The 72,089-nt window shown below is 40.5% G+C and overlaps 1 protein-coding gene across 1 annotated transcript; it reads right to left on the bottom strand.

Annotated features, from left to right (window-relative positions):
- Positions 1 to 41,458: 41,458 nt before the first annotated feature.
- Positions 41,459 to 43,965, bottom strand: LOC140627406 (polyadenylate-binding protein 1-like 2). Its single transcript, XM_072815667.1, has one exon. It carries the CDS (start codon positions 43,317 to 43,319, stop codon positions 42,717 to 42,719), a length of 603 nt encoding a protein of 200 aa, XP_072671768.1. The 5' UTR covers positions 43,320 to 43,965; the 3' UTR covers positions 41,459 to 42,716.
- Between the last annotated feature and the right edge of the window lie 28,124 nt (positions 43,966 to 72,089).

Raw genomic sequence — 72,089 nt, forward strand, 5'->3', positions numbered from 1 at the left:
CTAATACTCCTCCCCATAAAAGTCAGGGATTTCTTGTCTCTTGCTGCTTTAAGGATCTTCTCCTTATCTTTGGAATTTGCAAGCTTAACTATTAAATGTCGAGGTGTTGAACGGTTTTTATTGATTTTAGGGGGGGACTCTCTATTTCCTGGATCTGAATGTCTGTTTCCCTTCCCAGATTAGGAAAGTTTTCAGCTAGAATTTGTTCAAATACATATTCTGGCCCTCTGTCCTTTTCGGCACCCTCGGGAACACCAATTAAACGTAGGTTTTTCTTCCTCAGGCTGTCCCTTATTTCCCTTAATCTATCTTCATGGTCTTTTAATTGTTTGTCTCTTTTTTCCTCAGTTTCCCTCTTTGCTATCAACTTGTCTTCTATGTCACTCACTCGTTCTTCCACCTCGTTAACCCTCGTCGTTAGGACTTCTAGTTTGGATTGCATCTCATTCAATTGATTTTTAATTTCTGCCTATTAGCTCTAAATTCTGCAGTCATGAAGTCTCTTGAGTCCTTTATGCTTTTTTTCTAGAGCCACCAGTAGCTGTATAATAGTGCTTCTGAATTGGCTTTCTGACATTGAATTGTAATCCAGATTTTGTTACTCTGTGGGAGAGAGGACTGTTTCTGATTCTTTCTTTTGAGGTGAGGTTTTCCTTCTAGTCATTTTGCTCAGTGCAGAGTGGCCAAAAGCAAGTTGTATTGGGAAAAGGAGAAAAAGAGAGGAGAGAAAGAAGGAAAGAAAAGAGAAAGAGAAAAAAAAGGAAGAAAAAAAACGAAAAAGAAAAAAAAGGGAAGAAGAAGAGAAAGAAAAAGAAAGGAGAAAAAAAGGGGGGTGGGGGAAGGCAACAAATCAAAAAGCAAAACAAAACAAAACAGAACAAAAAAACAAACAAACAAAAAAAACAAAAAACAAAACAAAAATGAACCACGGGCGAGTATCTTCTGATTCTGCGTACTTTAAGTCACTTGGCTTCCTCTGGAAGTTGTCAGTCAGTCTAGCTGGTCTTCTGGGGGAGGGGCCTGCTGTGCTGATTTTCAGGTGTTAGCAGTTGGGGGAGCTGCTGTGCCCCTGCCTGGTGCAGGGCTCAGTGGAGGTTTGTTTACCCCGTGAGGCCGCAGGAGGAACAGCCCCAGTGGCGGGGCAGCTCTGGAACCTGGATTCAGCCCCCGCAGGAACTCCGGAGGTCTCCGTCTGCAGGGCCTGGAGGCTCCGGGGCGGGGCCGCTGATCTGCTCAGCTGGGTCAGGAGCGTCCTTGCTGTCCTGGGCCCACCCGGCCTCTGCCTGTCCGGGGGAGGCGGGATCCTGGGCTGTGTCCTGGCGCCCTGTGCTCCGTAGCCTGCGCTGGTGGATTCGCGTTCCCGGGCCGCTCAGCCCCCTCCGCGGAGCCGCCGCCCGAGCACCCCCGAGCTGCTCCTGGAACCGCACAGCCCCCTCCGCACGGAGCCTCTTCCTCTGCCCGAGCCCCTCCGAGCTGCTCCCGCGGCCGCGCAGCCCCCTCTGCAGAGCCGCCGCCCGAGCCCCTTCAGCTGCTCCGGGTCCCGCCGTGCGCGCTACAGCCCTTAGGGAGCTCGGCGCACTCTCCTGGGTGTGCAGTTGCTCTGTTACTGTCCCAGGGAACCCGAGGGCATCCTCGCCCTTCTGGGTCCTGCTCCAACTCCCTGGGAGCCCCTTTCTGCCCGGGAAGGTCGGTGCAGCTCCTGCGTCTCCGGGACGGGGCTCTCCTGTCCTGGGGACACTCGCCCCGGCCTCAGCCCGGCTCCTCGCGGGGCCCCTCCCCCTTGGAGGCCTTTGTTTCTTTATTTCTTTTTCCCCGTCTTCCTACCTTGATAGAAGCGCGAACTCTTCTCACTGTTGCATTCCAAGTGTTCTCTCTTTAATTCTCTTGCCGAATTCATAGATTTTCAGGATGATTGGAAGGTTTTCTAGGTAATTTGGTGGAGACAGGTGATTTGGAGACCCTACTCTTCCGCCATCTTGCCCCTCCTCCACTGGATCTCAATCCTATTCCATTGGTCTACAGTCTATTTTTATGCAAGTACCATAATCTTTTGACACTAAAGCTTTGTAATATAGCTTGAAAGGAGGAGGTATATGTCCAGTTTTGTTCTTTTTTTAAAACCAGGATTTCTTTGGCCATGTAGGACCTTTGCTGACTTTATATCAATTTTAGAATATTTTTTTCTATTTCTGTGAAAACTGTAATTGTAATTTTTATAGGGATTGTCAGATGTCTAGATGGCTTTGCGTAGTATGGATATTTAAGTAATATTAATTTTTCTGATCTGTGAACACAAAATCTTTTTCTTTTTGTGTTCTCTTCAATTTCTTTATCAAGGTCTTATAGTTTTCAGTGTACAGATCTTTCACCTCCTTGGTTAAATTTATTTCTAAGTATTATATTGCTTTGATACTATTGTAAATGGGTTTGTTTTCTTAATTTCTCTTTCTGATAGTTGTTGGTGTATAGAAATGCAACTGATCTTTGTATGCTGATTCTGTATCCTGCAACCGTACTGGTTCCTTGATTAGTTCTAGCAGTTTTTGGTGGAGTCTTCAGGATTTTCTATATTTAAAGCATACCACCTGAAAGCAAAGATGATTTTACTTTTTTCTTTCCAATTAGGATGTCTTTTGTTTTTTTCTTGCCTTATTGCTATGAGTTGGATTTCCAGTACCATATTGAATAGGAGTAGTGAAAGAAGGCACAGTTGTCTTGATCCTGGTGTTAGACAAAAAGGTTAAAACCCTTACTGAGCATGTTGCCTGTGGATTTGTCATATATGCTCTTTATCGTGTTGAAGTATGTTACTTCTATATTCAATTTGTTGAGTGTTTTTATCACAGAAGAGAGTTGTATTTTGTGAAATGTGTTTTTTGCATCTATTGAATCAATCATAATTTTATCTTTCATCTTACTTTTTAAAGATTTTATTTGTTTATTTATTTATTTATTTATTTATTTATTTATTTATTTATGAGAGAGAGAGAGAGAGAGAGGCAGAGACACAGGCAGAAGGAGAAGCAGGCTCCATGCAGGGAGCCCAATGCAGGATGCGGGACTCGATCCCGGATCTCCAGGATCAGGTTCTAGGCCGAAGGCGATGCTAAACCGCTGAGCCACCTGGGCTGCCCCTATCTTCCATCATATTAATGTGATGTATCACATTTAATGATTTGTGTATGTTGAACCATCCTTGATTCCCAGGTATAAATCTCACTTGATCATGGTGTATTATCTCTTGGTATGCTGTTGAATTCATTTTACTAATATTTTGTTCATAATTTTTGCATCTGTATTCATCAGGGATATTGGTTATGGATATTGGTCTGTAGTTTTCTTATAGTGTCATTGTCTGGCTTTGGTATCAAGGTAAACTTGGCCTCTTAAAATGAATTAAGAGTGTTCCCTCTTCTACAATTTTTAAAAAGATTTTATTTATCTATTCATGAGAGACAGATAGGGGCAGAGACATAGGCAGAAGGAGAATCCCCCTGCAGGGACCCTGATGTGAGACTAGATCCCAGGACCCCAGGATCACAACCTGAGCCAAAGGCAGATGCTCAACCACTAAGCCACCCAGAAGTCTCCCTCTTCTACAATTTTTTGGGAAACATTTGAAAAAAGTTCACATTAATTATTCTTTAAATGTAGAATTAATTAGTGAAACCATCTGGTTCTGGCCTTCTCTGTGTTGTGTTTTAATTACTGAATCAATCTTCTTAGCCATTATTGCTCTATTCAGACTTTCTATTTCATCCCGAATTAGTCTTGGTAGATTGAATATTTCTAGGAATTTATTCCTTTTTAAAAATCTTTCACATTTTTGAAGTATAATTATTCATAGTAGTGCTTTATGATCTTTTGTATTTCTGTGTACTGATTATAAAATTTCCTTTTTATTTCTGATTTTATTTATTTGAGCCTTCTCTCTTGATTCCTCCTCTAGATAAAGGTTTATAAATTTTATTTAATGTTTCAAAAAAACAGCTCTCACTTTTGTTAATCTTTTCTATTGCCCTTCTAGTCCCTGTTTCATTTATATTTGCTCTGATCTTTGTTTTTTCCCTTCCTTCTGATAACTTAAGGCTACTTCTTCTTTTACTAGTTTTACTAGTTTCTTGAGATGTTAATTTAAAAGCATTCTTTTTTCTTAATGTAGGCATTTACTCCTATATACTTCTTCCTCAAAGTATTCTTGAAGTATCCCATGTTTTATGTTGTGCTTCCAGTTTCATCTGTTTCAAGGTATTTTTTATTCCCTGTTTGATTTCTGCTTTGACCAATTGGTTCAAGAGCTTGCGTTTAATGTCCATATATTCGCAAATTTTACAGCTTTCCTCCTGTGATTGATCTAATTTCATACCACTGTGCTCAGAAAAGATGTTTGGTAAGACTTCAAACTTCTTAAATTTGCTATTTTGTTTCTGACTTCTCATATGATCTATCCAGGAGTGTGTTTCATGAGCAATTTAGAAAAATATATTTTCTTCTGGTGTTGGATGAATTTTTTGTATATGTCTATTAGGAATATTTGGTCAAAGTGTTTGAAGTCTAACTTTTCCTGCATGATTTTCTGTCTGGAAGGTTGACCCATTATTTTTTTAAGTTTTAAGTTAAATTCCAGTTAGTTAACATACAGTGAACGAATGCACTCCTTAATTCTCATCACTTATTTAAGCCATCCCACTCCTTCCCATCTGCTCTCTTATAACCATAGTTTGTTATTTGTATTCAAGAGCCTGTTTCTTGGTTTGCTTTCTCTCTTTTTTTCCCCTTTGCTCATTTGTTTGGTTTCTTGAATTCTATGAGTGAAACTGTATGGTATTTGTCTTTCTCTGACTAACTTATTTCACTTAACATAATACTATATAGCTCCATCCATATTGTTGGAAATAATAAGATTTTATTCTTTCTATGGCTGAATAATATTCAATCATATTTATATGCCACTTATTTTTTAGCCATTCATCAGTCAATGGACATTTGAGATGTTTCCATAATTTGGCTATTGTAGATGTTGCTAAAAACATCAGGGTGCATGTATACCTTTGAATTAGTATTCCTTTGATAAATGCTTAGTAGTGCAATTGCTGGATCATAGGGTAGTTCTATTTTTAACTTTCTGAGGAACCTCCATATTGTTGTCCACAGTGGCTCCACCAGTTTACATTCTTACCAACAGTGCAAGAGGGTTCTCCTTTCTCCAAATCCTCGCCAACACCCATTGTTTCTTGTGTTGTTGATTTTAGGATAGAGTTTCCCAGACAAACAAAAACTAAAGGAGTTCATGACCACTAAACCAGCTGTGAAGGACATTTTAATGGGGACTCTGAATGGGGAAGAAATGACCAAAAGCCACAAAGACTAGAAAGTAACAGAACATCACCAGAAACACTAAATCTAAAGGTAACACAATAGCATTAAATTCATATATTTTGGTAATCACTCTGAATGTAAATGGACTAAATTCTCCAATCAAAAGACATAGGGTAACATAATATATTAAAAAAAGCACTGAGTGCAACTGATGAATAACTAAACTCTACATTTTAAACTAATGATGTGCTATATGTTGACTAATTGAATTTAAATTTAAAAAACAAGATCCATATATATGCTGCCTACAAAGACTCATTTTAGACTTAAAGACATATGCAGATTGAAAGTGAGGGTATAGAGAACAATCTATCATGCTAATGGACATCAAAAGGAAGAGTAACCATACTTATATCAGACAAACAAGATTTTAAAACAAAGACTGCAAGAGATGAAGAAGGGCATTATATCATAATTAAGGGGTCTATCCATTAAGAAGATTTAACAATTGTAAATATTTATGCCTCCAGCTTGGGAGCAACAAAATATATATATATATCAATTTAATAATAAACACAAAGAAACTCATTGATAATAATACAATAATAGCAGGGGAATTTAACACCCCATTTACATCAATTGACAGATTATCTAAGCAGAAAATCAACAAAAACACAATGGCTTTGAGAGACATACTGGACCAAATAAACTTAACAGATATATTCAGAGCATTCATCCTAAAGCAGCAGAATACACATTATTTTCGAGTGCACATGGAACATTCTCCAGAATAGATTACATACTGGGTCATAAATTGGCCTTCAACAAGTACAGAAAGATCAAGATCCTACTATACATATTTTCAGATCACAATTCTTGTCAACCACAAGAAAAAATTTGGAAAGAACACAAATACATGGAAGTAAAAGACTAAATTGGCTATGTACCCTACTAAAGAATGAATGAGCTAACCAGGAAATTAAAGATGAAATTTTAAAGAATACATGGAAAAAAATGAAAATGAAAACATGACAGTCCAAATCCTTTGGGATGTAGCAAAGGCAATCCTAAAAGGGAAGTATATTGTAATACAAGCCTACCTCAAGAAGCAAAGAAGTCTCAAATACACAACATAATCTTACACCTAAAGAAGTAAAGGAACAGCAAATAAGATGTAAAGCCAGCAGAATAAGGAAAATAATAAAGATTAGAGCAGAAATAAAATATAGAAACAACAAAAACGAAAACCAGTATAACAGATCAATGTAATTGAGATCTGGTTCTTTGAAAGAATTAATAAAATTGATAAATCCTTAGCCAGACTTGTCAAAAAGAAAAGAGAAATGTCCCAAATAAATAAAATCATGATGAAAGAGAAGAGATAACAACCAACACTACAGAAATTCAAATAATCATAAGATAATATTATGAAAAATTTTATTTCAATGAACTGGGCAATCTGGAAGAAATGGACAAATTCCTAGAAACATACAAGCTACCAAAATTGAAATACATAGAAATAGGAAATTTGAACAGATATATAACCAGAAAAAAAATTGAATCAGTAATCAAAAATCGCCTAACAAACAAAAATCTAGGGCCAGTTGGCTTCCCAGGGGACTTCTACTAGACATTTAAAGAAGAGTTAATATCTATCCTTCTCAAACTATTCCAAGAAATAGAAATGGAAAGAAAACTTCCAAACTCATTCTACAAGGCCAGCATGACCTTGATTCCAAAACCAGACAAAGACCCCACCAAAAAGGAGAATTACAGGCCAATATCCCTGATGAATGTGTGGATGCAAAAATTTTAAATAAAATACTAGCAAATGGAATCCAACAGTAAATTACAAGAATTATTCACCACGACTAAGTGGGATTTATTCCTGGGCTGAAGGAGTGGTTCAATATCCACAAATCAATCAACATGATACACCACAGAAATTGGAAAGCTTATACTAGAATTTATATGGAAATCATAGAACATGGACTACACCAATCTTCTTTGAAAAAAGAATTACAAAGTTATAGAAATCATAGAAAAGATAGGAAGCATAAATACACTTTATTTGAAAGCTTACTATAAAGCTACAGCAATAAAGACCCTGGTATTGATATAGGTTATATATACCTACATAGGTATATATAGGTTATTGTAACATAACAGAGAGTCCAGAATTAGGTGTAGTCAGTTGATGTTAGCCAAAGGGGCAAAGCAATTTAATGGAGAAGAATAGTAATATCAAAAAATGGTGCCAAAACAATAAATTCTCTCATGAAATTAATAAATAAATCTTGGCATTACATTATGGAAAAATGAAATGGGAATGAATTATAACTTAAAACTATAAATCTTCTAGAGGAAAACTTATGAGAAAATCTTTGTAACTTTGGGTTAGGCAAATATCTCTGAGATAGAACACAAAAAGAACAAACCAAAAAAGAAAAAAATAGCACATTGGATTTTATCAAAAGGCACAGATAACAAAATAAAAAACAAGCTACATTTTGAGCGAAAATATTTGTACAACAAATATCTATTAAAGTAATCAAATCATAGTTAGAAAGAGCATTTGCCCTTAAACTTTAATTATAAGAAAACAAATATAATAAAACAGTGGACAAAGTATTTGAACAGACACTCTACTGAAAAAAAGTGCATGGAAAGATGCTCAATATTAGAAATACCCATTACAGAGATATGAATTAAAGCCACAATGTTATATAACTATGCACTTATTAAAATGGCTTAAGGGTAAAAACAAAACAAACTGACGATACCAAATGCTAGTGAGGGTGCACAGCACATGAAACTTTCATACATTGCTGGCGGGAATAAAAAATAATTAAGTAGCTTTGGAAAAACTTTTGCAGGTTTTTAATACAATTAAACATATACTCAAGAGAGAGGAAGATGGTGGTGGAGTAGGAGGACCATAATCTCACCTCATCCCACAAATGCAACTAGATATCTATCAAATCATTCTAAACACCCCAGAAATCTACCAGAAGACTGGTAGAATAAACTCCATAACTAAAGGTAGACAAGAGGTATATCAAAGAAGATAGGAAGTAGGCAGACATGGTTTGGAAGAGAAACGGATCATCAGTTTGGAGGGAATCACAGTTCCAGAGAAGGGTGAGAGACAAACTAGCACACAGAGAGTGCTAGAATCTCCATAGAGATTGGCTTGGAAAGTGAGAAGGCCTGAATTTCATGAGTTCTTGAAACAAGTAGGCTTAAAGTCTGGAGTTTTAAAAAGTCAATATACTTGGTTCTGGGAGAACTCAGAGGACATTGGTCTGCTCTTGGAGAGTAGGCAGGTCAAATAGGCCATGGACATACAGCATGGAAACAGTGATCTGAAAACAGCCTGAAACACCCAATAAAGAGGGTTGCTCATCTCAAAGTGTGCCCCAAAGAGACAATGTTCATGGAGAGACCCCTTCTGTAACAAAGGAAATGGCAAGTGCCATTTCCCTCCCCAACCCTTTAGCATAAGCACAGAGACACCTGTGGGAACCAGAACAGCATGGACACTCACTACCTAAGTTGCCCACACCAAGCCCCATGCCCACACACACCAGTCGAACTACCTTCCCCATCATTCTTGCTTCAGTATCAGTGTAGCAGATCCCCTCTCCCAAAACACTGGCCCAAACACCTACCCACACCATATCTCCTGACCAGGGAATTTTGCAATACCTTGGTTCTGATGTCAGTAGTGACAAGTATCATTTCACAAGCAGACCAGAGCACACCTACTTAAAATGCACCACATTCAGGCCAGAGACCAAACAATACCCATAATAGGCAAAAATCCTCTGTAGACAACTGGCCTGAAGGATGAAATGTCCAGGACACAACAGCAGAGCACACACAGTATACATTGGAGACACTCTTAGATGCCCTAGGCCCTGAGGAACAGGAGACACTAAACTGGAGGGCACTACAGGATGTCTTCTTCATAAAGCCATTACCTTCAAGTATAGGAGACATAGCAGGCTTTCCTAACACAGAGAAACAGGCACAGAGACTTAGAAAAAATGAAAAGACAGAGGAATTTGTCCCAAAAGAAATAACAGGACAAGGCTACAGCCAGAGATCTAAATAAAACAGGTATAAGTAACATGCCTGATGGAAAATTTAAAATGATGATCATAAAGAAATTTCTTGGAAAGAAAAAAGAGTGGAGGACATCAGTGAGACCATTAACACATAGATAAGGAATAACAGAGCAGAGATAAAGGGCTCAAGAAACAAAATAAGAAACATTCCTGATAGAATAAGCAGCAGGCTGGAAGAAGCAGAGGAATGAATTAGTGATTAAAGACAGAATAATTGAAATTAATCAATTTGAACAAAAGAGAGAAAAGAGAAGTATGAAAAATGAGAATAGAGTGAGGGAACTCAGTGACTCCACCAAATGTAATAACATTCATATTATAGAAGTTCCAGAAGAAGAGGGAAAAAAGAAACAAATTTATTTGAAGGAATAATACCAGAAAATGTTCTCAATCTGGAGAAGAAGATAGATATTCTGATCCAGGAGGCACAGAGAATCCCCAACAAAATCTACAAAAGCAGAACAATAACAATACATATTGTAATTAAATTTGCAAAGTTTAGTGAAAAAGAAAAAAACCTTAAAAGCAATAAGAGAAAACAAGACAGTTACATACAAAGGAATCCATAGAAGGCTATCATCAGATTTTTCAGCAGAAACTTTCCAAGCCAGAAAGGAGTGTCATGATATATTCAAAGTGCCAAATGGGAAAAATCTATTGCCAGCAATACTCTATCCAGTAAGGCTATCATTCAGAATAGACAGAAAGTTAAGGAGTTTCCCAGACAAATAAAAAATAAGGAGTTCATAACCACTAATCCAGCCATGCAAGAAATACTAAAGAGGACAAAGTAAATAGAAAAGAGAGACCAAAAATGACAGTATGAAGACAGGAAACACAAAACACTAAAAATGAATAATTCTGTGAAAAATCAATCAAGGAATTCAAAAAGTATAAAACATAACATATACCTAAAACATGGGAAGGAAAGGAGAAAAGAATGGGTTAAAACTTAAGTGACCATCAACTTAATATAGCCTGCTGTATGCAGAAGTTGTTATATACATAAACCTAATGGTAAACATATATCACAAACCACAAATAGCTATTCAAAGAATAAAGAGAAAGAGATCCAAATATATTAATAAAGAAAACCAGCAAGCCTTGAAGGAGAGAAAGACAAGAAAAGATTAGAAAAACCTTCAGGAAACCACAAAACAAGTAATAAAATGACAAAAAATACACATCTATGATTAATTACTTTGAATGTAAATGGATTAAATGCTCCAATCAAAAGACATAAGGTTACAAAATAGACTAAAAAGAACAAGACTTATCTATATGCTGCCTACCAGAAACACATTTGAGACTTGAAGATACTTGCAGATTGAAAGTGAGGGGACAGAGAAACATTTGTCATGCTAGTGGGTGTCAAAAATAAGAATAGCAATACTTATATTGGACAAACTAGACTTTAAAACAAAGATGGTAACATGAGACAAAGAAGGACACTATTTAATAATAAAGGGAATAATACAACAGGAAGACATAACAATTGTAAATATTTATGTACCCAACCTGGGAGTACCCAGATACATAAAACAGTAACAAGCATAAAGGAACTAATCACTAATAATACACTAATAGTAGGGGACTTTAACATCCCCACTGACATGACTTCTTTTCAAGTACACATGGAACATTCTCCAGAATGAATCACATATTAAGCCACAAAACAAGACTCAACAAATTCAAAATGATCAAAGTCATAACATGCATCTTCTCTGACCACAAACTTTGAAACCAAGAGTGAACTACAAGAAAAAGTCTGAAAAGTCTACAAATAAATGGATGTTAAACAACAGACTACTAAACAATGAGTGAGCCAACCAGGAAATCAAAAACACATGGAAACAAATGAAAATGAAAACACAGTAGTCCAAAACCTTTGGAGTGCAACAAAAGCAGTTCAAATTGGAAGTTTCTAGCAACACAAGCCTACCTCAAGAAGCAAGAAAAACTCAAACAAATCTTACACCTAAAGGAGATAGAAAATGAAGAACACAAAAAACCTCAAACCAGCAAAAGGAAGGAAATAGTGAAGATTAGAGTAGAAATAAACAATATAGAAACTAAAAGAGAAAAACAAAAAAAGAACAGATCTATTAAACCAGGACTTGGTTCTTTGAAAAAAATTAATAAAATTGCTTAAACTCTAGCCAGACTTATCAAGAAAAAAAGGGAAAAGAATAAAATAAATAAAATCACAAGTAAGAGAGGAGAAATAATAAGCAACATCACAGAAATACAATTATAGAAGATTATGAGAAAAATATGCCAAAAATTGGACACCCTAGAAGAAATGGATAAATTCCTAGAAACATACAAACTACCAAAACTGAAAAGTGAAGAAATAGAAAATTTGAACACACTGATAACCAGCAAAGCCATTGAATCGGTAATCAAAAACTCCCAACAAACAAGTCCAGGACAAGATGGCTTCACAAATGAATCTACCAAACATTTAAAGAAGCTTTAATACCTATTCTCAAACTATCCAAAAACTAGAAAAGGAAGGAAAACTTCCAAACTCATTCTATGGTACCAGCATTGCCCTGATAGCAAAATCAGGTAAATACTTTACAAAAAAGAGAACTACAGGCCAATATCCCCAATGAACAAGGAGGCAAAAATTCATAATGAAATGCTAGCAAACTGAATCCAACAATAAATTTAAAAAATCATTCACCACGATCAAGTGGGACTTATGCCTGGGCTGTGAGTGTTGTTCAATAGTCACAAATCAAACAATATGATACATCACATAAACTTAAAAAAGGGTAAGAACCATGTGATCATTTCAACAGATGCAGAAAAAGCATTTGACAAAGTACAACAACCATTCATGATAAAAACCCTCAACAAAGTACGTTTAGAGAGACTATACCTCAACATAATAAAGGCCATCTATGAAAAAGCCACAGCTAATATAATCCTAAATGGGCAAAAACAGAGCTTTTCCTCTATGGTTAGGAAAAAGATAGGGATGTCCATTCTCACCACTGTTATTTAACATAGTATTGGAAGTCCTAGCCACAGCATTCAGGCAATAAAAAGAATAAAGGCATCCAAATTGGCAAGGAAGGAGTCAAATTTTTACTACTTGCCGAAGACACAATACTATATATGAAAAACCCTAAAGACTTCATCAAAAAAGCCTGCTACAACTGATAAACAAATTCAGTAAACTCTCAGGATACAAAATCAACACACAGAAATCTGTTGCATTTCTATATACCAATAATGAAGCAATAGAAAGAAATTAAGGAAATAATCCCACTTAGAGTTGCGTCAAAAACAATAAGATACTTAGGAATAGCCTTACAAAAGAGGTAAAATTTTGTACTGTTAAAACTATAAAACTAATGAAAGAAATTGAAGATGACACAATGAAATGGAAAGACATTCCATACTCATGGATTAGAAGAACGAATATTATTAAAATGTTTATACTACCAAAAGCAATCTATGTTTAATACAATCCTTATGAAAATACCAATAGCATTTTCCAAAGAGCTTGAACCAACAATCCTAAAATTTGTTTGGAACCACAAAAGACCTCAAATAGCCAAAGCAACCTTGGAAAGAAAAGCAACGATGGAGGCATCATAATTCCAGGCTTTGAGTTATATTACAAAGCTGTACTGATCAAAACAGTATGAAATGGGCATAAAAATAGGCACATAGATCAATGGAATGGAATAGGAAAGCCAGAAATGAGGTCCCAGTTACATGGTCAATTTTTGACAAAGCAGGAAAGAGAATCCAGTGGAGGAAAAATGTCTTTTCAAGTGCACTTGTTGTGATAAACACCAGGCTCTGTGTGGAAGTGTTGAATCACTGTATTGTACACCTGAAAGTAATATTGCGCTGTATGTCAACCGGAATTTATATTTTTTGTATATTTTTATTGGAGTTCGATTTGCCAACATATAACACCCAGTGCTCATCCTGTCAAGTGCCCCCTCAGTGCTTGTCACCCAGTCACCCCATCCCCCAGCCCACATCCCCTTCCACTACCCCTTTTAACTGGAATTTAAATTTCAAAAAATTAAATAAGCATTCATAATGATGATACTGTACTAATTTTTGTTGCTAAAAATAGCCTTTAATTTTCAGTATTGAAAAAATTCTATCACATTAATATACACATTAATAATCTCTTAAGTATTTTCAAAATTAGACAATCCCATTTGTAATAACAAAAAGGATACAATGTTTAGTATTAACCTTACAATGACATATTGAAAACCTATGTGAAAGAAACCTGTGTTAAGACACTCCTAAAAGGCATAGAATTGACTTGAACAAATGAATAAGTATCCATTGTTTGAGTTAAGTCATCTCAATGCCATTAAAATATATATTTATCATAAAATAACATATAAATTTAACATCTCCCCAGTAAAAATCCAAATGAAGTTTTTATTGACATAGAGAAGTTGATTCTAAAGTTTACATAGAACAATAAAAATACAAGAATCATTAAGAAAAAATTTAAAAATAGGTATATGAAGAGGTATTTCCACTACCAGATATTAGATATACTACAAAGCTGCTATAATATATGCACTATTATAGAATGTATGTATTTACAGAATAATACAGGATCTATGAATAAATACATCAATAGAATAGAAGAGAAAGTTCGGGAATAGACCCAATGACATAGAAATGTTTTATATGGTTAACGTAAAATCTCAAATCACTGGGGAATTTACAGAATAATACAGGATCTATGAATAAATACATCAATAGAATAGAAGAGAAAGTTCGGGAATAGACCCAATGACATAGAAATGTTTTATATGGTTAACGTAAAATCTCAAATCACTGGGGAAATGATAGTGTTTTTAATAAATTGTGTTGTAACAACTGGATAATCATTTTACAAAATTATAAAATCAGATTATTGTCTCACACAAGGATAAACTTCACATGGATCAAATACTTAAATGCAAAAGTAAGCATTAATATACAGGTACTAGGACGCCTGGGTGGCTCAGCGGTGTGGCGCCTGCCTTCGGCCCATGGTGTGATTCTGGAGACCCGGGATAGAGTCCCTTGTCAGGCTCCCTGCATGGAGCCTGCTTCTCTCTCTCTGCCTCTCTCTCTCTTTGCCTGTGTCTCTACCTCTCTCTCTGTATCTCTCATGAATAAATAAATAAAATATTTTTAAAAATAATATACAGGTATTAGAAGAATATATGATAAATTCATCTATAACTGGAGTATAGAGAAATGCTTTAGAATTTTTCCCTATGACTCAAAATCCAGAGCTTACATAAAATCTATTTTTTAAAAACTTTTTTATAACAATAATTACCATAATTAAAATCAAAATATAAATCAGAACCTGGAAACAAATATTGTAGCAGATAAAGAGCTAATATCCCAAATGTATGAAGATCTTTTAAAATTAGAGAGAGAAAAGACCAAAAGTTTACAGAAAAATTAGGAAAAGAGATGAGTAGAAAATTCATGAAAGGAGATATAAGCATGACTCTTAGTATATGAAAAGCTATTTTATTTTACAACTACACTGAGTAGTTATAAAAATTCAAATTACAACTACACTGAGATACCATTTCTCACCCATTCAATTGGCAAAATCCAAAACTTTAACAATGTACACAGTTGGTGAGGATGTGGGGGGAAAGGCACTCTCAAACACCAATTTTAAGAATGCAAATAGTTCAACCTCTTTTAGGGAAATCTACAATACTAAGAAAGTGACATTTTCATTTACTCATTGACCCAGTATAGTAATCTGCTTTGGCTCCCATAAAAAATACCACAAGATTGAGTGATTTAAACAACAGAAAATTATTTTCTCACACTTCTGGAGGCAGTAATTCTAAGACCAACTTGCCAGCATAGTTGGTTTCTGGTGAGCCCTATTTCCCTGTCTTGCATATGGTGAACTTTTGCTGTGTCCTAGAGAGCAAGCTCTGGTGCCTCCAGCTCTTCTTATAAGACACCAGTTACATGGGATTAGGGTCTCACCTTTTTTTTTTTTACCTCATTTAACCCTCATTTCCTTAATGGCTCTATGTACATGTACAATGACAAGGGAGGTTAGGGCTTCAACATATGAATTTATGGTAGAAGAGATACAATTTAGTTCATGACACACAGCAATCTCACTTCTAGGAATTTACCTTGAGGATTACCTCCAACAATATAAGAGTACATAAGAATAGATTATTTGGATAATTATTTGTGATTTAAAAATACTGAGAACTACCTAAATTATTTAACCATAGGAGATTGGTTAAATAAAATATGGTATACATATACAATAGAGGAATGCAGTATTCTGTGATATACAAAAGGATGGGCAAAAATTTTATGAACTAATATAGAATAATTTATATAGAATATGATTAAGTGAAAAAGCAAAGTTTAAAAGAGCATATATAGCATATTGTCTTTGTGTAAGAAAAAAATGAAAATAAGAAAGCATATGTGTGTGTGTTATCTTTACAAATAACAAGAGAGATAAATTTAAAAACAGTAATGTTGGTTATCTAGAAAAGATGTGCTGAAAGGAAAAAGTAGGGGGCGCCTGTGTGGCTCACCTGTTGAGTGTCTGCCTTTGGCTCAGGGCGTGATCCTGGGGTTCTGGATTAAACTCCACATCAGGCTCCTTTCAGGGAGTCTGCTTTTCCTATCTATGTCTCTGCCTCTCTCTCTCTCTCTCTCTCTCTCTCTCTCTCTCTGTGTGTGTTTTATATGAATAAATAAATGAAATCTGAAAAAAAGAAAGGAAAAAATATAAGATGGAATGGATATGAGAGGCAGTGATACTTCTCAGAATATAACCCTTTGCATAGTTTTACTTTGGGAAACATGTTAATGTACTACACATTAAAAAAAATAAAAAAGAATGGGAAGGGAAAAACACAGCAAAAGAAACAGTCAACAAAACTAAAAGACAACCTACAGAATGGTAGAAGATATTTGCAAATGACCTATCAGATAAAGGACTAGTATCCAAGATCTATAAAGAACTTATTAAACTCAACACCAAAGAAACAAGCAATCCAATTAAGAAGTGGGCAAAAAACATGAACAGAAATCTCACAGAGGAAGACATAGACATGGCCAACAAGCACATGAGAAAATGCCCCACATCACTGGCCATCAGGGAAATACAAATCAAAACCACAATGAGATACCACCTCCCACCAGTGAGAATGGGGAACATTAACAAAGCAGGAAACAACAAATGTTGGAGAGGATGTGGAGAAAGGGGAACCCTCTTGCACTGTTGGTGGGAATGTGAACTGGTGCAGCCACTCTGGAAAACTGTGTGGAGGTTCCTCAAAGAGTTGAAAATAGATCGGCCCTATGACCCAGCAATTGCACTGCTGGGGATTTACCCCAAAGATACAGATGCAATGAAACGCCGGGACACCTGCACGCCGATGTTTATAGCAGCAATGTCCACAATAGCCAAACTGCAGAAGGAGCCTCAGTGTCCATCGAAAGACGAATGGATAAAGAAGATGTGGTATATGTATACAATGGAATATTACTCAGCCATTAGAAACGACAAATACCCACGATTTGCTTTGATGTGGATGGAACTGGAGGGTATTATGCTGAGTGAAATAAGTCACTCGGAGAAGGACAAACATTATATGTTCTCATTCATTTGGGGAATATAAAAAATACTGAAAGGGAATAAAGGGGAAAGGAGAAAAAAAAAGAGTGGGACATATCAGAAAGGGAGACAAAACATGAGAGCCTCCTAACTCTGGGAGAACAAGGGGTGGTAGAAAGGGAGGTGGCCGGGGGTGAGGGTGACTGGGTGACAGGCACTGAGAGGCACTTGATGGGATAAGCACTGGGTGTTATTCTATATGTTGGCAAATTGAACACCAATAAAAAATAAATTAAAAAACAAAAAAATAAAACTGAAAGTAAACAATAAATAAATCTAACTGTATTTCAAATGAATAACATAACCGCACTGAAATGAAAAGGAAGAGGGATCCCTGGGTGGCGCAGCGGTTTGGCGCCTGCCTTTGGCCCAGGGCGCGATCCTGGAGACCAGGGATCGAATCCCACGTCGGGCTCCCGGTGCATGGAGCCTGCTTCTCCCTCTGCCTGTGTCTCTGCCTCTCTCTCTCTCTCTGTGTGTGACTATCATAAATAAATAAAATTAAAAAAAAAAAGAAATGAAAAGGAAGAAAAAAGGAAGGAAGAGTATGACAGTCTATAAAGTAGGGGTTTGGTAGAAAAGTGCAAATAATTTCTGAAAAATTATTTCTGTTTATTATAATGATTTAGTCAAGCTATCTGAAAATATCTTAGATGTAACATAGGACTGAGCAAATTAGTAAATATGTTAGTGTTTTAAGGAACCAGGTTTCTCATTGTGGAAGAAAGAATAGCAAAATAAAAAATAAAAAACTAGCAAAAAAGAGGACTGACTTATAATTGGGATTTTCAGTGTGACCTCATGATTTTAAAATATAAATATGTGAGTAATTTGCATGATGAAAATCTGCTGATAGACTTATGGAGATTCCCTTGCACATAGTAAATTGTTTTTCTCTTGCTGCTTTTAAGACACCACTCTTCTCTTTAACTTTTGATAATTTCATAATATATCTTAAATGTGTCTTTTTGGATTCATTGCTTTTGGAACTCTCTGGACTTTCTGAATCTGGATGTCTGCTTTTTCCTCCAGAGTAGGGAAGTTTTTAGTCATCTTTTTTTTTAATTAAGCTTTCTACCCTTTTCTCTCTATTTTTCTGGAATCCATATAATGCATATACTGGTCCTCTTACTAGTTTTCCACAAATATTTTAAGCTATCTTTACTATTCATCATTTTTTTTCTTATTGACCCTCTAATTGGATGAATTTCACTGCTCTGTCTTCAAGTTCGCTGATCCTTTCTTTCACCTGATCTAGTCTGTTGTACACCTATGTTGAATATTCCAATTCAGTTATAATATTCTACAACTCTGTTATTTTTGTTTGGTACTTTCTTATGTTTTTTATATCTGTGTTGAGATTCTTACTTTCTTCATACATTGTTCTCCTGACTTCAGTGAGAATCTTTGTGTCCACTCTTTTGAACTCTTTATCAGTTAAATCACATCTCCATTTCATTAAGGTCTGTTCTGGGAATTTTATATTTTTGTTTCTTTGTTTGGTACACATTTTTCCATTTCTTCACTTTATTTAAATATTTGTATTGGTTTCTTTGCATTAGACTAAACAACCACATCACCCAGTATTGATACAGGAAATGACTATTATTGATTAGCCCAGACTTAAATCTTGGTTGCCTTTCAAGCCTTTTTGATTGTCTAATCTGACTTCTTTGTTTTTAGTGGTCCCTAGGTGAAGGTATACCAAGACCTGTCAGTGTCCTCAAGTTAAAGATTGCAGTCAGCATCTAGATGCAGACTGATTGGAAACTGAACCCTCAGACAGCAGATGGGAAAGTATGCAATTACGGACCTTCCAGGAAGAAACGGAGATGGGATTTTTTGCTTGCCTTCTCTTCTCTTGACTCAGGTGTATAATCATGAGTGGGGAGGGTAAGGTGATCCTGTGCTCAATAAGAACTGCATGTATTTTTTCCTAAAGTCTTGTGGCACTTGTGAATGCAAACCCCTTGGCTATTGGCCAGGTGATCGAAGGGCCTGTCCCTTGTCTGATGGCCTCAAAATCTGGAATTCCAGATGTGTGTATAGACTCCTTCCAAGGAAAGAGTGGTGATTTGGGGTGCACTATAGGCATAAGGAAAGGCTTTACTCACCTTTAGGGTGGATTGTAGTCACCCCCTTGATGCATACTAAATTAGAAGCCTAACTACCAGGCAGCAGCTTTTAAGTATATAGACATCATTCAAGGAAAAACTGGGAGATGGGCATTTCTGTCTGCTTCCTCTGTGCCAAACCCTGGCATGTAAACCCAACTAATACCTGTTTCTTTGTTTGATAGTCCTGTGAGAATGTGAATGTGATCCCTTTGGGTATCAGAGCAAGTCATTCTAGGGATCCATCACTTGAAAGCAGCCAGAAACATTGGAATTCCAGAAATGTGCACAAGATTCCTACAGGGAGATTTGGCAGTTTGAGAGTGACTCAGATGAGAGGCAGAGGTGGTGTCTGTTGCCTTCACTGGTCTTCAGCAATGATCACAGTTAACTTCTGGATACATGTTATATTATAAGTCTGGGTACTACCAGGGAGTTAGTTTAAAAATATACAAATAGGCATCTTTCAGGGAAAGACTGAGAGATAGGAATTTTTTGCCTGCTCCCTCTGTGCTGAGACCTGGAAAGAGCCACAGATAGTCTTCATGGACCCCTTAATAATTGTTTCTTTATTTCCTAACCTTGCAGATCTCACAGACACAAGCATCATTGGCTTATACAACTGGCATTTTGGGATCTCAACTCTTATATAAAAGTTTTTAAAGTTGGGGTGCTAGATGTGAACTTAGCTGAAATCTTTGCTCCTCAGGGGACAAGTGGAAGGTTGGAGTTCCCTCCCAATAGTATGATGGTGGAGTTTATAACAAAAGTGTGTTTCAGCCTGTCTTACTCATTTCAATGTGGAATAATGTGGGTATTTTCTTACTTGCCTGATGTGTAGGAATCATTCATCTGGTTGCTGTATTTCCTTCAGAAGGAATTGCTTCAAGAGTAATTGTGGACTCATTCCACAGGTGAGATAAGGAGGCTCTATGTTGCTATCCTGGAAAATAATTAGCTAAAAGCTTTTCCTCTAAGATAAAGAAAAAGAGGGGCGCCAGGATGGCTCAGTCAGTTAAGCATCTGCCTTTGGCTCAGGTCATGATTTCTGAGTCCTAGGATCCAGCCCTGTACTGGGTGCTCTGCTCAGCAGGGAGTGTGCTTCTCTCTCTCTCTCTCTCCCTCCCTCTGCCCCTCCCTACCACTCATTCTCTATCAAATAAATAAATGAAATCTTTTTTTAAAGATAGGGAAAAAGACAAAGATCCTCACCCTTGCCACTTTTATTTAATATAGCACTGGAAGTCCTAGTCAATGCAATTAAAAAAAAAAAACAAGAAATAGAGGTTTATTCCTAGGTACCTTATGCTTTTGGGTGCAATTTTAAATGGGATTGACTCCTTAATTTCTCTTTCTTCAGTCTTATTGTTAGTGTATAGAAAGGGAGACAGAACATGGAAGACTCCTAATTCTGGGAAATGAACTAGGGGTGGTGGAAGGGGAGGAGGGCAGGGGGTGGGGGTGACTGGGTGCCGGGCACTGAGGTGGGCACTTGATGGGATGAGCACTGGGTGTTATTCTATATGTTGGCAAATTGAACCACCAATAAAAAATAAATTTATTTAAAAAAAAGATTTCACTTAACTCAAAAAAAAAAAAAGAAATAGAGGTAAACAAGTACGATATCATGACGGGAGAATTCCAGAGACAAGTGATACCATAAACTGAAACATTAGAATAATTGGAATCTCAGAAGAAAAGGAAAGAGAGAGAGGGACATGAGGTATGTTGGAGCACATTATAGCAGAGAAATTCCATAACCTTGGGAAGGAAATAAGCATGCAGGTCCATGAGGCACAGAGAACCCCCTCAAAAGTAAATAAAAATAGATAAACAGCCTGACATATAATAGTGAACCTTGAAAATCTTAGAGACAAAGAGAAAATATTGAAAGTAGCTTGGGAGAAGAGGTCCATAAAATACAGGGATAGAAACATTATACTTGCAATAGGTCTACTGACAGAGATATAGCACACCAGAAAGGACTATAATGATATATTCAGGGTGCTAAATGAGAAAAAATAGGCAGCCAAGAATACTTTATTCAGCTAGGATGTCCAAAATAGAAAGAGAGAAAAAAGCTTCCAGAACAAACATAAATAAAAAATTTGTGATGGCCAAACCAGCTCCTCATTATTGAAAGGGAGCTTTAAGCAAAGAGAAATATAGACAAAAAGTAATATAGGTCAAAAAAGGAACAGAGACAATTTACAGAAACATGACTTTACAGATACTACAATGGCACTAAATTTATATCTTTCAATAGTTACTCTGAATGACAATGGGCTAAATGCCCCCAATCAAAATACATAGGATATCAAATTGGAGAGAAAAGCAAATTGTATTGATATGCTATCTTCAAGAGACTCATTTGAGACCCAAAGTCACCTGCAAATTGAATGTGAGTGGTAGAAAATCATTTATCATGCTAATGGACATCAAAAAAGAGCAGGGGTGGCAATCCTTATATCAGACAAATCATATTTTTTCCATATTTTGTTATTTGAGTTCGATTTGCAAACATATAATATTAAAACCAGTGCTTATCCCGTCAAGTGCCCTCCTCACTGCCTGTCACCTAGTCACCCCATCACCCAACCCAAACCCCATCCATTACCCCTTGTTCATTTCCCAGAGTTAGGAGTCTCTCATCCTTTGTAACCCTCTGTGATTTTTCCCACTCATTTTCTCTCCTTTCCCCTATAATGCCTTTCACTATTTTTATATTCCCTGTATGACTGAAACCATTAATGATTGTCCTTCTCTGATTGACTTACTTCACTCAGCATAATGCCTCAGTTCTATCCACGTTGAAACAAATGGAGGGTATTCGTTGTTTCTAATGGCTGAGTAATGTTCCATTATATATATATATATATACCACATCTTCTTTATCCATTCATCTTTCGATGGACACTAAGGCTCCTTGCACAGTTTGGCTATTGTGGACATTGCTGCTATGAACATTAGGGTGCAGGTGTCTCGGCTTTCCACTGCATCTTTAAATGCATAAATTTGGGGGTAAATCTCCAGCAGTGCAATTGCTGGGTAGTAGGGTAGCTCTACTTTTAACTATCTGAGGAACCTCCACACAGTTTTCCAGAGTAGCTGTACCAGTTCACATTCCTACCAACACTGCAAGAGGGTTCCCCTTTCTCCACATCCTTTCCAAAATTTGTTGTTTCCTGTCTCGTTAATGTTCACAATTCTCACTGGTGTGAGGTGGTATCTCATGTGTTTTGGATATCTATTTCCCTGATGGCAAGTGATGTGGATCATTTTCTCATGTGCTTGCAGGCCATGTGTAGGTCTTCTTTGGTGAGATTTCTGTTCATGTCTTTTGCCCATTTCATGATTGGATTGTTTGTTTCTTTGCTGTTGAGTTTAATAAGTTCTTTATAGATCTTGGATACTAGTCCTTTATCTGATAGGTCATTTGCAAATATCTCCTCCCATTCTGTAGGTTGTCTTAGTATTGTTGACTGTTTCCTTTGCAGTGCAGAAGCTTTTTATCTGGATTAAGTCTAAATAGTTCATTTTTGCTTTTGTTTGCCTTGCCTTCATAGATGTATCTTGCAAGAAGCTGCTGTGGCCAAGTTCAAAAATGGTGTGCCTGCGTTCTCCTCCAGGATTTTGATGGAATCTTGTCTCACATGTATACCTTTCAACCATTTTGAGTTTATCTTTGTAGTATGGTGTTAGAGAATGGTCTAGATTCATTCTTCTGCATGTGGCTGTCCAATTTTCCCAGCACCATTTATTGAAGAGACTGTCCTTTTGTCCGTGGATAGTCTTTCCTGCTTTGTCAAATATTAGCTGACCATAGAGTTGAGGGCCCATTTATAGGTTCTCTATTCTGTTCGATTGATCTAGGTGTCCGTTTTTGTGCCAGTACCACACTGTCTTGATGATCACAGCTTTGTAGTACAATTAGATATCCAGCATTGTGATGCCCCTGGCTCTGGTTTTCTTTTTAATATTCCGCTGGCTGTGTGGGGTCTTTTCTGATTCCACACAAATATTAAGATGATTTGTTCCAACTCTCTGAAGAAAGTCCATGGTATTTTGATAGGAATTGTATTAAATGTGTAAATTGCCCTGGGTAGCATACACGTTTTCACAATATTAATTCTTCCAAGCCATGAGCATGGAATATTTTCCATCTCTTTGTGTGTTCCTCAATGTCTGGGAGCTGTGGTAGTTACTGTAGGAGCTGACTCCAGAGTTGGAGAGCTGACCGCCGCCACTGTTGTTACTCCTCCTGGTGTTGCCTTGTACCTGGGACTGAGCACAGGCCTCACAGGATAAACAGCTCCCACTGAGCCATGCACCTGGCAGCGGGCTTGGCAGCTCCCCCAGGTGCACACACCCGAGAATCAACACAACAGGTCTCTCCCCCAGAAGACCAGCTAGAAGGACAGGGGGAAAGCAAGTTATTGAACAAGCAGCACTAGAAAGTTCCAGGGGAAGTTGAGGGATTTACAGTATATAGAATCAGAGGATACTTGCCCTTGTTTTTTGTTTTCTGTTTGCTCCCCCACCCCCCGTTACTTCTCTCTTTCTCCATTTTCCAGTACAACTTGTTTTTACCCACTCTGCACTGAGGAAAATGACTAGAAGGAAAAACACACCTCAAAAGAAAGAATCAGAAACAGTCCTCTCTCCCACAGAGTTAGAAAAATTGGATTAAAATTCAATGTCAGAAAGCCAATTCAGAAGCACTATTGAAAAGCTACAGGTGGCTTGAAGAAAAAAGCATAAAGGATTCAAGAGACTTCATGATTGCAGAATTCAGATCTAATCAGGCCTAAAATAAAAATCAATTAAATGAGATGCAATCCAAACTGGAGGTCCTAATGACGAAGGTTAACGAGGTAGAAGAACGAGTGAGTGACATGAAGACTAGTTGATGGCAAGGAAGGAAACTGAGGAAAAAAGAGAAAAACAAATAAAAGACCATGAGGATAGGTTAAGGGAAATAAATTACAGCCTCAGAAGGAAAAATATACATTCAATTGGGGTTCCCAAGGGTGCTGAACTGGACAGAGGACCAGAAAGTATATTTGAACAAATCATAGCTGAGAACTTCCCTAATGTAGGAAGGGAAACAGGCATTCAGATCCAGGAGATAGAGAGATCCCCCCTAAAATCAATAAAAACAGCTCAACAACACGTCGACATTTAATAGTGAAACATGCAAATTCAAAAGATAAAGAGAAGATCCTTAAAGCAGCAAGAGCAAAGAAATACCTAAACTTTATGGGGAGAAGTATTAGGATAACAGCAGACCTCTTCCCAGAGACCTGGCAGGCCAGAAAGGACTCGCAAGATATGTTCAGGGTCCTAAATGAGAAGAACATGCAGCCAAGAATACTTTATTCAGCAAGGCTGTCATTCAGAAAAGAAGGAGAGATAAAGAGCTTCCAAGATAGGCAGAAACGGAAAGAATATGTGACCCCCAAACCAGCTCTGCAAGAAATATTAAGGGGACTCTGTAAAATAAAGAGGAAGCCCAAGGAAACAATCCACAAAAACAGTGACTGAATAGGTATTGCGATGACACTAAATTCATATCTTTCAATAGTAACTCAGAACATGAATGGGCCTAATGACCCCATCAAAAACACAGGGTTTCCGACTAGATAAAAATGCAAGACCCATCTAATTCTGTCTACAACAGACTCATTTTAGACATGAGGAAACCTACAGCCTGAAAATAAAAGGTTGGAGAACAATATACCATTCAAATGGTACTCAAAAGAAATCAGGGGTAGCCATCCTTTTTTTTTTTAATTTTTATTTATTTATGATAGTCACAGAGAGAGAGAGAGAGGCAGAGACACAGGCAGAGGGAGAAGCAGGCTCCATGCACTGGGAGCCCGACGTGGGATTCGATCCCGGGTCTCCAGGATCGCGCCCTGGGCCAAAGGCAGGCGCCAAACCGCTGCGCCACCCAGGGATCCCAGGGGTAGCCATCCTTATATCAGATAAATTAAAGTTTGTCCCAAAGACTAGTAAGAGATGAAGAGGGACACCATATCATACTTAAAGGATCTATCCAACAACAGGATCTAACAATCATGAATAGTTATGTCCCGAATGTGGGAGCTGCCAAGTATATCAACCAATTAATAATCAAAGTTAAGACATACTTACAAAATAATACACTTATACTTGGTGACTTGAATATAGCACTTTCTACAATCGTCAGGTCTTCTAAGCACATCTCCAAAGAAACAAGAGCTTGAAATGATACACTGGACCATATGGATTTCACAGATATTTACAGAACTTTACATCCAAACGCAACTGAATACACATTCTTCTCAAGTGCACATGGAACATTCTCCAGAATAGACCACATACTGGGACACAAATCAGGTCATAACTGATACCAGAAGATTGGTATTGTCCCCTGCATATTTCCAGACCATAATGCTTTGAAACTAGAACTCAATCACAAGAAGAAGTTTGGAAGGATTTCAAACACATGGAGTTTAAGGACCATCCTGCTAAAACAAGAAGGGGTCAACCAGGAAATTAGGGAAGAATTAAAAATATTCATGGACACTAAAGAGAATGAAGACACAACCCTTCAAAATCTTTGGGATACAGCAAAAGCAATCCTGAGGGGGAAATACATCGCAATACAAGCATCCATCCAAAAACTGGAATGAATTCAAATACAAAAGCTAACCTTGCACCTAAAGGGGCTGGAGAGGAAACAGCAAATAGATCTTACACCCAGCAGGACAAGAGAATTAATAAAGATTCGAACAGAACTCAAGGAAATAGAGACCAGAAGAACTGTGGAACAGATCAACAAAACCAGGAGTTGGTTCTTTGAAAGAATTAATAGGATAGATAAATCATTAGCCAACCTTATTAAAAAGAAGAGAGAAAAGACTCAAATTAATAAAATCATGAATGAGAAAGGAGAGATCACCACCAACACCAAGGAAATACAGATTATTTAAAAAACTTATTATGAGCCGCTATACGCCAATAAATTAGGTAATCGAGAAGAAATGGACCCATTTCTGAAAAACAACAAACTACCACAACTGGAACAGGAAGAAATAGAAAACCTGAACAGGCCGATAACCAGGGATGAAATTGAAGCAGTCATCAAAAACCTCCCAAGACATAAAAGTCCAGGGCCAGATGGCTTCCCAGGGGAATTCTATCAAGGGTTTAAAGAAGAAACCATACCTATACTACTAAAGCTGTACTGAAATATAGAAAGAGACAGAATGCTTCCAAACTCGTTCTATGAGGCAACCATCACCTTAATCCCAAAACCAAGCAAAGACCCCACCAAAAAGGAGAATTATAGACCAATATCCCTGATGAACACAGATGCAAAAATTCTCAACAAGATACTAGCCAATAGGATCCAACAATACAGTAAGAAGATTATTCACCATGACCAAGTGGGACTTATCCCCGGGATGCAAGTCTAGTTCAACACTTGTAAAACAATCAATGTGATTGATCATATCAACAAGAGAAATAACAAGAACCATATGATCTTCTGAATAGATGCAGAGAAAGTATTTAACAAAATACAGCATCCATTCCTTTTTTTTAAAATAATAAATTTATTTTTTATTGGTGTTCAATTTGCCAACATACAGAATAACACCCAGTGCTAATTCTGACAAGGGCTCCCCTGAGCGCTCGTCACCCATTCACCCCCACCCCCGCCCTCCTCCCCTTCCACCAACCCTAGTTCGTTTCCCAGAGTTAGGAGTCTTCATGTTCTGTCTCCCTTTCTGATATTTCCTACCCATTTCTTATCCCTTCCCTTCTATTCCCTTTCACTATTATTTATAATCCCCAAACGAATGAGACCATATAATGATTGTCGTTCTCCGAGTGACTTATTTCACTCAGCATACTACCCTCCAGTTCCATCCACGTCGAAGCAAATGGTGGGTATTTGTCATTTCTAAAGGCTGAGTAATATTCCATTGTATACAGAAACCACATCTTCTTTATCCATTCATCTTTCGATGGACACCGAGGCTCCTTCCACAGTTTGGCTATTGTGCACATTGCTGCTACAAACATCGGGGAGCAGGTGTCCAGGCATTCTACAGCATCTCTATCTTTTGGTTAAATCCCCAGCAGTGCAATTGCTGGGTCTTAGGGCAGGTCTATTTTTAGACTTTGAGGAACCTCCACACATTTTCCAGAGTGCTTATACCAGTTCACATTCCCACCAACAGTGCAAGAGGGCTCTCTTTTCTCCTCATCCTCTCCAACATTTGTGGTTTCCTGCCTTGTTAATTTTCCCCATTCTCACTGGTGTGAGGTGGTATCTCATTGTGGTTTTGATTTGTATTTCCCTGATGGCAAGTGATGTAGAGCATTTTCTCATGTGCATGTTGGCCATGTATATGACTTCCTCTGTGAGATTTCTGTTCATGTCTTTTGCCCATTTCATGATTGGATTGTTTGTTTCTTTGGTGTTGAGTTTCATAAGTTCTTTATAGATCTTGGAAACTAGCCCTTTATCTGATATGTCATTTGCAAATATCTTCTCCCATTCTGTAGGTTGTCTTTGAGTTTTGTTGACTGTATCCTTTGCTGTGCAGAAGCTTTTTATCTGGATTAAGTCTAAATAGTTCATTTTTGCTTTTGTTTGCCTTGCCTTCATAGATGTATCTTGCAAGAAGCTGCTGTGGCCAAGTTCAAAAATGGTGTGCCTGCGTTCTCCTCCAGGATTTTGATGGAATCTTGTCTCACATGTATACCTTTCAACCATTTTGAGTTTATCTTTGTAGTATGGTGTTAGAGAATGGTCTAGATTCATTCTTCTGCATGTGGCTGTCCAATTTTCCCAGCACCATTTATTGAAGAGACTGTCCTTTTGTCCGTGGATAGTCTTTCCTGCTTTGTCAAATATTAGCTGACCATAGAGTTGAGGGCCCATTTATAGGTTCTCTATTCTGTTCGATTGATCTAGGTGTCCGTTTTTGTGCCAGTACCACACTGTCTTGATGATCACAGCTTTGTAGTACAATTAGATATCCAGCATTGTGATGCCCCTGGCTCTGGTTTTCTTTTTAATATTCCGCTGGCTGTGTGGGGTCTTTTCTGATTCCACACAAATATTAAGATGATTTGTTCCAACTCTCTGAAGAAAGTCCATGGTATTTTGATAGGAATTGTATTAAATGTGTAAATTGCCCTGGGTAGCATACACGTTTTCACAATATTAATTCTTCCAAGCCATGAGCATGGAATATTTTCCATCTCTTTGTGTGTTCCTCAATGTCTGGGAGCTGTGGTAGTTACTGTAGGAGCTGACTCCAGAGTTGGAGAGCTGACCGCCGCCACTGTTGTTACTCCTCCTGGTGTTGCCTTGTACCTGGGACTGAGCACAGGCCTCACAGGATAAACAGCTCCCACTGAGCCATGCACCTGGCAGCGGGCTTGGCAGCTCCCCCAGGTGCACACACCCGAGAATCAACACAACAGGTCTCTCCCCCAGAAGACCAGCTAGAAGGACAGGGGGAAAGCAAGTTATTGAACAAGCAGCACTAGAAAGTTCCAGGGGAAGTTGAGGGATTTACAGTATATAGAATCAGAGGATACTTGCCCTTGTTTTTTGTTTTCTGTTTGCTCCCCCACCCCCCGTTACTTCTCTCTTTCTCCATTTTCCAGTACAACTTGTTTTTACCCACTCTGCACTGAGGAAAATGACTAGAAGGAAAAACACACCTCAAAAGAAAGAATCAGAAACAGTCCTCTCTCCCACAGAGTTAGAAAAATTGGATTAAAATTCAATGTCAGAAAGCCAATTCAGAAGCACTATTGAAAAGCTACAGGTGGCTTGAAGAAAAAAGCATAAAGGATTCAAGAGACTTCATGATTGCAGAATTCAGATCTAATCAGGCCTAAAATAAAAATCAATTAAATGAGATGCAATCCAAACTGGAGGTCCTAATGACGAAGGTTAACGAGGTAGAAGAACGAGTGAGTGACATGAAGACTAGTTGATGGCAAGGAAGGAAACTGAGGAAAAAAGAGAAAAACAAATAAAAGACCATGAGGATAGGTTAAGGGAAATAAATTACAGCCTCAGAAGGAAAAATATACATTCAATTGGGGTTCCCAAGGGTGCTGAACTGGACAGAGGACCAGAAAGTATATTTGAACAAATCATAGCTGAGAACTTCCCTAATGTAGGAAGGGAAACAGGCATTCAGATCCAGGAGATAGAGAGATCCCCCCTAAAATCAATAAAAACAGCTCAACAACACGTCGACATTTAATAGTGAAACATGCAAATTCAAAAGATAAAGAGAAGATCCTTAAAGCAGCAAGAGCAAAGAAATACCTAAACTTTATGGGGAGAAGTATTAGGATAACAGCAGACCTCTTCCCAGAGACCTGGCAGGCCAGAAAGGACTCGCAAGATATGTTCAGGGTCCTAAATGAGAAGAACATGCAGCCAAGAATACTTTATTCAGCAAGGCTGTCATTCAGAAAAGAAGGAGAGATAAAGAGCTTCCAAGATAGGCAGAAACGGAAAGAATATGTGACCCCCAAACCAGCTCTGCAAGAAATATTAAGGGGACTCTGTAAAATAAAGAGGAAGCCCAAGGAAACAATCCACAAAAACAGTGACTGAATAGGTATTGCGATGACACTAAATTCATATCTTTCAATAGTAACTCAGAACATGAATGGGCCTAATGACCCCATCAAAAACACAGGGTTTCCGACTAGATAAAAATGCAAGACCCATCTAATTCTGTCTACAACAGACTCATTTTAGACATGAGGAAACCTACAGCCTGAAAATAAAAGGTTGGAGAACAATATACCATTCAAATGGTACTCAAAAGAAATCAGGGGTAGCCATCCTTTTTTTTTTTAATTTTTATTTATTTATGATAGTCACAGAGAGAGAGAGAGAGGCAGAGACACAGGCAGAGGGAGAAGCAGGCTCCATGCACTGGGAGCCCGACGTGGGATTCGATCCCGGGTCTCCAGGATCGCGCCCTGGGCCAAAGGCAGGCGCCAAACCGCTGCGCCACCCAGGGATCCCAGGGGTAGCCATCCTTATATCAGATAAATTAAAGTTTGTCCCAAAGACTAGTAAGAGATGAAGAGGGACACCATATCATACTTAAAGGATCTATCCAACAACAGGATCTAACAATCATGAATAGTTATGTCCCGAATGTGGGAGCTGCCAAGTATATCAACCAATTAATAATCAAAGTTAAGACATACTTACAAAATAATACACTTATACTTGGTGACTTGAATATAGCACTTTCTACAATCGTCAGGTCTTCTAAGCACATCTCCAAAGAAACAAGAGCTTGAAATGATACACTGGACCATATGGATTTCACAGATATTTACAGAACTTTACATCCAAACGCAACTGAATACACATTCTTCTCAAGTGCACATGGAACATTCTCCAGAATAGACCACATACTGGGACACAAATCAGGTCATAACTGATACCAGAAGATTGGTATTGTCCCCTGCATATTTCCAGACCATAATGCTTTGAAACTAGAACTCAATCACAAGAAGAAGTTTGGAAGGATTTCAAACACATGGAGTTTAAGGACCATCCTGCTAAAACAAGAAGGGGTCAACCAGGAAATTAGGGAAGAATTAAAAATATTCATGGACACTAAAGAGAATGAAGACACAACCCTTCAAAATCTTTGGGATACAGCAAAAGCAATCCTGAGGGGGAAATACATCGCAATACAAGCATCCATCCAAAAACTGGAATGAATTCAAATACAAAAGCTAACCTTGCACCTAAAGGGGCTGGAGAGGAAACAGCAAATAGATCTTACACCCAGCAGGACAAGAGAATTAATAAAGATTCGAACAGAACTCAAGGAAATAGAGACCAGAAGAACTGTGGAACAGATCAACAAAACCAGGAGTTGGTTCTTTGAAAGAATTAATAGGATAGATAAATCATTAGCCAACCTTATTAAAAAGAAGAGAGAAAAGACTCAAATTAATAAAATCATGAATGAGAAAGGAGAGATCACCACCAACACCAAGGAAATACAGATTATTTAAAAAACTTATTATGAGCCGCTATACGCCAATAAATTAGGTAATCGAGAAGAAATGGACCCATTTCTGAAAAACAACAAACTACCACAACTGGAACAGGAAGAAATAGAAAACCTGAACAGGCCGATAACCAGGGATGAAATTGAAGCAGTCATCAAAAACCTCCCAAGACATAAAAGTCCAGGGCCAGATGGCTTCCCAGGGGAATTCTATCAAGGGTTTAAAGAAGAAACCATACCTATACTACTAAAGCTGTACTGAAATATAGAAAGAGACAGAATGCTTCCAAACTCGTTCTATGAGGCAACCATCACCTTAATCCCAAAACCAAGCAAAGACCCCACCAAAAAGGAGAATTATAGACCAATATCCCTGATGAACACAGATGCAAAAATTCTCAACAAGATACTAGCCAATAGGATCCAACAATACAGTAAGAAGATTATTCACCATGACCAAGTGGGACTTATCCCCGGGATGCAAGTCTAGTTCAACACTTGTAAAACAATCAATGTGATTGATCATATCAACAAGAGAAATAACAAGAACCATATGATCTTCTGAATAGATGCAGAGAAAGTATTTAACAAAATACAGCATCCATTCCTTTTTTTTAAAATAATAAATTTATTTTTTATTGGTGTTCAATTTGCCAACATACAGAATAACACCCAGTGCTAATTCTGACAAGGGCTCCCCTGAGCGCTCGTCACCCATTCACCCCCACCCCCGCCCTCCTCCCCTTCCACCAACCCTAGTTCGTTTCCCAGAGTTAGGAGTCTTCATGTTCTGTCTCCCTTTCTGATATTTCCTACCCATTTCTTATCCCTTCCCTTCTATTCCCTTTCACTATTATTTATAATCCCCAAACGAATGAGACCATATAATGATTGTCGTTCTCCGAGTGACTTATTTCACTCAGCATACTACCCTCCAGTTCCATCCACGTCGAAGCAAATGGTGGGTATTTGTCATTTCTAAAGGCTGAGTAATATTCCATTGTATACAGAAACCACATCTTCTTTATCCATTCATCTTTCGATGGACACCGAGGCTCCTTCCACAGTTTGGCTATTGTGCACATTGCTGCTACAAACATCGGGGAGCAGGTGTCCAGGCATTCTACAGCATCTCTATCTTTTGGTTAAATCCCCAGCAGTGCAATTGCTGGGTCTTAGGGCAGGTCTATTTTTAGACTTTGAGGAACCTCCACACATTTTCCAGAGTGCTTATACCAGTTCACATTCCCACCAACAGTGCAAGAGGGCTCTCTTTTCTCCTCATCCTCTCCAACATTTGTGGTTTCCTGCCTTGTTAATTTTCCCCATTCTCACTGGTGTGAGGTGGTATCTCATTGTGGTTTTGATTTGTATTTCCCTGATGGCAAGTGATGTAGAGCATTTTCTCATGTGCATGTTGGCCATGTATATGACTTCCTCTGTGAGATTTCTGTTCATGTCTTTTGCCCATTTCATGATTGGATTGTTTGTTTCTTTGGTGTTGAGTTTCATAAGTTCTTTATAGATCTTAGAAACTAGCCCTTTATCTGATAGGTCATTTGCAAATATCTTCTCCCATTCTGTAGGTTGTCTTTTAGTTTTGCTGACTGTATCCTTTGCTGTGCAAAAGCGTCTAATCTTGATGGAGTCCCAATAGTTCATTTTTGCTTTTGTTTCTTTTGCCTTCATGAATGTATCTTGCAAGACGTTACTGTGGCCGAGTTTAAAAAGGGTGTTTCCTGTGTTCTCCTCTAGGATTTTGATGCAATCTTTTCTCAAATTTAGATCTTTCATCCATTTTGAGTTAATCTTTGTGAATGGTGAAAGAGAGTGGTCTAGATTCATTCTTCTGCATGTGGATGTCCAATTTCCTAGCACCATTTATTGAAGAGACTGTCTTTCTTCCAGTGGATAGTCTTTCCGCCTTTTTTTTTTTTTTTTTAGTCTTTGCTCCTTTATCGAATATTAGTTGACCATAAAGTTGAGGTTCCACTCCTGGATTCCCTATTCTGTTCCATTGATGTATGTGTCTGTTTTTGTGCCAGTACCACACTGTATTGATGACCACAGCTTTGTTGTACAACCTGAAATCTGGCATTGTGATGCTCCCAACTATGGTTTTCTATTTTAAAATTCCCCTGGCTATTCGGGGTCTTTTCTGATTCCACACAAATCTTAAAATAATTTGTTCTAACTCTCTGAAGAAAGCCCATGGTATTTTGATAGGGATTGCATTAAACGTGTAGATTGCCCTGGGTCACATTGACATTTTCACAATATTAATTCTTCCAATCCATGAGCATGGAATATTTTTCCATCTCTTTGTGTCTTCCTCCATTTCTTTCAGAAGTGTTCTATAATTTTTAGGGTATAGATCCTTTTCCTCTTTGGTTAGGTTTACTCCTAGGTATCTTATGCTTTGGGGTGCAATTGTAATGGGATTGACTCCTTACTTTCTCTTTCTTCAGTCTCATTGTTAGTGTATAGAAATGCCACTGACTTCTGAACATTGATTTTGTATCCTGCCACACTGCCAAATAGCTGTATGTGTTCTAGCAATCTTGGGGTGGAGACTTTTGGGGTTTCTATGTAGAGTATCATGTCATCGATGAAGAGGGAGAGTTTGACTTCTTCTTTGCCAATTTAATGCCTTTAATATCTTTTTGTTGTCTGATTGCTGAGGCTAGGACTTCTAGTACTATGTTGAATAGCAGTGGTGAAAGTGGACATCCCTGTCTTGTTCCTGATCTTAGAGGAAAGGCTCCCAGTGCTTCCCTATTAAGAATGATATTTGCTGTGGGATTTTCGTAGATGGCTTTTAAGATGTTGAGGAATGTTCCCTCTATCCATATACTCTGAAGAGTTTTGATCAGGAATGGATGCTGTATTTTGTCAAATACTTTCTCTGCATCTATTGAGAGGATCATATGGTTCTTGGTTTTTCTCTTGCTGATATGATCAATCACATTGGTTATTTTACGAGTGTTGAACCTGCCTTGTGTCCTGGGAATAAATCCTATTTGGACATGGTGAATAATTTTCTTAATGTGCTCTTGTATCCTATTGGCGAGTATCTTGTTGAGAACTTTTGCATCCATGTTCATCTGGGATATTGGTCTATAATTCTCCTTTTTGGTGGGGTCATTGTCTGGTTTTGGAATTAAGGTGATGCTGGCCACATAAAATGATTTTGGAAGTACTCTGTCTCTTTCTATCCTTCTAAACAGCTTTAGTAGAATAGGTATGGTTTCTTCTTTATTTTTTTTAAAGATTTTATTTATTTATTCATAGACACAGAGAGAGAGAGAGAGAGAGAGAGGCAGAGACACAGGCAGAAGGAGAAGCAGGCTCCATGCAGGGAGCCCGATGTGGGACTCGATCCCGGGTCTCCAGGATCACTCCCCAGGCTGCAGGCGGCGCCAAACCGCTGCGCCACCAGGGCTGCCCTGGTTTCTTCTTTAAACGTTTGTAGAATTCCCCTGGGAAGCCAGATGGCCCTGGACTTTTGTGTCTTGGGAGGTTTTTGATGACTGCTTCAATTTCATCCCTGGTTATTGGCCTGTTCAGGTTTTCTATTTCTTCCTGTTCCAGTTTTCATAATTTGTGGCTTTCCGAAATGCGTCCGTTTCTTCTAGATTGCCTAATTTATTGGCGTATAGCTGTTCATAATATGTTTTTAAAATCTTTTGTATTTCCTTGGTGTTGGTAGTGATCTCTCCTTTCTCTTTCATGATTTTATTAATTTGAGTCTTCTCTCTCTTCAATAAGGCTGGCTAATGGTTTATCTATCTTATTTATTCTTTCAAAGAACCAACTCCTGGTTTTGTTGATCTGTTCCACAGTTCTTCTGGTCTCTATTTCGTTGAGTGCTGCTCGAATCTTTATTAACTCTCTTCTTCTGCTGGGTGTAGGATCTATTTGCTGTTTTTTGTCTAGTTTCTTTAGGTGTAAGGTTAGCTTTTCTATTTGAGTTCTTTCAAGTTTTTGGATGGATGCTTGTATTGCGAGGTATTTCCCCCTCAGGACTGCTTTTGCTGCATCCCAAAGATTTTGAACAGTTGTATCTTCATTCTCATTAGTTTCCATGAACCTTTGTAATTCTTCTCTGATTTCCTGGTTGACCCTTTCATCTTTTAGGAAGATGGTCCTTAAACTCCACGTGTTTGAAGTCCTTCCAAACTTCTTGTTGTGATTTAGTTCTAATTTCAAGGCATTATGGTCTGAGACTGTGCAGGGGATGATCCCAATCTTTAGGTATCAGTTCAGATCCGATTTGTGACCCAGTATGTGGTTTTCTGTAGAAAGTTCCATGTCCACTTGAGAAGAATGTGTATTCAGTTGAGTTTGGATGTAAAATTCTGTAGACATCTGTGAAATCCATCTGGTCCAGGGTATTATTTAAAGCTCTCGTTTCTTTGGAGATGTTGTGTTTAGAAGACCTATGGAGTGTAGAAAGCGCTAGATTGAAGTCACCAAGTATAAGTGTGTTATTATCTAAGTATGTCTTAATCTTAATTTTGGTTATTAATTGATTGATATATTTGAAGGTCCCAGATTCGGAGCATATATATTGATGATTGTTAAGTCGTCTTGTTGGATAGATCCTTTAAGTATGATATAGTGTCTTTCTTCATCTCTCATACAGTCTTTGGGGTAAATTTTAGTTTATCTGATATAAGGATGGCTACCCTTGTTTCTTTTGAGGACCATTTGAATGGTAAATGGTTCTCCAACCTTTTATTTTCAGGCTGTAGGTGTCCTTATGTCTAAAATGAGTCTCTTGTAGATAGCAAATAGATGGGTCCTGCCTTTTTATCCAGTCTGAAGCCCTGCGCCTTCTGATGGGGTCATTAAGCCCATTCACGTTCAGAGTTACTATTGAAAGACTTGAGTTTAGTGTCATCATGATATCTATTCAGTCCCTGTTTTTGTGGATTGTTCCATTGGACTTCTTCTTAAAGGAGAATTTTAAGAGTCCCCCTTAAAATTTCTTGCAGAGCTGGTTTGGAGGTCACATATTCTTTCAGTTCCTGCCTGTTTTGGAAGTTTTTTTTATCTCTCCTTCCATTCTGAATGAGAGCCTTGCTGGATAAAGTATTCTGGTTGCATGTTCTTCTCATTTAGGACCTGAATATATCCTGCCAGCCCTTTCTGCCCTGCCAGGTCTCTGTGGAGAGGTCTGCTGTTACCCTAATACTCCTCCCCATAAAAGTCAGGGATTTCTTGTCTCTTGCTGCTTTAAGGATCTTCTCTTTATCTTTGGAATTTGCAAGCTTCACTATTAAATGTCGAGGTGTTGAACGGGTTTTTTTTAATTTTTTAAATTTATTTATGATAGTCATACAGAGAGAGAGAGAGAGAGAGGCAGAGACACAGGCAGAGGGAGAAGCAGGCTCCATGCACAGGGAGCCCGTCGTGGGATTCGATCCCGGGTCTCCAGGATCACGCCCTGGGCCAAAGGCAGGCGCCAAACCGCTGCGCCACCCAGGGATCCCCCGGTTTTTATAGATTTTAGCAGGGATCTCTCTATTTCCTGGATCTGAGTGCCTGTTTCCCTTCCCAGATTAGGAAAGTTTTCAGCTAGGATTTGTTCAAATACATATTCTGGCCCTCTGTCCCTTTCGGTGCCCTTGGGAACCCCAATTAAACGTAGGTTTTTTTTTCTCAGGCTGTCATTTATTTCCCTTAATCTATCCTCATGGTCTTTTAATTATTTGTCTTTTTTCCTCAGTTTCCCTCTATGCCATCAACTTGTCTTCTATGTCACTCACTTGTTCTTCCACCTCATTAAACCTTGTCGTTAGGACTTCTAGTTTGGATTGTATCTCATTCAATTGATTTTTAATTTCTGCCTGATTAGATCTAAATTCTGCAGTCCTAAAGTCTCTTGAGTACTTTATGCTTTTTTTCTAGAGCCACCAGTAGCTTTATAATAGTGCCTCTGAATTGGCTTTCTGACATTGAATTGTAATCCAAATTTTGTAACTCTGTGGGAGAGAGAACTATTTCTGATTCTTTCTATTGAGGTGTGGTTTTCCTTCTAGTCATTTTGCTCAGTGCAGAGTGGTCAAAAACAAGTTGTATTGGGAAAAGGAGAAAAAGAGAGAAGAGAAAGAAGGAAAGAAAAGAAAAAAGAAAAAAGAGAAAAAAAGAAAAAAGAGAAGAAAAAGAGAAAAAAGAAAGAAAAAAGGGGGGAAGCAAACAGAAATCAAAAAGAAAAAAAAAACAAGGGGGAGTATCTTCTGATTCTGTGTACTGTAAGTCCCTTGACTTCCCCTGGAACTTTCCGGTGCTGCTAGGTCAATAAATTGTGTTTCCCCTGTCCGCCTAGCTGGTCTTCTGGGGGAGGGGCCAGTTGTGCTGATTTTCAGGTGTTAGCACTTGGGGGAACTGCTCTGCCCCCTGCCTGGTGTAGGGCTCAGTGAGTGATGTTTATCATGTTTATCAGGTGAGGCCACTGTGAGGCTCATTGGGGGTTGTTTACCCCGTGAGGCCCCAGGAGGAACAACCACAGGGGTGGCGGTCAGCTCTAAAGCCCTGGATTCAGCTCCTGCAGTACCTATGGAGCTCTTAGCCTGCAGGGGCCTGGTTGCTCCGGGGGCGTGGCCGCTGATCTGCTCAGCTTGGGGCAGGAGCGTCCTTGCTGTCCTGGGCCTTCCTGGGGAAGCGCCGGATCCTGGGCTGTGTCCCCGGAGCCCTGTGCTCCTGGGCCTGCGCTGTTGGATTCGTGCTCCCGGGGCAGTCCCATCTCTGCGGAGCCGCCGCGTGAGCCCCTCCGAGCTGCTTCCGGGTCCAACCGTGCACGCGCTGCAGCCCTTTAGGGAGCTCCACACACTCTCCCCAGGGCGCAGATGCTCTGTTAGTGTCCCAGGGAGCCTGAGGGCATCCCTGCCCCTCCTGGGGTCCTGCTCTAACTCCCTGCGAGCGCCTTTCCTCCCAGAAAGATTGGTGAAGCTCCTGCTTCTCTGGGAGGTGCTTTCCAGTCCTGGGGACACTTGCCCCGGCCTTATCCTGGCTCCTCGTGGGGCCCCTCCCCCTTGGATGCCTTTTGTTTCTTTATTTCTCTCCACCACCCCCCCACCCCGGTCTTCTTACCTTGATAGAAGCGTGAACTCTTCTCACTGTAGCATTCTAGCTGCTCTCTCTTTAAATCTCAGGCCGAATTTGTAGATTTTCAGGATGATTTGAAGTTTATCTAGATAATTTGGTGGGGACAGGTGACGTGGGGACCCTACTCTTCCACCATCTTGCGCCTCCCCTCCTACAGCATCCATTCTTGATCAAAACTCTTCAGAGTGTAGGGATAGAGGGAACATTCCTCAGCATCTTAAAAGCTATCTACGAAAAGCCACAGCAAATATCATTCTCAATGGAGAAACACTCGGAGCTTTTCCCGTAGATCAGGAACAAGACAGGGATGTCCACTTTCACCACTGCTATTCAACATAGCATTAGAAGTCCTAGCCTCAGCAATTAAACAACAAAAAGGCATTAAAGACATTCAAATGGCAAATAAGAAGTCAAACTCTCCCTCCTCGCAGATGACATGATACTGTACATAGAAAACCGAAAAGACTCCACCCCAACATTGCTGGAACTCATACAGCAATTTGGCAGTGTGGCAGGATACAAAATCAATGTTCAGAAGTCAGTGGCATTTCTATACACTAACAATGATACTGAAGAAAGAGAAATTAAGGAGTCAATCCCACTTGAAATTGCACCCTAAAGCATAAGATACCTAGGAATAAACCTAACCAAAGAGGGAAAGGATCTGTACCCTAAAAACTACAGAACACTTCTGAAAGAAATTGAGGAAGACACGAAGAGATGGAAAAATATTCCATGCTCTTGGATTGGAAGAATATTGTGAAAATGTCAATGTTACCCACGGCAATTTACACATTCAGCGCAATCCCTATCAAAATACCATGGACTTTCTTCAGAGAGTTGGAACAAATCATCTTAAGATTTGTGTAGAATCAGAAAAGACCCTGAATATCCGGGAGAATAATGAAAAAGAAAACCATAGCTGGGGGCATCAAATTGCCAGGTTTCAGGTTGTACTACAAAGCTGTCATCATCAAGACGATGTGGTACTGGCACAAAAATGGACACATAGATCAATGGAACAGAATAGAGAATCCAGAATTGGACCCTCAACTCTATGGTCAACTAATATTCCACAAAGCAGGGAAGACTATCCACTGGAAGAAAGACAGTCTCTTCAATAAATGGTGCTGGGAAAATTGGACAGCCACATGCAGAAGAATGAAACTAGACCATTTTCTTACACCATCCACAAAGAAACTCAAAATGGATGAAAGATCTAAATGTGAGACAAGAATCTATCAAAATCCTAGAGGAGAACACAGGCAACACCCTTTTTGAACTCGGCCACAGCAACTTCTTGCAAGATACATCCATGAAGGCAAGAGAAACCAAAGCAAAAATGAATTATTGGGACTACATCAAGAGAAAAAGCTTCTGCACAGCAAAAGAAACAGTCAACAAAACTAAAAGAAACCTACAGAGTGGGAGAAGATATTTACAAATGACGTATCAGATAAAGGGCTAGTATCCAAGATCTATAAAGAACATATGAAACTCAACAGCAAAGAAACAAACAATCCAATCATGAAATGGGCAGAAGACATGAACAGAAATTTCACCAAAGAAGGCATAGACATGGCCAACAACCACATGAGAAATGCTCCGCATCACTGGCCATCATGGAAATACAAATCAAAACCACAATGAGATACCACCTCACACCAGTTAGAACACCAGTGAACATTAACAAGACAGGAAACAACAAATGTTGGAGAGGATGTGGAGAAAGGGGAACCGTCTTGCAATGTTGGTGGGAATGTGAACTGGTACAGCCACTCTGGAACACTGTGTGGAGGCTCCTCAAAGAGTTCAAAATAGATCTGTCCTTCAAACTAACCATTGCACTGCTGGGGATTTACCCCAAAGATACAGTGAAACGCCACGACATCTGCACCCCAATGTTTATAGCAGCAACGTCCACAATAGCCAAACTGTGGAAGGACCCTGCTGTCCATTGAAAGATGAATGGATAAGGAAGCTGTAGTATATGTATACAATGGAATATTACTCAGCCATTAGAAACGACAAATACCCACCTTTTGCTTCAACGTGGAGGGACCTGGAGGGTATTATGCTGAGTGAAATTAGTCAATCGGAAAAGGACAAACATTATATGGTGTCATTCATTTGGGGAATGTGAAAATTGGTAAAAGAGATTAAGGGAAAGGAGAGAAAATGAATGAAAATATCAGTGAGGGTGACAAAACAAGAGAGACAGCTAATCTGGGAAATGATGAGGGGTAGTAGAAGGGGAGGTGGGCGGGGGTTTGGGGTGACTGCGTGATGGGCACTGTGGGGGGGCACTTGGCAGGATGAGCACTGGGTGTTATGCTATATGATGGCAAATTGAACTCAAAAAATTTTTTAAAAAAGAAAAGAAAAACAAATATCAAATCAACCTAGATGTTTAACAATTAGGAAGTAGTTAAAATATATATACACACATGTAGAATAACAAGACATACACATGGATATATATGTACATATACTAATGTATCTATCCACCTATTGAGTATCAATTCAATGTTATATTACCAGCCAGAGAAAATATTTTTAAAAGTAACTTTAATGAAATGAAATGTAATAGAGTATATGTGTATAAACATATATATACACACATTTTTCCGTGAAAAAGCAATATAAAAACAGTATATACATTCTTATATAAATATATGACATATGCAAAAAATACTAGAGAAGTACACCCAAACACACTTCAGGTAGTTCCTGGAAAATATTACAGATATATGGATGAAAATGATTCAGGATGGTATGGGCAGTCATTGGAATTGATTAGTAGGGACATTAAATTTCTTCTGTTAACTTGTCTGCTTTGTTATTTTTGTCTGCAATGAAGCTGAATGATTTTTCTGACAATGGGGAAAAGGGCAGCAAGTGGGCACAGGGAAAGAGCATTTACAACCCCAAACAGGGAAGTGCCATTTGCAGCCCATCGAGCTGGCCAAGACACGCACATGCACGCACCCGCGCGTGCACACACAGACGCGCACACACATCAATTACAGTGACCAGGAGACTATGCAGGGGAAATGGACACACTCGTTTTACTAGCTGTGCTGGCTGGCATGAACGCAAATCAGTACAATGCTTATGAAGGGGCCATTTGGCAACACACGGGAAAAGTCTTTAAAATATCCTATTGTGGATCCTGCAAGTCGACAATTAAGAAGACCATCCGGTAGGCTAGCGAAGATTTGGCTTGACAAGGAAGGATTCATTCATCAGAGTATGCAATGTTGGGTTTAAACACAAGGAAAGAACTGGGCACCAACTGAATGTCCAATAATGTGGGATTGATTACAGAAATGTTAAAGATCCATCTATACACTCTGCAGGCACTGAAGATGACATTTCTGAAGCCTGTTGAATAGCATGGAAAGAAGTTCAATGGGTTGATTTTTGTTTGGTTTTAGTTTCTGAAGAAGCAGGTTAAGAAACACCACACATAGGAACCATTCTATAATGGTGTGTTAAAAGGGAAGGTGGGGTGGGAGTGAGGAAGGGAGGGAGAGAGAAGAAGAGAAGAGAGCCTGTAAAAACAGCACACCAAGAAGTGGCTGTCTCTGGGTAGTAGGATCACTGGGAACAATTACTCTCTTGGCTTTCCCTCATCTGATCTCCTTTTCCTTTCTGATGTTTCCACCATGAAATTGTGTCACCTGTGTAGTGAAGGAAGCAAGCATGAAGGTGCTTTTTAAACCAAACCACAAGGAGAAGAGGCAGCCTGTAATCTATCAAGTGGCACAGATTAGCAAGATTATTCGCAACGCCCTTGGTGGGGGGGGGGGGAATGGGGGAAAGCAGAAGAGAGGAAGAGGGGAGGAGGTGGAGGAGGAAGAGGGTAGGAAAGGTGAGAGGGAGAGAGGGAGAAGGAGAGAGGGAGAGAGAGGAAGGGGGGGAGAGATCGAGGGAAAGGAAGGAGGGAGGGAGGGTGAGAGGAGAGAGAGAGAGATAGAGAGAGAGACAGAGAGAGAGAGATAAAGAGAGACCTGCACTCCCAGTACAATACAATACATTGCTGGTGGGAGAGAGGGAGAAGGAGAGAGGGAGAGAGAGGAAGGGGGGGAGAGATCGAGGGAAAGGAAGGAGGGAGGGAGGGTGAGAGGAGAGAGAGGAGAGAGAGAGAGAGAGAGAGAGAGAGAGAGAGAGATAAAGAGAGACCTGCACTCCCAGTACAATACAATACACTGCTGGTGGGTTAGAGGGGCAAAGAGGGTGGTTGTAAACCGGGTGGGAGCCAAGGTTTGGCTCTGCTGGCTGGCTCGTCCCTGGCATGTCTTCATCGCAAGGTGGCCTCCTCATCCGTGTCTTCCTCGAAATCTTTGACGTCAGCACTGGTGGACTGCCTGGCCCAGGCTCCCCTTTCGGCCTCTCGTTCTTTATGCGACTTGAATCTCCCAACGAAAATTTTGCGGTAGTTCAGGAACATGCCATTCATCGCATCAATGGCTCGCTCTGCGGACTCCTGCTTCTGGAAGTGCACAAACCCGTAGCCCTTGGGCCCCTTTTCGTCGCAGGCCACTTTGCAGGACAGGATGTTGCCAAACGCCGAGAAGATGTTGTACAGCGCCTTGTTGTCGATGGTCTTGCCCAGGTTCTTGATGAAGACGTTGCCCACCCCACTCTTGCGGAGCGAGGGGTCCCGCTGGGACCACATGATGCGCACGGGCCTGCCCTTGATCACATCAAAGTTCAGGGTTTCCAGGGCCCGCTTGGCATCCACCGGTTGCTGGTAGTTGACGTACGCGTAGCCCAACGAGCGGCGGGTGATCTTGTCCCTGCAAATGCGGATGGACAGGATGGGCCCGGCCGGGCTGAACTTCTCATACAGCATTGCCTCTGTCACTTCAGGATGCAGGTCGCCCACGTACAGCGAGGCCATAGGAAAGTCTGGGTTGCCTTCGGAGCCCCGGCTGGTCTCCGCATCCACATCTGCAGCCGCCGCTGCCGCCGCCGCCGCCGCAGCCGCCGCTGCCGCCGCCGCCGCCGCAGCCACCGCCGCCGCCACCTCCGCATCCGCATCAGCCTCCCCCGAGGAGGGCGCCGCAGCCTCCGCTACTGCCGCGGCTGCTGCTGTGGCGGCGGCGGCGGCTTCAGCCGCGCTGGCCTCCACAACCGCTGCCGCCAGGGCGGCCTCCGCCTCTTCCCCCACTGCCAGGGCCGCCGTCGCCTCCCCCTGGGTGGCCTCCCCCACTGCCTCCTCTACTGAGGCCTCGGCCTCCACCTCTGCCTCCACCTCTGCTTCCGCCTCAGCTACGGAGGCCTCCGCCACAGCCTCTGCCACGGTCGCCGCCGCAGCCTCCGCCGCCGCCGCCGCCGCTGCCGCCACCGCCGCCGCCACTGTCGCCGCTGTCGCCACGGTCGCCGGTGCCACCAGGCCGCTGCCGCGACCTCCCTTCCCGCGAGCTGGGGGACGGAGGGGCGGGAAAGGGCAGGAGGGCGTGTGGGCGCTGGAACCCGGGCCGGGGGCGCGAGCGGGAGCTGGGGCCGGGACCCGGGGCCCGGGGCCAACCGATCCGGCGAGTCCAGGTCACTTGGAATAGCAAGCGAGCGCTGCCAGGAGCGCGCTGGTGCGAGTCGCCGCAGCCTGCAGCCTGCTGCTGCCGCCGCCGCTCAGTCGTGGGCTAGTGTGCGGGGCGCGGGCGGGCGGCGTGTGGTGGGGGGCGGGGGGTGTTGGCGTCTGTGGTCCGGGCAGCTGGGCAGGCTTCTGTCTCTTTGGTTCCCCCTGTGGCTGCCGCGTGGCTGTGGGGCCGCAGGCTGTGGGAGGGGGCGGGAACGGGAGCCTTGGGGCTGGGGTGGTGGTGAGTCTTCAGCCTCTCAGGTTGCCTGGATATATATGAAGAGGAAGGCAAGGAAAGGGTTCTGCTGTGGACTGCGGGAATACCGGTTAGATTTAGAAGGTTTTGTTTTATCCCCCCTTTCCCCATAGAACAGTTAAATAATCAAATCAAGTACCTTGCAAGAGCGGGTGGGTGTCATGGAGAATACACTTGCCCGGCCTAAACAAAGCCAAGAAGAATGGTTTTCTCACATTCAGGGGTTCTCCCCACTTCCGCTCATACACACTCTCCAACATCACCGCCACCAAGGAAACAACACCTACTCTGAGCAGGAGCTGGGGCCAGGGGGCCAAGCTCCCCCTGCAGCCTGCTGACCCGTTTTCTCAGAGATTCCCGCCCCCCTTTCCAGCTCTTTCCCTCCTCTGCAACACTTGCAGAAGAGGGAATAAAGAACACATATTCATTCATCCATAATACCATGCCACAAATATTTAGGGAACCTGTGCTGGTCCCTAGGGATACAGGGATCTGGGAAGCAGCAGACATAAACTGGTTTTGAGCTTGTCCTTGGGAACACACAGTCTGGCTGGAACCGCTGTCCCTGCTCCAGACTAGGGGAGAACTACAGACCTGGGGTTCTTCTGCAGTGCCCCCCCCCAATTCCTCCTGCCCACCCAGCCTCCTACATGCAGCCCTACAGAAGGCGAATCAAGAGCACCCTGTCCTTAGTGCTGTCTTCAATGAAACTGTGAGGAAAGCCACACCAAGGGCTGGGGACAGGGCCTGGTCCAGAGCCAAGCACTGGTTTGTTCTTGGCTCTGCCCTCAAGGTGCTAAGGTTACTAGCATGAACCAAGAAATACACATCCATGCTCAAAACAAAACCAAAATCTGAAATCTCTAGAATGAGGTCCCTGGTCCCAGCAGTTCATCGGCTAATATTTGTGAAAGCCTTATCAACTACTTGGCACTGGGAGCTAAGGGACAGGCCATGTGATAAGTGAGCAGTGGGTGTTGATGTGTTGGAGGTGTGGGGCCTGGTGATACTAGGTGAGCAGTATGTGTTGTGGAAGCAGAGAGGCCACACAGGGCCAAATGCTGAGTGGATAGACAAGTGAACAACCATTAGAGTCGAGTGTAACAGAAGCTAGGGCCCCACTAGCTCCAGAAAGAAGGACTCAGCCGCCAGCTCTCTGTGGTAGGAGTCAAGTGAGGCTGCACAGAAGACAAAACCCCAAAGATGAGCTCTGATGAGTAGCAGTCCACCGTGTCGAGGCAGAAAGGAAGGCATTCCAAACAGAGGGATCAGTCTACGTGCACCCAAGACCATGTGGCCTGCTAGCACACACAAAGCCACTTCCAGTCATGCCCAATAATCTGGCATGGACAGAGATCATTGTCTCCAAGAGCACATCAGGAGATGGAGCTGGAAGGTGTGGAGCCCTGCAAAGCAAGCTAAGGTGCTTGGACTTTGTACCCAAGCTCACGGGCACCACTCAGCACGTTCAGGGAGGGAATCGGTGTGATCTGATCCTTAGAATGAGTACAAATTAAACATCGATACAGAAGGTAGTTAAGAGAGCAGACCTTAAAAAGTTCTCCTTACAAGAGAAAAATGTTTAACTATGTGAGGTGATAGGTGTTAACGAAACTTACTGTGGTAATCCTATATCTCTATCTATCTCTATCTAGCTTTAGCTATATCTGTCTGTCTGTCTGTCTATCTATCATCTATCTATCTATCATCAAATCATTGTGTTGTACACCTTTCCCTTATACAATGTTACACGTCAATTATATCTCAATAAAACTGGGCAACCCCTTCCCCCATCGATACATATAGATACATAAATATGCCTCTGCCCTCCCCTACATACAACTGAGACAGAGATGATAGAACAAAAAGACAGACGTGACCAGTTCCAAAAGAGTCAAAACAACCCTTCCCTCTGTCCTTCCTTTCCTCTTCCCCCATCGATACATATAGATACATAAATATGCCTGTGCCCTCCCCTACATACAACTGAGACAGAGATGATAGAACAAAAAGACAGACGTGACCAGTTCCAAAAGAGTCAAAACAACCCTTCCCTCTGTCCTTCCTTTCCTCCCTTAAATAGGAGTTTCTCGCTTACTGTGAGCCAGGCATTGAATTTCATGGGCTTTGGGGTCAGGTATAAAAAAAATGACAAAACCCTCAGGACCTCTCACTCCACTCAAGCTCAGGCTGCCCATACAAATAACAGAAATGCCAGCAGAGGGCCATAGGTACTATGTGATTGGACTATGGTGACCATGGGATTTCATCTGCCCAGCACATATTCTCTCCTCCCCCTCATTCCTGCCCATCCACCGCCTTCTTTGAGTAAATAAAACTGTTTTCTGTGGTGACTGTACCTAGGCAGTGTTGCACGTGACAGGACAACCTCCAAGCCTGAGGAACTGACCCAATCACTGTCGGGTGTGAGGCAGTGAGAACCTTTCCATCGCTGGCTGGAAAGCATCCCAAGGTGGCTGAGAAACAGACACACAGACATGTACCTGGCCAGCTTGCAAAATCCAGCCCACTGCCCCTAGACAGAGCTAGTGCCAACAAAGGAAAAGGACAGAGACGAGACGTAGGAAAAGCCTGCTGTACACCCAGTGCTTGACCAAGGTGATCACTGTCACTGCTGTGAAGAGCCATTTCTTGGGGGTCTAGATTGCTTGTAGGCAGGAGGCAGACGAGCTGTGCCTTACTCCCTCCAAGAGGGACCCGAGGAGGCAGAGGCCAGGGGAAAGCCATGATTCCTGGGGGGTGGGGTGGTGGTAGGGGATGTGCAGGTGACAAGAAGAACTTCTTGGCCCATGGGTAGGAGACAGAAATGCCAAGCAGGACCAATGCAAGGGCCAGGACTCAACAACATCTCTTTCTCTGGCTTTGACTTCCAGCCCACAGAGCCGACAGAAATCAGTGAAGCGGCAGGAGAAGGAGGTTCAAGGAAGTCATGCTATGGCCAGCAAATTCCCAAACTTGTCAATCCTGAAGAAGATCCCTAGGCCTCTGAACCTCCCGCAACAGGAACAGGGCTACTAAAGTGACAAGGAGAGCAAATGGGGAATGCTCTCCAAGTCCTTTCTCACAGAGGCCTCTGTGGGGGGTCCCTCCTGGCCAGTCCCTACCATCTACAATCAAAACTCTTCTGACTACTAGGCACTGTGACAGAGGCAAAAATGATGAGCCCTGTGGAGCATCAGTGGAGGGAGAGAGAGGTCTTTTTCTTGGGGGAGGAAGTGTTATTCACTTCATTCATCCAGTGATTTGAAAAGTACTTATTGGAGGGCCTATGCTGTACCAGGCATTCTTCTAGGCAGGAGGTCCCTGTACTCAGGAAGCTGAATTTCTAGTAGGGAAGACAGACAATAAACTCATCAGAAAATTTAAAAGCATTTAAAGGTTGCTACAAATGCCCTCATGGAAATAAACAAGATGGTTTGGTGCCCATTACCTAGAACCACCCCTCCCTCCCCAAAGAAAAAAGTGGCAAAGGTCAGGAATGGCTTCTCTGAAGACAATGATCAGTGGTCAGTCCTGCCAGGAACCAGGGGGAAAACCTGCCCAAACAGGGGTGCTGGAGGGGCAGAAAGGATGCCAGTGTGGCTGGAGCCCAGTGAAAGTGCGGGATGGAGGGACCAGAAGAAGGTGCAGAGGTGGGAAGGAGCCATGATGAAGAGTTTCGTTTTTACTCAAAAGTGCTCTGGGGAACCAAAGAGAGGTCGGAATCAAGGGAGTGCCGTGACCTAATCATATTCAATAATTTCTCGCTGGCTGCTCTCCGTGGAGAATATTGCAAGTGGGCAGGGCACAAAGGAAGGTAGGAAGACCTATTTGGACCCTCTTGCAGTAGTCCAGTCGAATGATGGCAGTGGCTTGGCCAAGACTGGCAGCATGAATTTGGAGAAGAGTGCATGGGTTCATGTGACATTTTGGAAGGAGAACAGTCATTGCTTGCTGATGCATTGAAGGCAGTCGGTAAACAAACTTAAGAAATGAATGATTACTAAAAGAGTATTCCCTTTCAAGTTTGATCATAGAGGTGTTGTGTATGGTGATAGGCAATATGGAAAGCAGGTGTGGTAGGTTTGGAGAAGGGAGAGAAAAACAGTCAGGGGTGTGTGTCAAGAGCTCTTATTTGCACATGTTAAGTGTCTGGAGTCTATTGGTCACCCATAAGGCTGGAGAGGCAGAATTATTGAGACAACAGGACACAGATGGTATTTAAAGTCAGAAGACTGGGCAGGAGCACCTGGGGAGAGTATAGTCAGGGGAAGAAGTTGCAGGGCTATTCCCTGGGACACGCCCACATTTAGAAGTTCAGTGGAATATGACAAGCCAGCAGAAGAGATTGAGAAGGACTGGGTGTTAAAAGGGCTGGCCCCAAACCTGACTTGCAGGGTCCAGCCTCAATGTCCTCACTCAGGCCCTGCTTTCAGCGCTTCTGGCTGCACGTGCATGGGAGTTGGTTTAAAACAGGGAGGCAAGAGGGGATCCCTGGGTGGCTCAGCGGTTTAGCGCCTGCCTTTGGCCCAGGACGTGATCCTGGAGACCCGGGATCGAGTCCCGCATCAGGCTCCCTGCATGGAGCCTGCTTCTCCCTCTGCCTGTGTCTCTGCCTCTCTCTCTCTCTCTCTCTCTCTCTCTCTCTCTCTCATGAATAAATAAATTAAACCTTAAAAAAAAAAAACAGGGAGGCAAGAGACTTTGTGTGCTAGGGTTTAGCTTCTCTTCCTGTTCATTTCTCAGTGGAGCTTTCAAAAGAGATAGGTTTAAGTCCAGAGACATTTCAAGAGTGTTTGGAGCCAGCACTGCTCTTCCATTTCATATGGCCCACTTCCTTCTTCCTATCAGGAGGGAGAAATATGGAAAGAGTGGGAATGTAGTTCAGAAAGCAGGGGAAAAGAGTAGAAAAGAATGGAAGAAGGTAGCGAATGGGGGCACTAATGGGGAGAGGGACAGATCAACTCCACATACAAAAATGAATCAAAACACCAAAAACAGTGATCTACATAAAGAAGTCTATTCCTGTGAATTTCTCATTGGCATAGCTGTAAGAAGGACGCCTGGGGAAAAGAGAATGAAAGCATAACTGTATTTTGGGGTAAGGAAATCATTTCTGTCAGTTCACACTGTCCCCCCAAACTCCCCCAAATGAAAATAATCATGAGATACAAGCCAACAACAACAACAACAAAAAGCAGCCTTGGGCTTTTAGTTAGGAAGAACTGGAAAGGTTTGGATGTGTCCCCGTTATTTAACAAATAATAACAATGATTATTATACTATCTTGAACAAGTACAACACATTGAGCCAACAGTCCTTTGGATCCTCATAAAGTGAAATGTTAAGGAAGACAGATTCTCAGTACGTGCTCTGAGTTTGAATTTCAGAAACTCTAATTAAGGTTCTTAGGAATTTCTTTTATAACAAATACTTTTGCCCCAACCCTGATTAGGAACCAAGAACAAAGGGCTATCTCGACTGATGATTTTCATATACCGTTTCAGATATGTTTGTCCCTGGGGACCAATTCTCCTTTCAGTATATGCTTACAATTTTAACCAATGCCTTTCATTGTCATAATCTTAGGCAGTTTACAGACACGATCTTATAAAAAAATATATACCTATAGATAGGCCACAGGCCATGACTTACTAGCTGTGCTTACCTCATTCAAGTTGCTTTACCTGTTTTGTTTTTTCCTTTATCTTTGGAGTCTTCATCTGTACAAGCAGATAGTTGTAAGGATGAAAAGTGATAATATATGGGAAATGTTTTTCCCAGTGCCTGGCATGCATTCAATGCCCAACACGAGAGACTCCTTATAATGCCATTTCCCTCTGTCTTGAGGATATCCTTATTCAGCTGGGTTTTGAAGGCCCAGTGTCTTTCCTTTCTGGTGTCCAAGGAAGCCTGGCTTTTTCTCTCTAACCAGGAGCAAAGTGTCCATTCAGAGGGAGTCTGATCCTCTGAGTCACATCCCAGGTTACGGCTGGATTTTACTCTAGGCAATTAACTGCCTGATTGTCCAGCCTAAACTCACTTTTCTTACACCCTCATCCAGGTTTCCCTTAGTTCTCCTGACCTTAGAACCTTTTTATAATCCACCTTTTTATTTGTCCTGAGGTCCAAGGACTTTACAAGTCAATACATGAAAACATGCTCTTTTCCGTACTCAAGAAAACTGCCCAGAAGATTTGATAATATTCATGGGTTACGGATGTGTGAATGGCTGATTCTCAGTACTCTTGAGTTGTTGAGCAATTTAAGTTCCCACTCTATATAATAAATGTAAAATGAAATCCCCTTCCATACGGTAAAGTCTTGCTAAAGTCATGATGGCTACCCGTAGGACCTCCTCCCAAACATACACACTATCTTTTTAAAACTATTCTTTAAAACGGAAAAAGAAAATGAAAATGAAAAGCATTGTTCTCACTGAAAGGAAGTCATGCACAGGGTAAACAAAATCGTGATGACGAGAATGTACAAAGGAACTTATGATAAAAAGCAAAGGTTCAAGACCTCACCACTTCTCTACCCCTTGTTGTGATCCCCAGGGTAGAGCATTTTATTTTATTTTTATTTTTATATTTTTTTAGTTCCATTTGTTTTTTTGTTTTTTTCTTATAAATTTATTTTTTTATTGGTGTTCAGTTTGCCAACATATAGAATAACAGCCAGTGCTCATCCCGCCAAGTGCCCACCTCAGTGCCCGTCACCCAGTCACCCCCACCCCCCGCCCACCTCCCCTTCAACCACCCCTAGTTCGTTTCCCAGAGTTAGGAGTCTTTCATGTTCTGTCTCCCTTTCTGATATTCCCCACTCATTTTTCTCCTTTCCCCTTTATTCCCTTTCACTATTTTTTATATTCCCCAAATGAATGAGACCATATAATGTTTGTCCTTCTCCGATTGACTTATTGCATAGAGCATTTTAATAATTCCTGTTTGCATTCTTCTGACACTTAACCTCTTACAACTAAAGTGCTTAATCTGCTATTTCAATAAATCATCAAGTTCAGACATCATCAATTGACCACATTCTGCTTACAGAGGAGTATATTTAACTCACTCAGGTGTCTTCAATCTGCCCTCAATTTCTTTCTCTTGGTGTTTATACTTTCTTTTGATGTTTACTTCCTCTATTTGGTGACTCTAGTAACATTTTATTTTATTTTTAAAACATTTTGTTAGTTACCATACAGTGCAATATTGGTTTCTGGAGCATAATTCAGTGGTTAATCACTTACATACAACACCCAGTATTCAGCACAACAAGTGCCCTCTTTAATACCCACCACCCACCTAGCCCATCCCCCACCCGCCTCCCTGCATCAGCCCTCAGTTTGTTCCCCAACATTGAGAGTCACTATGGGTTGTTTCCTTCTCTCCATTTTTTCTCCCCCCCCCTCCCATATGTTCATCTGCTTTCTTTCTTAAATTCCACATATGAGTGAGATAATGTGGTATTTGTCTTTCTCTGACTGCCTTATTTCACACTCTAGCTCTATCCACATCATTGCAAATGGCAAGATTTCATTCTTTTGGGTGGCTGAATAATATTCCATTAAACACACACACACACACACACACACACCACATCACATCTTTTTTTAATGCATCAGTTGATGGACATTTGCCCTCTCTCCATAATTTGGCTATTGTTGATAATGCTGCTATAAACATTGGGGTGCATATACCCCTTGAATCTGTATTTCTGTATCCTTTGGGTAAATTCCTAATAGTGAAGTTGCTGGATCATAGGGTAGTTCTATTTTTAACTTTTTGAGGAAGCTCCAAACTGTTCACCAGAGTGGCTGCACCAGTTTGCATTCCCACCAACAGCGTAAAAGGGTTCCCCTTTCTCTGCATCCTTGTTACTACCTGTTGCTTTTTTGTGTTGTTAATTTTAACCATTCTGGCAGGTGTGAGGTGGTATGTCATCATGGTTTTGATCTGTATTTCCCTGATGATGAGTGATGTTGAGCCTCTTTTCATGTGTCTGTTAGTCACATGTTTGCCTAGAGTAAAATCCAGCCACATGTTATTCATGTCATGCCCATTTCTTACTGGGTTATTTGGGTTTTGGGGGGTTGAGTTTGGTAAGTTCTTTATAGATTTTGGATATGAACCCTTTAACTGATATGTCATTTGCAAATATCTTCTCCCATTCCGTAGGCTGCCTTTTAGTTTTGTTGTTTCCTTCACTGTGCAGAAGCTTCTTATCTTTTTTTTTAAGGTTTTTAAAAAATTTATTCATGAGAGACACACAGAGAGAGGCAGAGACATAGGCAGAGGGAGAAGCAGGCTCCCTGCGGGGAGCCCAATACAGGACTGGATCCCAGGACCCCAGGATCACGCCCTAAGCCCAAGGCAGACTCTCCGCCACTGAGCCACCCAGGTGCCCTAGACCGGTTTCTTATCTTGATGAGCTTCATTTTTGCTTTTGTTTCCCTTGATTCTGGCAATGTGTCTAATAAGTTACTACAGCCGGGGTCAAAGAGATTTCTGTCTGTGTTCTCTAAGATTTTGATGGTTTCATGTCTCACATTTAAGTCTTTCAACCATTTTGAATTTATTATTTTGCATGGTGTAACCCTTGTGGTGTTTTGTGGGGGGGGGTGCATATACTTTGGTCAGTTGACCTTGATTTTCTATAAGATGAGCTTATTGCCATGCCTATCTTTCCCTTCCCTCAATTTCTTTTTTTTTTTTAATTTTTTTTTTCATTTATTTATGATAGTCACACAGAGAGAGAGAGAGGCAGAGACACAGGCAGAGGGAGAAGCAGGCTCCATGCACCGGGAGCCTGATGTGGGATTCGATCCTGGGTCTCCAGGATCGCGCCCTGGGCCAAAGGCAGGCGCTAAACCGCTGCGCCACCCAGGGATCCCTTCCCTCAATTTCTTTTCCTCCTTTCTATCTCCTCTTCCAATCAGGCTCATAACCATTTGCATCCACTTCTGGAAACCTAATCAAATCTTTTCTGCTTTGAAAAGTAATACAGCCCTTTACCTTCTACCTTTCAATGAATCTCTAATAATATTGACCATAGAACCACATTTCTTCACTGAATTCAGGCTGGGCCACTAGAAGGAGGTTAATCTTAGTATCAAGTTCAAATCCTCCCTTTTACCTTATTCCATTAACTTCTGAAAGGTCTGCTGCATTTGAGTTTCATTTACATTTAACTTATGCATCAAATTCCCTCTCTCTCCCACTTTCTATTTCTCCCTCCCTCTGTATCTGTCTCTCTCACTCACACACACACACACACACACACACACACACATTAAATGGCTGCCAGGCAATTATCATTAAACAATTTAATGCTATAACAATTTATAAAATGGGTGGTATCATAATCTTCATTTTATAGCCAGAAAACTTTGGTAGCAAGTATTTAAATAACCTGCCAAGGTCTCACAAGGTGTAAGAGGTAGAGCCTGGAATTTGATTCAAAGAAAGGCAGCCTCATTCCAGAGTTGGTGCTGGCCACCACTATGTTAAACTGCACTAAACATCTCCCTTTTGCTTAATCAGGATCCACAAATACACCCCATGCTGTTAAAACAGGTGGAATAGTGCACAGATAAACGAAGAGTGGTTGACAATCCATCCCCTTCCTATCACGACCCCCACCAGCCCCAGATTCTGGGGGTTACAGAAAACAATAATGATGTTTTGTTTTTTCTTTTTACACTTTTCTCAAGCTCATACAACTCTAAAAACAGGTTGACATTTTCCTGAATAGGTTTCCTTCCTTCCTTCCTTCCTTCTTTCTTTCTTTCTTTCTTTCTTTCTTTCTTTCTTTCTTTCTTTCTTTCTTTTTCTTTTCTTTTTTCTTTTCTTTTCTTTTTTCTTCTTCTCCTTCCTTCCTTCCTTCCTTCCTTCCTTCCTTCCTTCCTTCCTTCCTTCCTTCCTTCCTTCCTTCCTTCCTCTTTCTTCTTGTCAAAAGTGGCCTCATGCACTTTGCACTTTTATGTGACTTTCTACATTCACAGAACAGGTTAACGCACACAGATCAAGTTATTTCCATTTTATTAAAGTCTGCTTGATGACAAACAAATGTATGCAACAATGCCCTGGTTCTCCCATGTTTTATTTTTGCAGACAACAAGACAGAAGTCATTTTTACCTTTGCTCCCTTTTCCATGACCTGTCTTTATTTTTCTCAGCTTGCTTTGAAGACTTTCTCTTTATTTTTGTTTTCAAAGCAATTGGTTTACGGAGTTTTTGGTTTTGCCTCATATTTGGAACACTTTCTACCATTATATTTTCAAATACTTTCCTGTCTGTCCCTCCCTCTTTTCTCTTCAGGGGCACCAATTACATGGAGGTTTGGCGATTTGATAATGTCCCACAGGTCAATAAGGCTCTTCCCATTTATGTTTGTTTTATCTTTTATTTTTTATTTTATTTTGTTTTTTAGGTTTTAATTTAAATTCCAGATGGTTAACATACAGTGTTATATTAGTTTCAGGTACACAATATAGTAATTCAAAGCTTCTATGCATTACCGTGTGCTCATCACAATAGGTGCACTCCTTCATCCCTATCACCTATTTAACCCATTCCCCCCACCCACCTCCCCTCTGGTAACCATCAGATTGTTCTCTATAATTAATAGTATTTCTCTCTTTTCACATTGTTTACATGTTTTGTTTCTTAAATTCCACATATGAGTGAAATCATATGGTCTTTGTCTTTTGCCAACTGGCTTATTTTGCTTAGCATTATAGTCTTTTGCTCCATCCATGTCATTGCAAATGTCAAAATTTCATTCTTATTTATGGCTGAGCAATACTCTATCTGTCTATCTATCTATCTATCTATCTATCTATCTATCTATCTATCTATCCCACCTCTTCCTTTTCCTCATCCACTCATCAGTTGATAGACTCTTGGGCTGCTTCCATATTGCAGATAATGCATATTGCAGATAATTGCAGATTCCATATTGCAGATAATGCTGCTATAAACATAAAGGTGCATGTATCCTTTTGAATTAGTATTCCTGTATTCTTTGGGTAAATACCCAGTAGTGTGATTGCTGGATCATAGGGTAGTTCTATTCTTAACTTTTTGAGGAACCTCCATTCTGTTTTCCACACTGGCTGCACCAGTTTGCATTCCCACCGACAGTACACGAGGCTTCCTCTTTCTCCACATCCTCGCCAGCACCTATTGTTTCTTGTGTTGTTAACTTAAATGTGTGAGGTGATATCAATTGTGTGCGTGTGTGTGTTTTAATTTGAGAGAGAGAGAGAGAGAGAATGAGTGGGAGGGTGGAGGGGGGCAGAGGGAGTGAGAGAAGCAGGCTCTCAACTGAACAGGGAGCCCGGCACAGGGCTCGATCTCAGGACCCCGGGATCACAACCTGAGCTGAAGGCAGATGCTTAACAGACTAACCCACCCAGGTGCCCTCCTCATTGTGGTTTTGATTTGCATTTCCCTGATGATGAGTGATGTTGAGCATCTTTTCATGTGTCTATTGGCCATTTGGATGTCTTCTTTGGAGAAACATCTGCTCATATCTTTTGTCATTTTTTAATATTGGGTTATTTGTTTTGGGGGAGTTGAATTTTTAAAAGTTCTTTATGAGGGGATCCCTGGGTGGCTCAGCGGTTTGGCGCCTGCCTATGGCCCAGGGCCTGATCCTAGAGTCCTGGGAACGAGTCCTGCGTCGGGCTCCCTGCATGGAGCCTGCTTCTCCCTCTGCCTGTGTCTCTGCCTCTCTCTCTCTCTCTCTCTCTCTCTCTCTCTCTCTCTGTGTGTGTCTATGAATAAATAAATAAAATCTTTAAAAAATAAAATAAAATAAAAGTTCTTTATGTATTTTGGATTCTAGCCTTTTATGGGGTAAGTCATTTGCAAATATCTTCTCCCATTCCATGGGATGTCTTTTAGTTTTGATGATTGTTCCCTTCACTGTGGAGAAGCTTTTGTTCTGATGTAGTGCCAGTGGTTTATTTTTGTTCTGTTTCCTCTGCCTCAGGAGACATATTGAGAAAGAAGTTGCTACAGCCGATGTCAAAGAAGTTATTGCCTGTGTACTCTCCTAGGATTTCTATGTTTTCAGGTCTCACAGTCAGGTCTTTAACCCATCTTGAATTTATGCTTGTGTATGGTGTAAGAAAGTGATCCAGTTTCGTTGTTTTACATGTTACTGTCCAGTTATCCCAACACCATTTGTTGGAGAGACATTCATTTTCCCAGTGGGCATTCATTTCTGCTTTGTCCAAGATTAATTGGCCATATGGTTGTGGGCTCATTTCTGCATTTTCTATGCTGTTCCATTGATCTTTGTGTCTATTTTTGTGCCAGTGCCATACTGATTTGACCACTACAGCTTTGTAATATAACTCAAAATCCACAATTGTGATGTCCCCAGCTTTGCTTTTGTTTTTTAAGGTTGCTTTGGCTATTTGGGATCTTTTGTGGTTCCATGCATATTTTAGGATTGTTTTGTTCTAGTTCCATGAAAAATGCTATTGGTACTTTCTTGGGGATTTCATTAAATGTGTAGATTGCTTTGGGTAATATAGACATTTTAACAATATCTGTTCTTCCAATCCATGAGCATGGAATGCCTTTCCATTTCTTTGTGGCATCTTCAGTTTCTTTCATCAGTGTTTTCTAGTTTTCAGAATACAGGTCTTTCACCTCTTTAGTTAGATTTATTCCTGGGTATCTTATTATTTTGGGTGCAATTGTAAATGAGATTGTTTTCTTAATGTCTCTTTCTGCTGCTTCATCATTGTCGTATCGAAATACAACCAATTTCTGTGCATTTATTTTATGTCCTGCAGCTTTACTGAATTTGTTTGTCAGTTCTAGCTATGTTTTTGGTGCAGTCTCTCAGGTTTTCTATACAAAGTATCATGTCATCTGCAAATAGTGAAAGTTTTACCTCTTCCTTACCAATTTGGATGCCTTTTGTTTCTCTTCATTGTCCAATTGCTGTGGCTAGCATTTCTAGTACTCTGTTGAATAAAAGTGGTGGGAGTGGACATCCTTGTGCTGTTCTGAGCCTTTGGGGAAAAGCTTTTTCCCCCATTAACGATGGGGGAATGTTTCCCCCATTAACGATGTTGCTAGCTGTGGGGTTTTCATAGATGGCCCTTGTCACGGTTGAGGTATGTTCCCTCTAAACCTATTTTTTATAGAGGGTTTTTATCATGAATGGGTGTTGGATGTTGTCAATGGATTTTTCTGCATCTTTTGAGAGGATCATCATGTGGTTCTTATCCTTTCTCTTATCTTTTTTTAAAAGATTTATTTATTTCTTCATGACACACACACACACACACACACAGAGAGAGAGAGAGAGAGAGAGAGGCAGAGGGAGAAGCAGGCTCCTCGCAGGGAGCCCGATGTGGGACTTGATCCCAGGTCCCGGGATCACGCCCTGAGCCGAAGGCAGATGCTGCACTGTTGAGCCACCCAGGTGTCCCATATCCTTTCTCTTATTGATGTGATGTATCATATTGATTGATTTGTGAATGTTGAACCACCCTTGCAGTCCAGGAATAAATCCCACTTGATTGTGGTGAATGATTTTGTAAATGTATTGTGGAATTTGGTTTGCTAGTATTTCACTGAGAATTCTTGCACCCATGTTCATCAGGATTATTGGCCTGTAGTTCTCTGTTTATCTGGTTTTGGAATCAGGGTAATGGCCTCATAGCATGAGTTTGGAAATTTTCCTTCCACTTGTATATTTAGGAATAGTTTAGGAAGGATAGGTATTAACTTTTCTTTAAATGTCTGATAGAATCCACCTGTGAAGCCATCTGGTCCTGGACTTTTGTTCATTGGGAGTTTGTCAATTACTGATTCAATTTCTTTGCTGGTTACAGGGCTGTTCAAATTTTCTGTCTCCTTTAAGGTTTCAGTTTTGGTAGTTTCTATGTTTCTAGGAATTTATCCATTTTTTTTCTAGGTGTCCAATTTGTTGGCTTATAGTTTTCCATAATATTCTCTTATGATTTTATTTCTGTGGTGTGGGTCGCTGTTTCTCCTCTCTTGTGATTTTATTTGTTTGAGTCCTTTCTCTTTTTTCTTGATATGACTGGCTAGAAGCTTACCAATTTTAATGATTGTTTTTTTTTTCAAAGAATCAGCTCCTCGTTTCACAGATCTGGTTTCTTGTTTTTGTTTTTAGTTTCTATATTATTTGTTTCTGCTCTGATCTTTATTATTTCCTTCCTTCGGCTAGTTTAGGCTTTGTTTGCTCTTCATTTTCTAGCTCCTTTTAGGTGTAAGGTTAGGTTGTTTATTTGAGATTTTTCTTGCTTTTTGAGGTAAGCCTGTATTGCTAGAAGTTTCCCATTTGACGGGCACTGAGGGGGGGACTTGACGGGATGAGCACTGGGTGTTATGCTATATGTTGGCAAATCGAACTCCAATAATAAAATATACAAAAGAAAAGACGAAAAAATAAGTTTCCCATTTGAACTGGTTTTGCTGCATCCCAAAGGCTTTGTACCATTGTGTTTTCATTTTCACTTGTTTTCATGTGTTTTTTATTTCTTCTTTGATTTCCTGGTTGACCTATTCACATGTTATTTAACTTACATGTATTTGTGGCCTTTGAAATTTTTTCTTCCAGTTGACTTCTAGTTTCAAAAGTCTGTGGTCAGAAAAGGTGGGTGTTATGACTTTGATCATTTTGAGTTTGTTGAGGCTTCTTTTATGGCTTGATATGTGATCTATTCTGGAGGATGTTCCATGTGCACTTGAAAAGAATGTGTATTCTGCTGTTTTAGGATGCAAAGTTCTGAATATATCTGTTAAATCCATCTGGTCCAGGGTGTCATTCAAAGCCATTGTTTCCCTATTGATTTTCTGTTTAGATGATATATCCATTCCTGTCAGTGGGGTGATCAAGTCCCCTACTATTATTATATTATTATCAATTAGTTCCTTTATGCTTGTTATTAACTGTTTTATGTATTTGGGTGCTCCCATGTTGGGTGCATAAATATTTACAATTGTTATATATTTGTTTGTTGTATTGTGTCCTTTATTATTATATAGTGTCTTTTTTTGCCTCTTGCTACAGTCTTTGTATTAATGTCTGTTTTGTTGGATATAAGTATTGCTACTTATGGAGAGATTTTTCTAACGTGGTATCAAATTGTGGTTTTTAGTTGTATTTTCTTAATGGCCTGAGGTGTCGAACACATATTCATGTACATATTTCCCATCCATGTATCTTCTTTGATGAACCATCTGTTCTGATCTTTTGTCCACCCCTAACTTGGTTGTTTCTATTCTTAATATTGAGTTTTGAAAGTTCTCTCTGTGTATTCTGGATAACAGCCCTTGATCAGATTTATGTTGTGTCTAAGGAAACTTGGCCTAACACAAGGTCAAAAGAGGTTTCTGTATGTTTTCCTCTAGAATTTTCTCAAGTTTACATTTAGGTCTATGATCCATTTTGAGTGAATTTTTGCCCATATATAGTAAGAGGGATTGATCACTGCCTACATTTGGGGAATAGGAATATCTGATTGTGCTACCACCACTTCTTGAAAGACTATCCTTTCTACACTGAATTGCCTTTGTATCTATGTCAAAAAATTTGTTGTCCTTACATGGATGGGTTTATATCTGCATCATCTCTTCTGTTCTAATGGCCCATTTGCCTCTCTTTATGCCAATATCACGGTGTTTTGATAACTGTTACTTGATTGATAGTAAGTCTTGAAATAAGGTATTGTTAAAGTCTCCACCTTTGTTCCTCATTTTTAAGGTTATACTGGCTGTTGTACATCCTTTGTAATCCCATATGAAACTTAGAATGTTCTTGTTCATTTCTACAAAAAATTCCTTCTGGGATTTTGAATGAGATTTCGTTGATTCTATAGGTCAATTTGGGGAGAACAGGCATGTTAACACTATATTGCATCTCCTGATGCAATGAGCATGAAATATCTTTCCATTTATTTATGTTTCCTTTAATTTCTCCCAAGAGTAGTGTCAGGGTATATAGTTTGAAAGTATCATCCCTAAGTATTTCATATTTTAATATTTTCTTATGCAGTTGTACATTAATTTCAATTTCTCACTGCTTGTTACAGTATATCCAAATATAACTATTGTATGTTGATGTTGTATTGTATCCTGCTACCTGCCTAAACTCACTTAGTAGTCTAGTTGCTCGTGTGTGTGTGTGTGTGTGTGTGTGTGTGTATTCCTTAAGATTTTATGCATACCAGGCCATGACATCTTCAAAGAGAGATCATTTTACTTCTTTTCCAACCTGAGTGCCTTTTATTTCTCCTTTATGCCTTTTTGCCCTGGATAGAACCTCCATAGAAGTGGTAAGTGTGGACATCCATATCTTGTGCCTGATCTCAGGGGGGAATAATTCAGTCTTTCACCATTAAGTATGATTTTAGCTGTTGGATATTTATAAGTGTCCAGTATTTGGTTGGTGAGAGTTTTTACCATGAAATGGTGTTGTATTTTGAAATATTCTGTTGAGATGATCATATGGTTTTCTGATTTTAGTTTGTTAGCATGGTGAATTGCATTATCTGATTTTTGAACACCAGGCAAACCTCATACTCCTAGGATAAACCCCATTTGGTAATGATGTATAATTTTTTAAATGTATTGTTAGATTTGATTATTAATGTATTCTTTAGTCATTTTCTATCTTAGTCATAAGTGATGTTGGTCTATACTTTTCCTTTCCTGTAATGTCTTTTTCTGGTTTTTGGCATGAAAGAATGAGCAAGGACATTGAAATGAAGTTATCTGAAACAGCTCATGTTAAATTGGTACTATTTGTTCCTTGAGAGTTTGATGCATTTCACCGGTGGAGCTATCTGCTATTTTCTTTGTGGGAATATTTGTAATTGTAAATTTGGTTTCCTTAGTAGATACAAGACTCTTCAGGATATCTATTTCTTTTTTTAAAAGAGATTTTATTTTTATTTATTTGACAGTGAGAGAGAGAGAGAGAGAGAGAGAGAGAGAGAGAGAACAGAAGCAGGGGAAGTGGCAGGCAGAGGGAGAGGGAGAAGCAGACTCCCCACTGAGCAGGAAGCCTGAGGCAGAACTCAATCCCAGGACCCTGGGATCATGACCTGAGCCGAAGGCAGATGCTTAACCAACTGAGCCACCCCGGCACCCCCAGATTATCTATTTCTTATTGAATGAACTTTGGTAGTTTGTATAATCTGTCCATTTTATCCAAGTTGTCAAATTTTTGGCATAAAGTTTGCCACAATATTTCCTTATTATCATTTTAATATCTGCAAATTCTGTCTTTTAAACATTTTTTTAAATTTTTATTTATTTATGATAGAGGGAGAGAGAGAGAGAGAGAGGCAGAGATATAGGCAGAGGGAGAAGCAGGCTCCATGCACCGGGAGCCCGATGTGGGATTCGATCCCGGGTCTCCAGGATCGCACCCTGGGCCAAAGGCAGGCGCTAAACAGCTGCGCCACCCAGGGATCCCGCAAAGTCTGTCTTGATATCATCTGGCTTGTTGTGATATTGGTAATTGTGTCTTCTCTCTCTTTTCCCTGGACAGTTAACCTAAAGGCTTATTAGATTGATTTTTCTCAAAGGAAATAGCTTTTATTTCGTTGATTTTCTCTATTGTTTTGTTTTCCTGTTTTCTGTTTTAGTGATTTCTGCTCTGATATTTATGATGTCCTTTCTTCTTTACTGTGTCTGGGATTCAGCTTTACTTTGGTTTGATTTTTCTCTCATTTCTTTTTTTTTTTCCTCTCATTTCTTAAAGTGGGATCTGACATCATTGATTTGAGGCTTTTCTTCTTTCCTTTACATATAAAATGTGTTTCTTGTAGACAACATATAGTTGGGTGGTCCTGTATTTTTTATCCACTCTGACAATATGCTTTTGAATTGACTTATTTAGACCATTCAAATTTAACATGGCTATTGACATAGAGTAATATCTACTATATTTGTAACTGTTTTCTATTCATTACACTTGTTCTTTGTTTTTTCTCCCCCTCTTTTACTGGCTTCTCTGGGATCAACTGAGCACTTTAAATGATTCCATTTTATCTCCTCCTTTAGCATATCAATCATGCTTTAAATATTTTTAAAACGATTACCCTAGAATGTGTAATACCTGATCAAAGTCTATCCTCAAATAACACTATGCTGCTTCATGTGTAGTGCAGGTACCTTATAACAGAGTTTCTCTGATTTTCCTGATTTCCCAGAGTTTTTCCTGATTTCTCCCTCTTGTCCCTCATAGCAGTGCTGTCATTCACTTCACTTATCAGTATGCCATAATCATTGAATACGGTGTTACTATTACTTTAAATGATCAGTATCTTTTAGATCAGCCAAGGACAAGAATAATCAATGATTTTCTTTCACTTTCATTGATTTCTTTGTTCTCCCTTTCCTAATGGAGTTCTGAATTTTTGGTCTTTCTTAGTTTCCTCCTCTCTGAGGAACTTCTTTTAACATGTTGTGCACAGTAGGTCTCCTGTCAATGAATCGCCTCAGTTTCAGTTTATCTGGGGAAGTTTTTACTCTGCTTTCATTTTTGAAAACAATTTCACTGGATATAGATTGTTCAACTGGTGGATTTTTTTTTCCTCTCTCAACATTTTCACCGTTGCACTCCACTCTCTTCTTATTTGCATGGTTCCTGACCAGAAGCCCAATGTGATACTTACCATTGTTCCTCTATACTTATGAACTTTCCCCGCCTCCCCTGGCTTCTTTCATGATTTCATCCATTGTCTGGTGTCTCTGCAGCGTAAACATAATATTCTAGATTTTCGTTCTGTTCTGTTTTGTTTTTGCATTTATACTGCTTGGCGTTCTCTGAGCTTCCTACATCTATGTTCTGGTGTCCATCATTTGAAATATTCTCATCCATCATTATATCAAATATTTCTTCTGCTCCATTTTCTCTTGGTGTTCCAATTATGCTTGTGTTGCTCGTTTTGAACTTACCCTACAACATTTCGATGCTATATTATTTTTAAATATTTTTCTTTACATTTCAGTCAGTTTGCAAAATTTTTATAGCCATATCTTCAATCTCACTAGTTATTTCATCAGTTGGTCCAGTATACATCAAAGACAGTTTTCATACCTTTTAGCATTTTTTTTTTTAAATTTTTATTTATTTATGATAGTCACAGAGAGAGAAAGAGAGAGAGGCAGAGACATAGGCAGAGGGAGAAGCAGGCTCCATGCACCGGAAGCCCCATGTGGGATTCGATCCCGGGTCTCCAGGATCGCGCCCTGGGCCAAAGGCAGGCGCCAAACTGCTGCGCCACCCAGGGATCCCCCTTTTAGCATTTTTAATCTTCACCATTTGCTTTTGATTCTTTCTCAGTTTCCATCCTTCTGCTTACAACACCCATTTGTTCTTGCATGTTGTCTATTGTTTTTCCGTTAGGGCTACTTTTTAAAAAAGATTTTATTTATTTGAGAGAGTGAGAGAGAGCAAGAAAGCTCACAAGCAGGAGGGAGAGAGAGAGAAGCATGTTCCCATTGAGCAAGGAGCCCAGCGTGGGGCTCGATCCCAGGACACCGGGATCATGACCTGAGCCAAAGTCGGATGCTCAACTGACTGAGCCACTCAGGTGCTGCATCCATTAGAGCTCTTAATATATTCATTGTAGTTGTTTTAAGTTCCCTGTCTGTTTATGTCTTTGAATGCATGAGTGGTGGCTGATGCTTGGTTTAGGGAAAAGACTCTGACCCTGTGACTGGTTGGTAGTGTTTCTCTAACAAGGCCTTGGCCTCTGTTCTATAGAGCTCAAAAGAAAGACTTATACCCCGTGCAATATACAGGTCTATCAGGTGGTTGCTCATGAAAAAGCAGTCATTAGAGAGTAAAGAACATAAAGATAGAAAAGAGGGGCAGGGAGGGAAAGTCAGCTATGCTGAGGTCTGTATTTGTAAGAGCCATCAGCTTACCAAGATCCTTAAATCCCTCTGATGATGACGCTGACTATGCTTCTCTCATACACATCCTGATCCTCAGGGTTGTAGGTTTTAGGAGAAAACACCCATTGCGTCCTGTCGCACAAATATTAATGAATAGTGGCCCTGAATGCCTTATCCCCAAACCTCTTAATGGGCCAGAAGACACCATGATCCTACTGGTCAGCTTTAAGACAGACAGTGAACATGGATGGGTCCTCTTAAGTGCTGAAGCATAAGCCAAAGAGATACTCTGCACTCTGCTGCTGGCTTAGGCCCAAGGTCTCTAAAGCTAATACAATAGTAACCATGGAGGATTCTCCTACTCCTGATGATACTGATTGAGACTGCCTGGAGGAAGAAGCTTTGGTAGACTGAATAAGGACCTCCCAAGATTTACACATCCTATTGCTGAACCTTTGAATTTTATCTTATATAGCAATGACTTTGAAGATGCAACTAAGGATCTTGAGATTTGGAAACTGTGCTGGATCACCCGAGTGGGCCCTAAATACCACCACAAGCAATCTTGTGAGAGGTAGCCTAGGGGGATTTCATACAGAAGAAGAGAAAGCAATTTGATCACAGAAGCAATGATTGGAGTGATGCGGTCATAAGCCGAGGAATGCAAGCATCCATCAAACACTGAAAGAGCCAAGAAGAGGTTATCTGCTAGAGCCCTCTGGAAAGAGCACAACCCTGTAGACAGCTGGATTTCAGCCCAGTGAAACTGATTTCAGACTTCTTGCCTCCAAAACTGTGAAGTTATTATTTGTTTTTGTGCTAAGCCACTAAGTTGGTGGTAATTTGTTACAGCAGCCTCATGAAACTAGTAGGAGCTTACTAACACGAACCAAGTAGAGAAGGTCCCCCTTGAAGCATATGTTATAACCACCCAAACATAAAAAAATTAGGGAAGAGGGTGCTGGAATAGAAATCTAGGTTTGATTTGAACGGAAAATTTTTGAAAAAGTAAAGATTTAAGCAATTAGCAGGTGAAGAGGGTGCTGATTGGCTCCTGTGCCTATATAATGCTGGCTTTAAATTAACTTCAACTTCTGCCAAGGTGAGTCAATTGGCTGATACATCTTCTGTTCCTCAACTTAGCAATTTATTATGGGATCCACGAGGCTTATGGAAATAGGAGTGCACACCTATGTTGTCCACCCACCTTCACATTGACAGGCACAGCTTGTGGACTTTTCCTTGCTCCTCTGGGTGTTCGTAGCGTATACCATTGATGTAAAAAAAAAATGAGCATGCCTTCATGAATTGAAGTACTTGGTGGTGGGAGCAATTCTTAAGGAAAATTGGTACAGTGCAATCAGTATATCACTATTCCGAGCACTTCAATGAGTGGAAGACCAGAGCCAGTCTCAAGTAGGTTCCACTTGAAACCAACATCAGGGAGTTATTTCTCACGGGAGCATCCCCAAATGATAGGATTTCCCCACTACCTTTAATTATTCAACTGGCTATTAAAGCGGCCCTAGAATCGACTGACTGCTCATAAAGAGGGCCCTGAGACCTAGGTCTTCAATTCCCAAGGTGACACTACTGCAGAGGTGAGCCCCCATTTCAGAGTTTCCAGGGCCACCTCCCACCACCACAGACCCCACAGACCTGATATTGATGACTCTGTGATCACATCTGGGCTTCCCCACCTGTGTGATTTGGGGTGATATCCCTGAGGAGCCCCACCTCTTCTATGACAAGCTATTCAAACCATCCCATCTTTTTCTCCCTGGAACCTATCCCCCAAGGTATAGAGCCAACTGCCCCCCCCCACCCCCGACATGAGGCAAGTTTCCAGGTCTCCAGTGCCCTCTTGAGGAAAATCTCCCATGCCAGTCCATTGGCTGTCACACAATACCTTTTTGGCCTTAACTGATACTGGTTCCCAAATTACAGTGATCCTCAGAAACCCCACTAAATTTAAAGGGAGGACTCTATGTTTCTCAGGACATTACTAGACATAAGATGGAAAGCAAGCAAGTCTGCCATACATCAGCCACTTGACAGTAATTTGCCTAATTTTTCTGTGGTCACAGCTCCTACACATACCCACCTCCCTGGGTTTCCCTTTAATGGGATAGAACTTCTAACTGGCTCAGTGGCCTACTAAAATAACATAGCTGAAGTCTGTACTATCAGTGTCACCAAATGGGACACTGTGCAGCTGCCCCAACTCCTTAGAACTGTTAATGTGACCCAGTATAAATTGAAATGGAGCTTTCAAGTATTGGGATCCATTATACAAGATCTCTGAAGCAAAGGCGGTAATTATCCCCACTGTTTCTGTTTCACAGCCCAATTTTGTCCATTTATAAACCTGAGAAGAAAGAATGGTGCCTCACACTGGATCACCACAACCCTAATGCCACCATCTCACCTATTAAGGTTCCTGGACCTAATACAATTGATATGACCGATGCCATTCAATCTTCCATTCAATCTTCTTGCTGCTATAGATTTGGCTGATATATTTATGTTGCCTACTTTAACAGTTTCTAGGCCTCAATTCACACTCTCTCTTGAAATGACAAAATACACCTTTATTCAATTGTCCATCAGGTGCCTCAATAGCCCAGCCATAGCATCCAACCTCTGGTGGCAATACCTTAACCTGATTGAGTTGTTCTGAGATACCCAGGTTTGGAACTACAATGATGACATCCATCTACGAGGAGAATCATTGAGGACTCTCATACAGGACATAGAAACACTCACCACTACATTTACTGAGAGGAGATGAGCTAATGCCTGACCATACATCTCAGTTATAAATTCTTAGGCATCACCTAGACTGCTGAGGGCTGCTCCATTTCCTGATGTAGTTAAAAAGAAACTCCTAAATTTGTCATCCTTAACCACTCTCAAGAAAGCCCAACATCAAGAATTAATATTGTGAAAATGTCAATGTTACCCAGGGCAATTTACACATTTAATGCAATTCCTATCAAAATACCATGGACTTTCTTCAGAGAGTTGGAACAAATCATCTTAAGATTTGTGTGGAATCAGAAAAGATCCCAAATAGCCAGGGGAATATTGAAAAAGAAAACCATAGCTGGGGGCATCACAATGCCAGATTTCAGGTTGTACTACAAAGCTGTGGTCATCAAGACGGTGTGGTACTGGCACAAAAACAGACACATAGATCAACGGAACAGAATAGAGAATCCAGAAGCGGACCCTCAACTTTATGACCAACTAATATTCGACAAAGCAGGAAAGACTATCCCCTGGAAAAAAGACAGTCTCTTCAATAAATGGTGCTGGGAAAATTGGACATCCCAATGCAGAAGAACGAAACTAGACCATTCTCTTACACCATCCACAAAGAAACTCAAAATGGATGAAAGATCTAAATGTGAGACAAGATTCCATCAAAATCCTAGAGGAGAACACAGGCAACACCCTTTTTGAACGTGGCCACAGCAACTTCTTGCAAGATACATCCATGAAGGCAAGAGAAACCAAAGCAAAAATGAATTATTGGGACTACATCAAGAGAAAAAGCTTCTGCACAGCAAAAGAAACAGTCCACAAAACTAAAAGACAACCTACAGAATGGGAGAAGATATTTGCAAATGATCTATCAGATAAAGGGCTTGTATCCAAGACCTATAAAGAACGTATGAAACTCAACAGCAAAGAAACAAACAATCCAATCATGAAATGGGCAGAAGACATGAACAGAAATTTCACCAAAGAAGACATAGACATGGCCAACAACCACATGAGAAAATGCTCCGCATCACTGGCCATCATGGAAATACAAATCAAAACCACAATGAGATACCACCTCACACCAGTGAGAACACCAGTGAACATTAACAAGAAAGGAAACAACAAATGTTGGAGAGGATGTGGAGAAAGGGGAACCCTCTTGCACTGTTGGTGGGAATGTGAACTGATACAGCCACTCTGGAAAACTGTGTGGAGGTTCCTCAAAGAGTTCAAAATAGATCTGCCCTATGATCCAGCCATTGCACTGCTGGGGATTTACTCCAAAGATACAGATGCAATGAAACGCCGGGACACCTGCACCCCGATGTTTCTAGCAGCAATGTCCACAATAGCCAAACTGTGGAAGGAGCCTCGGTGTCCATCGAAAGATGAATGGATAAAGAAGCTGTGGTCTATGTATACAATGGAATATTACTCAGCCATTAGAAACGACAAATACCCACCATTTGCTTTGATGTGGATGGAACTGGAGGGTGTTATGCTGAGTGAAATAAGTCAATCGGAAAAGGACAAACATCATATGGTCTCATTCATTTGGGGAATATAAAGATTAGTGAAAGGGAATAGAGGGGAAGGGAGAAAAAATGGGTAGGAAATATCAGAAAGGAAGACAGAACATGGAAGACTCCTATGTCTGGGAAAGGATCTAGGGGTGGTGGAAGGGGAGGAGGGCGGGGGGTGGGGGTGACTAGGTGGCGGGCACTGAGGGGGCACTTGATGGGATGAGCACTGGGTGTTATTCTGTATGTTGGCAAATTGAACACCAATAAAAAATAAATTTATTATTAATAAATAAATAAATAAATAAATAAATAATAAATAAAAAGAAAGAAAGAAAGAAAGAAAGAAAGAAAGAAAGAAAGAAAGAAAGAAAGAAAGAAATCCCGACATCTTTTAGGTCTCTTCGGCTCCTGGAGCCAGCATATTCCCTATTTGCATACCACTACAGCCCATTTATGCAATCTCTCACAAATTGGCCCACTTTGAACTGGGCCCTTTAAAGCAGAATGCTCTAGCATCAGTCTAAAGGACCGTATACCAGCCACTTTTTTTTAGTGCTTTCTGGAGATTCCTTTATGGTGAAATCTCTGGAAAAGACCTCCTACGCTTTTTGGAGTCTATGGACTACACATGATGGCCACCTTGGTCTTCTGGTGCAATAGACTGCCCATTTCCGCTCTGCATTATATGTCATTAGAACCACTTCTGCTTGCATAGTGAGCCCTCCTGGAAATGGAGGCTCTCACAGAACCTTAACTTGTGACCCACTGCACCCAGCTGCCCATTATACCCTGGTTCAGGCAAGAAGCACCTCGCAAGCTTTGCATCACAACCAATGCCTCCCTGCTGAAATAAAAACAGTACATGCAGGATAGGGTCAAACCTGGCCCTCTAGCCTATCCCACCGGCAGGAGGGGATAATCTCCCTTATCCTCAGTCCCTTGCCAGATGCCATGGTACTGGAGGAGGTCACCTCCCTTTCAGACCCCTCGGTTACCTGGAATCTTCTTGCGATCAATGGAGTGAACAACAAAGGAAGTTCATTTGCTTTATGATGTCATCACCATCATCAAATGTGATGGAGCTTGAGGAGGTATGGTAATCTTTATCTCTTAACCAGGACATCCCAACCAAAGGATGGCACCCACAATTAACACAACTGACCAAACTCCAGGAAGTTATGTTGGTTTTGGATGATACCCTGACCAATAATTGGCCAAAGCACATATGTTTACAGACTCTCTAGGGTCATTGCCAATGGTCTAGCCATTTGGTCTGGCCACTTGCAACAATAACAGTTTCTCATTCAAGGCTATCTACTTTGCGGTAAAGATTATCAGAAAATTCTTTGCCTTTCAGAGACAGAAAGATACATATTAAGGTGATGGACATCTCTGCCCACACCAAGGATTATTCCACTGATGCCCAATTTAATGCCCAAGTTGATAGATTAGCACAAATTTTTGAGTCTAGGACCAAACATCCTCAGATCCCATTCTATTAATTTTGACCCAAAGGGCCCATGAAACAAGTCATAGTAGATCATCTGCTTTTTAAAAAGATGTATTTAAATTCCAGTTAGTTACCATACAGCATAATACTAGTTTCAGCTGTACAGTATGTTCACTCAAACCTTACATATGTCACCTGTTGCTCATCACAATAGTTGCACTCCTTAATCCCTAGCACCTATTTAACCCATTCTCCCACCTACCTCCCTTCTGGTAACCATCAGTTTGTTCTCTGTTGCTAAGGGTCTGTTTCTTGGTTTATCTTTCTCTTTTTTTTTTTCCATTTGGTCATTTCTTTTGTTTCTCAAATTCCACATATGAGTGAAATCAAATGGTGTTTGTCTTTGCCGGACAAACTTCCCTTATCTTTTTTTTTTAAAGTTAATTTATTTTTTATTGGTGTTCAATTTACTAACATACAGAATAACCCCCAGTGCCCGTCACCCATTCACTCCCACCCCCCGCCCTCCTCCCCTTCTACCACCCCTAGTTCGTTTCCCAGAGTTAGCAGTCTTTACGTTCTGTCTCCCTTTCTGATATTTCCCACACATTTCTTCCCCCTTCCCTTATATTCCCTTTCACTATTATTTATATTCCCCAAATGAATGAGAACATATAATGCAGCCACTCTGGAAAACTGTGTGGAGGTTCCTCAAACAGTTAAAAATATACCTGCCCTACGACCCAGCAATTGCACTGTTGGGGATTTACCCCAAAGATACAAATGCAATGAAACGCCGGGACACCTGCACCCCGATGTTTATAGCAGCAATGGCCACGATAGCCAAACTGTGGAAGGAGCCTCAGTGTCCAACGAAAGATGAATGGATAAAGAAGCTGTGGTTTATGTATACAATGGAATATTACTCAGCTATTAGAAATGACAAATACCCACCATTTGCTTCAACGTGGATGGAACTGGAGGGTATTATGCTGAGTGAAGTAAGCCAGTCGGAGAAGGACAAACTTCCCTTATCTTAATACTCTCTAGCTCTATCCATGTCACTGCAAATGCCAAGATTTCATTCTTTTTTATGGCTGAGTAATACTCCACTGTTTATATATACACCACAATTTATTTATCCATTCATCAATCAGTGGTCACTCAGGCTGTTTCCATAACTTGGGTAGTATAGATAATACCCTTATAAATGTCAGTGTGCATGTATCCCTTTGAACTAGTGTTTTTGTATTCTTTAGGTAAATATCTGGTAATGCAATTGCTCGTTCTTAGTGTAGTTCTATTTTTAAGTTTTTGAGGATCCTCCATACTGTTTCCCAGAGTACCAGTTTGCATTTCCATCAACAGTGCCAGAGGGCTCCTTTTTCTCTACATCCTTGCCAATACCTGTTCTTTCTTGTGTTGTTGATTTTAGCCACTGTGACAGGTGTGAGGTGATATACCTCATTTTATTTTTGATTTCTATTTCCATTTCCCTGGAGATCAAAACAGTATAGTATTGGCACAGAAAGAGACAAACAGATCAGTGGAACAGAATATAAAACCCTGAAATGAACCCACCATTCCATGGTCAGTTAGTCTTTGACAAAGCAGGGAAGAATATCCAATGCGGGGGGGGGGGGGGGCGGGGCAGTCTCTTCAACAAATGGCATTGGGAAAACTGGACAACAACATGCAAGAGAATGAAACTGAACTGCTTTCTTAGAACATACACAAAAATAAATTCGAAATGAACTGAAGACCTAAATGTGACACAGGAAGCCATAAAAATCTTAGAGGAGAACACAGGCAGTAACATCTTTGACATCAGCCATAGCAACTTCTTTCTAGATATGTCTCCTGAGGCAAGGGAAACAGAAGTAAGAATAAACTATTGGGAATTCATCAAAATAAAAAGCTTCTGCCCAGCGAAAGGAAATAATCAACAAAACTAAAAGGCAACCTATGGAATGGGAGAAGATATTTGCAGATGACGTATCTGAAAAAAGATTAGTATCCAAAATATGTAAAGAACTTATACGACTCCACACCAAAAAACAAATAATACAATTATAAATGGGCAGAAGTCGTGAGTAGACATTTTTTTCAAAGAAGACATCCAGATGGCCAACACACATGAGAGTATGTTCATCACTCATCATGAGGGAAACGCAAATCAAACTA

Source organism: Canis lupus, chromosome X (assembly GCF_048164855.1).
Source record: "Canis lupus baileyi chromosome X, mCanLup2.hap1, whole genome shotgun sequence".
In the NCBI taxonomy this organism is placed as follows: Eukaryota; Metazoa; Chordata; class Mammalia; order Carnivora; family Canidae; genus Canis; species Canis lupus.

What these genes read in the sequence shown, in the direction of transcription:
- LOC140627406 (XM_072815667.1), bottom strand. Translation starts at nt 43,319, where the DNA reads ATGGCCTCGCTGTACGTGGGCGACCTGCATCCTGAAGTGACAGAGGCA.